This window comes from Anser brachyrhynchus (genome assembly GCF_964034855.1).
Source record: "Anser brachyrhynchus genome assembly, chromosome: 7".
Lineage (NCBI taxonomy): Eukaryota > Metazoa > Chordata > Aves > Anseriformes > Anatidae > Anser > Anser brachyrhynchus.
Window position 1 is genome coordinate 18,872,257 of NC_137701.1, and position 72,089 is coordinate 18,944,345.

The following is a 72,089-nucleotide window of genomic DNA, read 5'->3' on the forward strand; positions in this document are numbered from 1 at the left end:
GCAGACTAACCTCAGAGCACACCTGGATTCTTTCCAGATGAACTAACCTGGACAATACCTTCCTGCACACCACCTACAAACAGGTTTTCAGCCCATGGGACCGAACTAGAGCTAGCAGAAGTAGGAAGCTCCTGAAATATATAAGGGGCAGCTGACAGGTACTGGCACCACCTGTTTGTGATGCTTGCTGATGGAGGTGGCAGCTGCTGGTGGGTGGGCAGGCAGGAGGAGAAGCTTTTAGGGATTCTTCAGAGCTGTAGGGACTTTTCTCTCCAGATCTTTTATCAGAAACCTTTTCTCTGTTTATCGAAGTGATATATTTTCTTAGAGAAATGAAGGGATTATATTATGATATCGTCAGTACAGCATGCTGCTCCCTGGGTGAGCCTCCATCTCCTTAAAGAAGGAACTTTGATGTTCTGCTAGTCAAGTCATCCAACTCAAAGTAAGTGAGAGATGGCCTCAAAATCAACACAGCTAAACCAGTATTTAAATAATTCAGGGAAAAATAAATATTTTGTCAGCGGTACATGCTATTGCTTGTTGTGGGATTCCATCATGCATTTTTCATTACAGTTCATATTTTTCAGCCAAGTGCTAATGGTTGCCATCTTGCTGAAAAGTAAAGTCGTCTGTGACACTGGCAGGTGGCAGGCCAATGCAGGAGCATGAAAACATTTCTCAGTCATCGTTCATGTAGATTTAACAATCAGAAGAGAACGTTTTATTATTTAAACAGAGCTTTAATATAAACTTTGCCTAAATAATAAAGCTTTTTCTTCTGACTGTTAAACCAATGTTATAGCAGATTGGAAACTAGTTTACAGTTTCTTCCACCACGTTCTCACACTGCTAGCATACATTTATAACTGCTCCCCCACCCGTCCCTTTTGTGTGTTATAAACTTCTCTCATTTACTGTTTGGGTGATGCTGAGCACCCCAGCTGAGAGTTCATGAGATTGCCTGTACAGTAAATGAGAGAAATTTATGATACTCGGAAGAGATATGCAGAGAAACCATTATAACTGTGTTTTAAAACTCCAGTGCGTTTCTTGCTGGTGCTGTGTAGCTTGGTCACTCTTGCAAACACTGCATTCTCAAGATTTCCAGTCAGTGTAGAGACTGTGTTCCCAGTCCTGGGGCAAGCAGAAGAGAAGGGTTTCATCAGAGCTGGTTTTGAAGAGAGCGATATTGAAGAAAACAGGGAAAAGCCTCAACTGCTTGACATGATAAGGCTTTTAAAAAATAGGTGCAACTTTACTGGTGTGTGTGTGTGTGCGTGCAGGTGCTCTGGGATATTAAAAATGCATTGCCTCCCTATGAGATGTTGTTTGTAGCCTTAGATGTAGAGACCTCAGGTGTAGTTGAAAAATGTGGTAATAAAAAGTATTTTGTAGACTGAGATAGTACCCTCTCCTTGCTGAGGAGTGTCAAACACATATTTGGCTCCTGCGTTGCAGATTGTGCAAAACAATCTGGTTTGTAGTTGCTGCAAGAGCCTTCATTTACAGTTTTTTTTCTTTTGTGGAAAGATGTCTTAAGTAATATTTTATATGTCTAGTAGTATAGTTCTGAGAAAGATCAGAATAAATGCAAAATAATTTCTAAGTATTGACTGGTCTGTCTCAAATTTTATTGTTTTAAGTCTGTCATTCTCTTCTTGTTTAAAGCTTACACTGACCTTGTTTCAGTATCAAACTTCATATTGTCACAAAACAAGACTGTTTTATCTTGACATCTTTTGATAGGATACCTTCAGTTACTCTACTGTCATGTGTTTATGTTTTTCTGCCATTTCATTATTTTATCTCTATAAAATCTGGCTGTTAAATTAAGTCCAAATGATACCCTAGCATTCTGAGTAGAATTTGCATTTCCTAAAATTTGTATTAAAATGCAACCTGTCGTTAAAAGGGTGGCCAATTTACACATTTTCAGCAGCCCTTGTTACTCAAACTGGAATCTGAAGATGGAAACAGAGCAGCGCTGCACTCCAAGGGACTGTGTAACTTTGTTTGCCTCTGCCCCCTTGCCCCTGAGGGCAGACTGGACTTCTCATTAGATGATATTTATAAAGGCTAGATAAAACTCTTGCTGGCTGAATCAAGACCACTGCCACCACGCTTTGCCTTGACACGGTCTCAAAAAAATATAAAGGATACAGCCTAGTACTTTGAACTCCACTTGTTAGAATGATTTTACCTTAATATTGAATGAGTAACTTTCCAGATTTCTGTATCAAAACCCCCTTTTCCATTAGTAGCCCCTGAAGACATATTTCCGTACTGCCCCATTGAGCAGTATGGAAATAACAGATGCCAGAGATGCCCTGACACAAGTTTGTGACTGCCAAATCAAGAAGCAAAGAGCCAGCTGTGTTGCTGAAGGTCTGACTGGGCTGCCTGTGGGGTTCAGGGCACTTACGGCTTTTGGGGGACTGCTTCTTCTGTTGGTGGGACAGAACCACTCACTGGGGATTCACCATTCTTAGGACACATTGTGCACCTACAGCACAAAGAATAATCACGCAGAACGGAAAAATCAAAACAGCAGAGTCCTTAAAGAACAAGAAATGTTACTGTGAAATTCAGAACTCAGTTATCCTGTGAGCCTGGCTAGGAGAATCATAATTCCTTTTGCTATGCAGAATGTCAGCCCTTCCTCACATATGCCAATTAGTCTCCATGTCTATAACATGCTTCAGGAGATTTTTTTTCTTTTATTATACTTACTATTAAAATAATTGTATAAAAACATAATGTCTCCATTTCTTACCATTTCTCTTCTCTCAGCTGAAGTTATACAATACATTACTTAATACATTTTAATTACAGTATCACACTTCTGAAGCCCCCTAAATTTCCTGTGATTTCAGTGAAATAAGCAGGATTTTTTTTTTTTTGAACAGAATCTATTCTTTCTTTATGCAACTCTTCAGCTGAAGATATAAAACTAACTCTGGAAAATTATAAATTCTCAGAGTACTGTTGTGAAAGAGATAAGTTGCATTACCCTTATCTGAAAAATGGAAATCCAGAGACAGGCATTGAGTGAATAGCCAAGGACATGGATATTCAACAACCAAACCAGAAACCAAGCCCTAATCTTTTGAACCCCAAGGGGTCTGTACTTTTTCTTGGTAAATGTCCTAAACATTTTTTTTCCAAATAATCTTAACAGTAAAAAGTAGGGGATAAGTTGTGTATATTGGTCAGAAAATATACTTTTTTTTTTTGGTGCAAAATCACCTTGAAGATTTCATTTGTTGATCCTACTATTTTGATAATTCCTTTCAGCTCAAGGAAAAAAGAACTCTTAGTGTTTCCTAAAAAGCTGCGTTCATACATTGGTTGCAAATATGATAAAATTGGAAATAAAATTTATTTTCTAGCAAAATTAGCAAACATTTTTTTTCTTTCTTTTTTTCTTTTTATCTTTATTTTTTTTCCCAGTATACTTTACTGAAAGCAGCATTCACTGAGTTTTTATCCTTTAAAGGCTGGTATTTACAAGTAAATCTGCTGGCTGTCTAATTGCAACTTACGAAAACATCATACAATGTCATCTAATCTCCCTTGGTAGCTGTTATATTTAGTTTTCTGTGGGATAATTTACATTTACCTGAACTGAATTCTAACTCAGGCTGGACGGAAAAAAGAGAAGAAAAAGGCTGAAAAAAACCACTCATGATTTATATGCGACAATTCTCTAAAAGGAAAGGTAAAACACCACCCTGTTCTGTGCAGATACAGCTACATCTATCCCTACAACACATGCAGAAGTCCATCAAATCAGAACCTCGTGCTTTTGCCGTACCGTGACCTGGCTCCTCTATGGTGCTGGCTGCATCCATGGATGCACACCACATTGGTGCAAGAGCACATGGCTGCAGATGAAATTCTGCATTGAATTTTTAACTGGGGAACAGTGGAATATTTAGTAACACACCTGTCTGTCAGGGCAGCAGTGCTGATGTACCGGTGAGGGAGATGCGGCATGTTGGAGAAAGGGAGGGTGGTTTAAGAAGTGTAGGAAGAGTCAGCACAAAGCCCAAACTCCAGTTATCCAGTGTGGAGAACCAAAACTGGGAAAGAAAACTAACTGCTGGCAACAGCTGTATGCAAAGCAAGAAACAGTCCTTAGTGGGTAAATGGGGAACCAGTTCACCCCCCGCTTGGGCACCAAGGAATTACTGTTCTTGAGCAAGGTCCCATCTTCATCTCCATCAATGAAAAAAGTCTTCTGAATGTGGATTTTTTTTGTATGAATGGAAGATGACTATCCCTGACTGAAATGTTTCCTCCTCCTTATAGTTCCTGTCAATTACCCTGAAAGTCTGGGGAAAGGCACATGGTGGGAGAGGAGGGAAATGGAACGGAGGGACAAGGAGGATGGTGGCATGTAAAGGGAATACGAGCCCTATGGCATTTTCCTGGGGGACAAATATTCCACCCCAGTAGGACACGCCTGTGTGTGGGAAAGCTGCTGGAGAAGAGAATTTCAGCACCAAATTCCCCCGAGCAATTATAAGACATGAACAGAAATAGCAAGTGCAAACCAAGAATCTGACTTTCACCCAGTTTTGCAATAAAAGATTTTATAGTGGAATCAACTGAGATGTATGTATGTCAGAATTAAGAATCGAGCTTTGAATATGTTTTGCTCTTAAAGAATCAAATGCAGATCATTAGTATTAATAATATTTTAAAACTGATTTTACTGGCTATCTCTTTTACGGAAGACAAACTCTTGGTTTCATTTGCGGAGTCAACATTTGCCAGCCATACATTTGGAATGGGTGTTTGAAAAAGTATTTTACAAAACAGCAGTAACGTGTGATTGTCTTTGTTTTTTGAATGTATGTTATCAGTTTGCTTCCTGGCTGTGTGAGCAGTATTTTTAGATTTTCTAACTATCCATTAAAATCTAGACAACCCCTGGGTCCTTTTGTCTTTCAGCTGCTTATTGCTTCATTGTAATGTTCATCTGAGTGTTATTTACTCACTGTTATCCCTTTAACTGTAAATTCTGGTTTATGTGTGTCTACTTGCAAACTGAAATTAAGTGATGTACAGCTATGTGTGCTTTGGTACATAGCCACAATGGGATGGAAGATTAAATATGCCACATCAAGAATTATCTCAGCATCCCTATTTCCTGTAACTTCATCTTTGACCATTAGTGTGACTGTAATTCAAATTTTTAAAGATTCTGGCTTATCAACATTCTGTGCTGCCATAAGTCAGCATAGAAAAGTGAGCTTTCTATTATCTTCTCTAACACAGTTGTGATGCATTGATGACTTGTTACGACAGTTATGAAAATTAATATTCTGCGTGTCATCAGTGTTCTACTTCCCAGCACTTTAACATCTACCCATCTTCATTTTGCTGTCCTACTCTTTCCCAGTAAGATGTCTCCCAGTCTTTCAGCAGAAATTTCTGACCCTCTGGGTACTTTAACTTTCTTTTTCCCATAAACACCCAAACTCAACCCTCTTAGTACATTCTGTAGCGCCATGCATTGTTCAAGACTTTTTCTATGACAATACTCGAAACGGAAGCGGGAATGCAAAGAATGGAGACTCTTCCCAAAGTACTTCCCTGAGATAATAGTTCCCTTAGAGAACATTTTGTTTAATAACTGCATTTAGAAATGATTTGGTATACTTTTTCAGGAAATGCAGAAGGCCTAGTGCAGCTTTATTGCATAGGAGTTCAGTCTGTTGACCATAATAGGAGTTCCAATTTATGGGCAAAAATGCTCTTAATGACACATACGATTTCAAACTTACATATTTGCTTTTGATTAAATTCTGTAACACATTGGTACACCCATGTAGAACTGACATTTGTCTTTATGAATCTCATGTAAAATGACACTTTGAGTCATGCTTAAGGAATTTACAAGAAGAACATGACAAAACAATGTCCTTTTTGTGAATAGAGACCATATTGTAAGCTTTTATTGCTTTACCAGTAATATATAATTAAATATGTCTACAAGGTCTGGCTTTGATCCTGGGGCTTTCTTCCCCGGGTTTAAGCTAGATACAGTTCATGTATCCATGATACAACTGCATAGTAGGTAAAGTTTATGTCCAGCCTGTACTTTTAAAATCCAATCTCTTGTGAATTCACTGTACTCCTAACATAATCGCAGAGAACAGTTTAAAGCTGCTATAACGCTAAGATGTAAAGTCAAAAGGTCTAAGAAGAGATTAAGAGCGGAACACGACCGTGGATGGACAGCAGCAGATGGGATGCATCACTGAGAGCGTTCCCAGTTGCTGGAAGGCAGTACGTCCTGTGAAGCACGTTCCTCCTGCGGCCAGGCGGAGCTCCCCATTCAGGACCAGAAAAGCAGCTTTGCTCTGCAGGATCCTCCACTGACACTGGAGATGAAGCTCATCCCAAACCCCTGCACAGCGAGGTTATGGAGAAGCTGGAAAGGGGAAAGATAGTTTGGAATTCTGTAGGAATAGAAAGGAGGATTCATTTAAAAATTTACTTGCTCATGAAATCCTCTTCCTTTCCACATAATTACTTGGCCAAATCTTTCTTATACTGAAAAATTATTAACAGCTGACAGTTATTTTCTTTAGAGCCTTTCCTGGGCAGTCTCTTTGCTGAGAAATGCTATGGGGTGAATCAGAAAAAAATTGTGATTGAAGGCAACTAGCTCCATCTTTCCACAGTGAAAAGAGGTTTGGTTTTCAGAAGTATTCAGCATCTGGAGCTCCTTCATAAAACTTCTGAAGGTAATAAATATCCATTTATTTTCTTGACAAAATATAGTCTCCAGTGCCTCTATTATATCTTGCTTCATGATATTTACTTTCCAAGGCTGTTTTGTTATAACTCTTTGATTCAGACTTCTTGCGCAATTAAAGTCCCTTAGAAAATTTTCAGGTGTCTGCTTATGAAACATGACCCTCACACAGACAGACTGCAGGCATTTTGCAATGTTTACTTCTGATTCCCTGTTTTGCAAACATTCCTAGAAGGATAGTCAAGAGAGCAAACAGAAAGGAGGATGTGAATGCGGCCGAGGAGAATTTGCCTAAGCACTGTAGCATCTGCAGAACTCCCCTCCTGCCCCATATTTTCAAGGCTTCAGTGTGTTACTGCTGACTTGAGAGACAGCCAGGCTGCGTATGGCAAAGTGGGGATCAAGAAAGGTGGTGGTAGCATAACTGAGTAAGGAAGACATCTGTGCCATGTGTATGGACACTGAGACATTCCTGTATCATTGCAGAGCTTGTTTTTCAAGGTTGGACACTGGGTGGGAAGAACCAGAGCCCAGGGAATTCAATACTAGTGGCACTGAACACGCTGAGGGCTCACAGCCTGCTTTTTCTTCTGGGAAGAGTGTGAGTGCTCTTAAGCAGGACCTCAGCCTCATCAGAGCAGCAGCCTTCTTGCAAAGAGCCAGTACCCGTGCTGGCTCTTTGTACAGCAGGAAGTGCGGTGGTGTTTGGTGAAGTCAGTAAAACTTTCATTTGTTTTTACATTCAGGGTTCAGTGTTCAGTTATATTCCACTTTCAGGGCTGGTTTCTAATTTCTTCAGGAGAGACAACCTACAGCATCAGCACTATTGGTCTAAGGCATAAACTGGAGCCTAAATTGGAGCTGAAGGCTAAGCTTGCTGGGAACACAATGGCAGAAGAGGAAACACAAATGAACAGCTGAAAATTAATTCACAACTCCAGGAAAGCACCTGAATTTGTACAGTTACAACCATCAAGCCATCTGCACATGAGTTTCAATCTTCATTTTAAGTAGTGCAAATAGTACTCCTTACAGCTAAGGTTTCTAACACCTCCTAGAAGACCTGATTGTCCATTGTCTCTGATGTTCAGGCTTGCACTGTTCATACGCAATGCCTGTGTTTCTGCCTCTGACCAAGGCCTGAAAATTTCAGTACCAAGTGTTAAGCTATTACATTAATGAAAAATGGATTTTTTTTCCCAAGGTAAAAAAAAAAAACAAAAACAAGGCCTTCTAAGGCCTCCTTATTGTATGCTCACCTTCTTATTTGTGCTTTATTTTACTGGTTTCACTGTGCTTTTAGCTTTGTTAAATCCTCCAAACAGGGATCTCCTATTTATCATTCTTTTACTTATTGAACAAAGTCCTTTATATTGCTGAAATAATGGGCAAACAGGAACAATTTACAAGCTTTTGACGTTATAAGAGAAGCAGAACAAGCCATGTGACCATTCTATTTTTAATAAATCCCCTTTACATGGTTTCTTAATTCTATAGGAAGCCGCTCTTGGGGTTATTCCCTTTAATCCCCCGAGCAATCTGATTATTTGTGTGCTGCAATAATTTTTTTTTTTCAACGTGTAGCTTTCTTTTTCAATGTTTTGCTTCAGTTTTAGTTGTCCTGGATGCAGAATGATCTCTGCTTGTCTCCTTTAAACCTTCCAGTTCCTATTACATCAACAACATTTTCAATTTACATGACAACTCTGTCAGGTTTCAGATGTGGCACTTCTTTTGCTAGATGAATACTTTCCAGGGTCCAGGGGATGCTGAGCTCTACTTGCTCCTCTCCTTCACTTCATGCAGAGATCTGCCTGCCCAGAGCTCACATCTCTCCTCTGTGGTTTAGGCGCCATTGACAGAAGGATTTTTTTCTTTACGTTCTTTTGCACCAGAGCTATTGCAGCACTTTGCTCACTTCATAGACTTCAGAGTTCCTCATAACTCGTGGTTCTCAGGTTTTGTGGGAGGGAGGCTGGGTGCTGGAAACTATCAGTGAATTTAGGGCTGGCTTCTCATGTGTTTATATGTAGGTCATTTATTCCTATGACTTTTAATTAAAGATATGTTTCCTCTTCTTAATACTTTACCATATCATGTACATACAGCAGCCATGAAAAATAAAATGTGATAGACTAAAATTTGCCTGGGAACAGGAAAAGCAATAGACTATTCAGCTAAGAGAGATATTGTGTAGAGAAAAGTACAAGATTTAATACTAGCAGTATAAAAGAAGCTGCATATAAATTTGTCTCCTTCCTCATAGATATATGAGTCTACAAAGCACCCTGTGTGATATCTTAACAGAAGCACCTGAAGTACCTGTACAAAGCATGAAGGCTAAGTACGCTTCCAGAAAGACCATTGCTTTCTTATAGGACAGAGGACATTTTAATTGCATTAATAGCTGGCATTCAAAATTAAAGGGATTTTATGAAATATGAAGCAAAAACTGAACTATGTATTTCTGTGGGAATATTTATTTTGAAAACTTATCCTAGAAAACTCACATTGGAACTTATAGTTAAAGCTTGATCTGGTATTTTGTGTCAGAAAAAAAAAAAAAAAAAAGAACACTTCAGCTTAATTTGAGTTTGGGTATTTCAAAGCAGATATTTGCTAACTCAGAAAAAAAGACCTTTTCATTAATCCATCATTTTGGAAACAGTCGTACTAACCCACAACCACATACAAATACAAAAATCCTAATGGGACTATTTTCTTACTAAGCCTGTAATAGTTTACATTCACCTAATGGCCTGGGGTTATAAGCAAACTACTCAATTAGAGAATTTAGGCTGGTTGCCCACATATTTTAGAGCAAATTATCCCTTCACAAATGCAGAACCCCCTATATAAAACGCCTAAACAGTATTTCCTGTTTAAAAAAAAAAAAACAAAAAAAAAACTGTTCCCTAAATTCCCACCTTAAGCCTACTAAGTATTTCTCTTTATGCTAGTGTAGCCATTTTATGGAGAAATATTTGTTTTTTGCCTTGCATACCTCAATTTAGACCCTTTTGCTGGAATGTTTTTTAACCTTCCAAGCAGCTAAAAAATGCTAATGCAACTTTTTTTTTTCTTTCTTTTTGAGTAAGTTTTTTAAAAGTAGCTTCCCACTCTCCTTATTAGTGATACTGAAACCTGCAGGTCTTCTGAAGGTCTGGCGTTCTGAAGCTTGGAGGATAACCGATCTTGCTCTTCAAAGGGCACTCTGAATTCTGAGTCATCTTTTAGCACTTACTATTTCTTCTACTGTTTCTTTTATTTAAAAGAGAGGCTGATGATTTCAACCTATAAACACCTACTAAAAGTTCCTCACCCTATTATGCTGAGCTGCTGCTCTTAATTATGTGCAGCTGGATGGATCACTGAATTCTCATTTCTAAGACAAAGATTTAAAAAATACGACAAACCAGTTATCAGCTCCTCATAACATGCCCACCTCTGAAATCAAGACAAGTGTGACTTTGCATACAGAGAATGAGCATCTCCCTTACGGTATTTGATCACAACAGGAAAGTCCAGCTCAGGCCCCATGTGGGCGGTGGGTACTGAGGGCACTGGTGCGGTTTTGGTGCTGTGCATGGAGGGGTTCCCACCTCTGATCCTCCTGTTGGGCTGTCTGCTTTCGTGGTCGTTTGGAGTTAATGTTCTGGGAGCTGTGATAGGAGCTGAAGGAACTGCTGCTTGGTGGAGCTGCAAGTAGACAGGACACAGACTTTTTCACAAATGAAAATACTTGGAAATTGTGAGTGCTGTGACTGTCGTGAGCACCAGTGACGTGCCCTTTCTCCTGTCTGAGGTCTGGCATAAAGGATCAGGGTGCTGCTAGCTTTTGCCTTGCTGCTCTTTCTTGAAGAGCTTCTTATGGGCTTCTTATGGGCTTCCTATGAAGGGCTTCTTATGGAGCCTTTTTCCATGATGTCTGTCTAGACAGCAGCTTTGTCCTCTAGCACAGATCTAGCACAGAGCATGTAGATGTCCTTGCACAAAACGCTGCTGAAGTCAGATCTGTTTGTGTTCATCTGAAGACAGAATTTATCTCAAAATATAAAACTGTATGTAATATGTTTTAAATAAATAATTGAAAAGACTTTCAGTGTAGCAGTGGGATGGTGAGGAAACATTTGAACACCCAAGCATGTCTTTAGAGAAGATGAGCCTACCATATTTGACATGCTTTACATTTTCAGTTCTAACTGCCTCTCTTAAATCTTTATATAGTCTAATCTTACGTAAAAGTCAGAATGTGTAGGATTTCTCCAGTGTGGCACCCAACACAAGCTGTCACATTTGAAGGCATAGGTGTTAAAAAATTAGGTAAACAGAACAATCTCCTGGACCAATGCACAGCTCAGATAATACAGAAGAAACGATAAATAAATAAATAAATACCATATACTTTTTTTGCAACCTGCTTGTCTGCAAAAATTGTGAAGGGCAAGAGCAGAAAGAAGAGATTAAAATTGCCAAGTAATCCGTGAGATCTGTGTCACAGCAGCATGAGATGGAGTAGGCACAGAAATACGTGGTTTGTGCTGTTGTATTTCCCCTTGAGAGACGGCTGCCAGGAGCAGGAGCACCCTGCAGATGGACTCTGAGCACCCCGAGGGACCGGGCCCACTGCTGGGGCTGCGCTGCCCGGCGTGGGCAGCCGTGTCTCCAGCACCATACCTCACTAAACATGGGTGTGAAGGTGAGTGGGGCTACTGAAGGCAGCAGAAATGTAGTCACTGCGCAGCACTGGAGAAACCAAATGGAAAGGCAGAACAAGGCCTATCCATCACCTTTTAATTGGCAGGTTTAACTGGATGTTTCTGTCTTGATGGCACCCAGGATGTGCTTTACAACTGCTCTGGTAGGTAGAAGACATATTACTGATGAAGGAATTTTACAGCCTCAGGTCTCAGCCCTGCATTATGCCTGGATGCCCACAACTGTGCAGAACCCCAATAATGTTTTGGGAAAGCACACAGACATCCCATTTAGTCTCTGATGAAGGATTAGGGTCTAATTTCATGCAGCGATCAAAGAATAGAGAAGCTGTAAATTCAAAATTAAGGGAAGTACCTGTTGAAGAAAGAAAGATGATTGCAGTGTAATGCAAGTAGTTGAGCACAGCATGAAAAAGCAAAGAATTATTTTACATAGAAAATAGTGAATCAGTAGATGTCAATGCACATACTTTTGTAAGTAATGCTAAAGAAGTGTTTTCAGGAGAAATTTAAAATCAGCAGACTGTAGATGAACATTCCACGTGAAAGATGGTCATGGTCTTAGGGGAATGGGTGGTAGTTCCTTCAGTGGGGAAAGGATAACACTCATGACTCTCAACTTCACCACAAAAACAAAAAGCAAACATTCATTGGTGTCCTCATATGTGCCCATTAAGCAGGGCTTCTTCTAGTGATATGGAATTTCCATATTAAAAAAATACAGTAGATTACTTGAAAAGCTAAGAAAAATATCAAAGGAATATGCGAGCATTATAGGACTCACAATCAGACCAGAAATTCTGGAGCAAACTGGGTAAAAACAAAATGCCCAATCTCTCTGTGTGATAGAATTTGATTAAGGTTTATTGGCTTTTTACTACAATTTCCAATTTGACAGGCCCTACTAAAGCTAAAATTGAATTTCATATACAAAGCTTATGTGGTTATGTTTGTTATTAGCATTGTCTTCCCTAGAGATATTTGGATTTTGTTTAACTGAAAAATAAACAAGTTAAATGCCGAATTGCCTGGCTAAGACAGTTATATGATGTGGTCTTTTCCTTTCATTATAAAGATTGTGAGTTTTGGGATACATGTTTAGGAGTTTGTGGTTACTTTACTTTAAATCTAATACTATGGACTTATAATGTTTTTGTTCAATGTTCTGCTTTTTTCATATGAAGGTCTGTGTCCTGGCCAATTTATGGCCAGACTTATCCAATAAACAAGTTTGTAGGAATGCATTTATAGATTGTTAGAAATATGTGTGGTGCCTGCACTTTTCTCAGCAATAATGTAGTGATTTATTTTTACTGTTAATTTTTAGTTATATTACAACAAAAAAGGAAAGTAATTAGCATAGATCAGAAGTTACTTTCCTAAGCATATTGGAAAAAATCAGAAGATGCATAGATCAAGATTAAAAAAATGCCTAATGAGTATGGATGGACTCCTCCACTCTTGGATGCTAAGCTGAAGACACTTCAGAGAGACGTGATTTCCAAAGGTTAGACACTCAGTACTTTCTGAAAATGAGATCTCTTGCAGTATCCACCCAGAACCCACAAAACGTTTCTGATTTTTTTTTTTTTTTTAGTAAATCAAAGAGTAAGAAAGCCAAATAGGAAAGGTTATGATCTGTAAAAAACGTTTATCATATTGGTATAATTCAGCAAATTACTTTACAGGATAGCAGGCAGATAGTTGCACTGTGGAAGTTTCCAGGAATCAATTTAGTAGCCATGAGGCATTCAAGTGTAGAACAGAGACATCACCAAGCTGTTTACATCTTAAATATAGAAAACAAACAAAAGACAGTTGGGCTATCAATAACAATATTATTTTTTGCCAAGTATTTTTTCTTTTTTTTTTTTGCTGATATTGTTGGTGCACTGTGTTGTTAGATCTTCTGTGAAAATGAAGAGAGGTTGTGATGTTTTAAGGAATACATTCTTAAGAGAGAGGGCTAGTGAGAGGAGAATAAGTAAGTTTCCAATGTACGTTAAGATGTTTGAGATTAGCATCTGTCTATCTGAAAGTGAAGATAATTAAATGAATGTATAAAACACGCCTATCCATCATAGAGAACTGAAGTCACTGACAAGCATAAAAAGGATTATAGTGCTTTTTGTGCTTTTCTGGCATGAAATACTGGCATGAAATACTGGCATGATCTACTACTGATAAATGTATATTAATAAAATAACTCAGACCAAACAGAAATACATATTTTGCCCTAACACAAAACTAGACTTCACTAAATGCTATTTTCTATTTCCTTGTAACCTTCTTTATTCTCAGTAGGACTCAATTTGATGTGCTGTCTGTGCTGAAAAATGAGTCAAGAGTTCATTTTCTAATACATTTGATTCTGGTTTATTTTGCTTAAGGAACGTAAGCTTTATTTAACATTTTTCTCTTCCCCAACTTCCCATCTGCATTCTGCCTTTGAGTTTTTACAGCTGTATCATTGCCCTTACTTTTCACTTTCCTGTCCGTTGGTTGCTTATATGTTGGTTTATGATTGGAACATGAAGTGTACCCCAAAAATGTGCAGTGGAAACCAAACTCAGTGCTCCAAAATGCATGTTCCCAAACATGTTTTGAAAACTCAAGACACATTAATTTAAGCACTTCTGTGTCATCAAAGCAGGCTAGAAATGACCTTGAATCCTATCATTTGGAGTCACTGGACTGATTACAGTAGGATTTTTTTCCATCCTTTACATGTATTTAAAGAAATAGATTTATTTTAAGAAAGATAATGTTTCTGAGATCCTTTTAATATCATTCACTCAAGCTTTGTTTCAGACATTTACTAGACAAAATATACTAAGAGAAAATCATGTTGATCACTGTGAGTTTTGCATGTGAAGGCACTATAAATTCAGGTCTTAAGATATTTAAGACTTAGAGCTGTAATAATTTTGGTAAAGGATACTCAGTAGCTGAGATATGTTCTGAAATTCTGAATGCTTTCAAATTTCACATTCTTTGAAAAGTTATTTGAAAATTGTGTGTGTGAAAAGACCAACAGAGGTTATACCATTAAACGTGAACACAAAGCAACTGTTCTTTGTCCTTCAAATTGCAAGATATATATCTGCTTTCAAGGGGAGCTCTAATATTTGTCATCTTTAACTGAATGAAATCACAGATAGTTTTACATGTGGATTTTATTATACGAATTGGTTTATAAGCCTGCTATTTAACATGATTATACGAATTACGAACTGTGATTTTATTTCTTTTATAATCTTTGTAGAGCTTGCCATTACTTTTACATGTCTATGTCTGGCATTATGCACCTTTGAAACTGTGCCAAAAATATTTATTGTCCTATTTCTGGCATTCTGGGACTACGTGGTTCCGTTTGGTTTCCAACCAGAACAAAGCCTATTAGCAGATTCAGTTCTCAGTACTTTGCTGAAAACAATTTTATATGCAAATTTAATACTTCATTAAAGTAAGTTCTTGTAACAATCAGTAGTATGTATGAAATGCATTTAATGCAGGTAATGTTCTATCTACCATTTTGAACAGTTATCAAAAGCAAAATATATGTACTAATTAGAACTTTCCTTCTCATTGCCTGTCTCCTCCAGCTTGACTAATCAGCAAGCACTAAAACGCAGTCAGGTTGAATAGAAATGGCACACTGTTCCTGCACTTGTCTGTGCTCTGTACGTACACACAGTGCCCTGGGAGGGAGGATCACTGTCCGAAGAACAGCACATTCCCATTTGCCCCCTGAATTGTATTCATTTGGTTCCAAATTCCATTATTCTTAATCAAGTAAAAATCGTCTTAAGGTCAACAGGAGTTTCATTCAAATTACTTCATAATTTGGCCCTCATTTTGTTGGGTTTGTTTGCACTTTGCCCAGTAGGCATAGCCATATTAAAAAGGCTATTGGAGAGCATTCTTTATTTTATTTAGCTTCAAGGAAGTAGATGTTAATAAAATTTAAGGATGTACTTATGTGTTTATTATAGAGGAGGAATCCTGTTGAATCAGAACCCTAATTTGTTTAAAGAGTAAACTGCTTCAGGAAGCAAAAATAATATAGCTGACTTAGGTATTAGTACAGCTCAAATACCTTCAGTGAGAATAATCAGGCTTTCACTTAGAGACTAGGGAAAATTGATTTAGTATGTTTTTTTACAGAACATTGAGTTATTGTTTATACAGTCATTTTTCTATCTATAAACATATATTACTCATTATAACCATTAAAGAGTCAGATGCTTGAAGTCATGCCCATCAGGAAAGGGTATGAACTTATATGTGCATAATAACTGTTTCTAAAACTTCATACAAGATTTGAAGCACAACTTATCTAAAATGTAGGCAAAACCACCTTTCTGCTTCTCATGTGACAATTTCATACTAGGCTTCTTCTGTTTGTTGATGAGGTCTGAATGACAGAATTAACACATATATTTCAATGTTTTATGAATAATCATTTTCCTGAATAATTGTGCTGCAAAAATAATCCAATTTTTAAGCATGTTCCCAAACATACTGTCAGAGATTCACAGTAATCAAATGAAGATGACAGTTGATGACCTTTCAAGTACAGAAAAATTCGTACTTGAGAGTACCAACCAAGAAGTTAAAGACACAAACAGTTTTTTAAAATTTATTTCAAGCTTTTAAATTTTTCCTTTTTTCCACAGAAAAATAAACAGCAAAATAATAATAGTAATAATAGCAATAGTAATAATTGCAACAGTAATAGTAAGTAATAAGAGTAATAACAATTATAGTAATAGTAATAATAGTATTATTAATAATAACAATTATTACAAATCAAAAGAAAAGGTCACAATAAGAATAATTTATGGAATGGAATTGCTGATCTTAGCTTTTTAGATGACTGTATAGAATCACAGAATCATTTAGGTTGGAAAAGACCTTCAAGATCATCAATTCCAACCATACAACTGTTCAAAGATTTTTAAATGAGTTATTCACTTCAAATGATGTATTTTGACTTGGTGGATTGTGAATTTCTTTTTCATGTGATAATTATCAGGAAGAGTCAGATACAAAGGACTTCATGAAAGTGCTGGAGCACTGAAACACTCTGCATGATAAAATACTAAAAAACTCAGGGAATAAGAGGCAAACATAAGAATACTGACATCTGACACTGCAAATATTACAGCTGGATGAGAACGTCAAACTAAGCATACACTATTACTTAAAAAACCAAAAACAAACAAAAAAATCAAATCTATAATATATTCCTCAGTGCCAGTCCTTCAGAGCACATTTTTAAAGCACATCATGACAAAATATGGCCCTGAACTCACCCTACCTTGGGAGCACCACCTTTCCTGTATACTCTGAAATGAGTAAAATCTCACAAATTAAACACAAATTGTTTGGTTAATTCATTTTAAGCCTTTCTAGTGGCTTTCAATTTATATCTGTCTCATGGCCTCAAGCCTCAACACTTTTTAGCTTACCCATTCCTTTTAAGAGGGCTCTGCCAGTCCTTTGTAGTCTGAAAAAAATCTCTAGATCTCTTTCCAGTCCCAGTCCTAACTGAAACTTGCAATGAAACAAGAAAAGAAAATAGTCTGGAGTCCTCTCAATCAGTTCTGTCAGCTTAGAGTAAAGTATAGGTTTAACTACAAGAGTTATTTCTATATGTGTTTTCCCAAGTTTCTAAAAAATAAAATATTCCTATGTAATTATATCAAATACATTTTTAACTTGTTTGTTTACCAAAGCTGGATTACAAAAGACTTTCACAAATTCATGTTAATTACTATGTATTTGTCATTTATGAAATAGCAGGATGCACTCTTTCAGCTCAAGATGCAGAAGAAGCAGAGTCCAGGCCCCGAGAAACATGACCGACACTGGCATGATCGAGTTTTTTCTTCTGCCAACACAGCCGGCTGGGGCACGTTCAGCTGGGGATGGCATATGAGGAAGCTGCAGCAACCCAGTGCTGACAGCAAGTCCATTTGATCAACCTCGGTTGGGTAGCTTTGCAGGTGGAAAGCAGAGCCGCAGCGAGGAGTGCCTGGACAGTGTCCCTAACAGCTCAGGCTTGCTTTAATCTCTGAGGTGCCTACCGTGCATGAGGAAGTGGCCTGAAGCAATGCTGTGCTCTTGAGGAAGCCCCCGTGGTGTAGAGCAATGAGCACAGCACCAGCTATCTGAAACAGAGGAACTGCGGCACAGTACTCCTCCAGCTTTGCTCGAAGCAATGCAGCATGCAATGGCACGTAATTCTCAAACTGTTCTGTCATCAGCTAATAGTGTTGTGAAAATACTGGTGAGATGGCAGCACATGCAGACCATAGTCAATGGTGCAAAGGGGAGCAGAGTTGGTGATCTTAAAGCTAGCTGCATACACTCATTTGTTGCCGTAGCATCTCCAATTGCAATGTAGACAATGGTTCTGTTTCAACATTTAAATTTTCCCAGCATCTAAATGAGTTAAACTACATGGCCTCACTAGCCAGAAAAATCTGAACGGGTCTACTTTAAAGAATGCTGAACGTACTTTGGAATCCTAATTAAAAACCTCAAGTAAACACAAATAAGCAATGTTGAGCTTTTCTTATCCAAATAGTATTTTCTTAAGGATGTGTACAACCATATATATATTTAGAAAATATATCAGGCTAGACTGCGTATATTGCTAAAGTATAAGTGTTAAAAATGTTACCATGGGAAAACACTTCCCAAAGGCAAAAAAGAGTCTCTCAGGGTGCGAGAGCAAAACAGTTAAAAAGAAGTTTATTACTGATTGTTCAGTGTTCTGGATATGGAGAGACTATAGAATTACTAAGTACTATCTATGATGCTGGGTAAAATTCTGGAGATGGTCTCTGCTGTTAGAGTCATTATGTACAATCACATTAAATGCCAATCCTACTGATAATGAAGGATTTTGAAAGGAAAAGATTTAGAGTTTTAACTACTCTGTAGGGGGCAGTTTTGAACCAGATTAATGAAAATATTACTCTGACTGATCTGAAATTATGGTTCTATATTCAATTTTATTATCCTCACCAGCTACATGGGCATAATTTCTTCTTTTAAGTAGATCTAGGCTAGTTACGCTCTAGGGTAGCTGCATACTATCACATAACATCACATAGCTGAGAGACTTTTCAGTCTGAAAAGTTCAATAATGACAATATCTTTTTAAACCTACCAATTAAATAGATTAATAATTGTATAGCAGTGATAAGAGCTTCATGGAAGAGGACTTCAATTCTGGAAAAAAAAAGGAGAGAGGTTTCTCGGAGATGTTAGTATTGGTTGTAGCATTTCAAAACAAACAAAAAGAAACAAAAAAACACCCAATCCTTGAAATTTTAAACATGGTACTAGCATTATCTAAGTTTATTTTAACTTGATACTATGGTAGAATATGGAAAAGATGTTAGTACGCATAAAGGTGTTAGCTTAAAGATTTAAATTAGCTTCTGTCCAGGAGCACATCACATTGAAATATGAAAACCAGGAGTGGATTATAGCTGTATTTCATCTGAAAGCAAAATGAAAGACATCCTCACAACATGGGGACAGTCATTGCTACAAGGATTTCAGCAGATATGGCTCTGGAGAACAAGCTGAAGTGAAGGAAAGGCTCAGTCACCAAGTCTTTTTGCACTTGGAAAGGAAGGAGCTTACAGATCTAGAGCGTACAGTTGTGACCTCTGCAGCTGGTAGCAGAGCATCTCTAGTACAGTCAATGTCTCTGCACTGGCTGTCGTTATTTGACTTTGAATGCACTTACTTGGAGTCCATTCTAGACTGTCACTCACAGCTAAAGCTGCTAGTTAGTTGATATTATAACTAGCTAATAATGTAGGGTAGTAGGATTCACTGAGCACTGGCAGAAACTAAAGGGGTTAATTTCCCAATGTCAAAACTGAAAATGAATGCCTGACAGATTACAAGACTCAGCAGCTCCACTACTTAAAGCTTGAAGTTGACTGTGCTGCCTGAAATGTAGCTGGGATATCTTGTTTGTCTTCCCCAGGCATAAAAGCCTTCCTTAGTCTTTTTGGGTACAATTTTTTTTTTCTTTTCTTTTTTTCTTTTTCTTTTCTTTCTTTTTTTTTTTTTTTTTTCCCTGCAATGTTTAAAATTGTTATACTGGGTCTGGCAGGGATGGAATTAGCTTTTGTCATAACAGCCCTATGTTGCTGTGTTTTGGATTTTGTGACTAAAACAGCATTTTGTTTACTATTGATAGTAAACTATTGATGAGCAGCAGCTGCTCAGCATCAAGGCTTTCGCTTTTCCCACTCTGCCCCCTCAGTGAGTAGGCTGGGGCAGGTAAGAAGTTAGGAGGCAACACAGTCAGAGCAGCTGACCTGAACTGGCCAAAGCATTGCTCTATACTGCATAACATCATGCTTGGCAATAAAACTGGGGTAGCAGAAGAAAGTTGGGAGGCTTTGTCTTTCAGGGTAGACATTGCTCAGAGACTGGCTGGACATCGGCCTACTTGGGGGAGGTGGTGAGATTTCCTTGTATCCCTTTTATTTCATTCCTTCACTTACTAAACTTACAAAGTAACTGGACCCCTGAGCTTTCTTACTTTCACTCTTCCTATTCTCTCCCTCATCCCTCTGTGGGAAAGTGAGCAAGAGGCTGTGCATGTGCCTATCTGCCAGCCAAGGTCAACTCATCAAAATACGGAAAAAAAGTCATGGGCCATGTCGAGATATATTGTTTCATACAGTGAATTCAACAATTCAGGGAGCAGCTGAAGGTACGCAGCTTCTGTGTATGAATTTTCACTTCAGGGCACCCTGAAGGCCGTATTGCCTTCCTCTCACATCTCTGCACGCGCTCCCACTAGTCATAAAACTTGTGAGCAGGGGACATAGGAAGTTGTGAATGCAAAGAGAGCCGGTACTCTCTGCTCCTCAGTCTTTTGTACTTTGTACGCGTGATCGGGGTGTTGGCCAGGAGAGGAGACCATAGAATAAAACTGATGGAAGGGGAGCTAGGGACAAGCGGGTTCTTCAGTGTGAGGAAGAAAAGGGAAACGGCAGCCCGTTCCACACAACCTCCCGCACTGTCATTGCCGCAATGTGAACTGAAGAAACACAACGGGTGCTGTTTCTCCCCGAAACGCTGGGATCCCCAGACGCCTACCCTCTCCCCCCTCGGGCCGCAGCGGCCGCGGGACGCCCCCCCCGCCCCCTGCCCGCCGCCCACTGCCGGCCAGCAGCCGCCGCGCGCCCCTCCCCGGGCCCAGCGCGCCGCGCGGCGCTGGTTGGCTGCCGGGGCCGCGCGGGGCCTGATGGGAGCTCCGCCGGCCCGGCCCGTGCCCTCCTCCTTCGGCGGGCGGCGGCGGGGCGGGATGCGCGGCGCGGCCCGCGGCAGGTACGTGCGGGGAAGGGGGCGGCACGGAGGAGGAGGAGGAGGCGGCGGCGGCGGCGGCGGCTGGTCCCGCTGGGGGGCGGCCGGCGCTTCCCGGGGCTGGGCCCCCGCCCTCGCCCGTTGACAGCCGGCGGCCCCCGGGAGCGGGGCGGTGGCGCGGGCTGCGAAGGAGGCGGTGGGGTGCGGGGCTTCTCCCTCCCGCACCGTGCCGGGCCCAGCCGCCGCCCCGCCCGCCGACGGGGGGCGGCTCGCAGCCTGGGCTCTCAGCAGCGCCCGGCCCTTCCTCGGTGCCCCTTGGGGAGGCGAGTGTCCCCTGGGCGGGGGCTCGCCGAGGCCCTGCCGGGCAGGAGCAGGGGGAAGGCAGCGGGAAGGCCCCAGAGCCCCGCGTCGTGCCGTAACCGAGGGGTGCTGGGGCAGGGGAGCGGCGGGTGATGCTCTTGGTTTTGGCCTGCGTGTTCACCTGCCCGAGCTACTCGGAACTGGAGGAGCTTCTTATGGGGGCTGTGGGAGCTTCGGGGGGCAGTGGGTTGTGGGAGAGGGACAATTTGGGATGGAAACCTCGTGAACACGAGCGGAGACTCGGTTTGAAGGTAGCACTCCCATTCTTGGGTGCGATGGTGAACACCTGATGAAACTTCTGCATAAAATAAAGCTACTAGCCTTACAGGCTACATCACTTAAAGAACACGCCTCCCTCCCTTTAGGGGTAACACGTCTGTAGCAAAAGCTTCTAGCTCTTTTTCTTTCAATATGACTTCATTTGATGTTATTCAGTATTGAATTTCAACATTCTAGCTTTTAAAAACTATTTTGGAGATTTTAATTTTTGGAAAGCTTTCAATTTTGAAACTTTTTGAACCTAGACTGAAGAAATTTGAAGGTGGCAGAGATGTACTGCATGCTTGTAGGCCTTTTCTAAGGGGAGTCTTTAGGGTACGTGATGTTGTTTGGACCCTATGTTAACTTTAAAATTGGCTGAGGCTCATGCTGTTAGCAGAGGAAAGCAGTCTGCCTGACTGCGTGACTTGATAAAGGCTAATGAGATCAATCTATTTTTTCCATCTGGACAAATAGGTTGGTGGATGGCTTCTGTATTCATACATGATCCATCCCTCTTTTGAAAGAGAAACACTTTCTGTTTCACTACCCTTTCTATGGTACTTCTACTCTTGCTTTTTATTAATTAAGTCCCATGTTTTTGGGGTAGAGGAGATGCTATCGTGAAATCCATATTTTTTTTGAGACTCCGATAATGAAAATTGATTACACTGTTTTCTTAAGCTTCTACATTGTTTTTCTAACACTTGTTGATTTTAAGCCTAGGGCTCAGCTATCTTATTTGTGCACTTCATCAAAGATAACATGTGTGGAATTAAGTCCACTCACAGCTGTGCTCAGTGAGTGGGCAGAAAAAGAGCTCTGTGCTGAAGGGATGTGCCCTTCCAGAGGGAAAACTGCTGTGCAGTAACTTTTTGATGGCTAGAGCATGGGAAGAAAGTATGCTTGTGGAAGAAGGGCTCTTACCATGAAAAGCAGGATATCAGTGGTGGATGTGTGGAGTGACAGGTGAGGAGGAATGAGGGAAGTTTGAAGCAATTGAAGACAATTTGTGTTGTGGTCATGTCAAAAAAAAAAAAGTGGAGGAAGGGAAGGAAGAATGAAAACATCTGAACTACTCCATAGTTACCATAGAAAATTCTTTATCTCGTAATAAAGGATTCAGTGACTAAACCGTAAATGTGAATTTAGTGGCCCTAATCTGTTAATACCTCTTTGGGGAGGGGTTTTGGTAGTATTACTGACTTACAGGGCGGTTTGCATAAAGCCTGTCAGCGTTGTGGTTCATGTAAAATGATGTGTGTGGTGACACTTGTCAAGCCTGTTTCCCTTCCAGATATTTGCTGGATGTCTTGAAAAGCGTATGTACAGATACCACTGTGAATGTATTACTGGGAAGGGTCAGTGTTGCTAATGGTTTATGAATAATCTTTGCTCAAAGATCCTCAAACACTTTTACTGCAGAAGTTTTCCAACTGTAGCGTGGAGGATATAGGCACATGCCAAGGCCATGTGAGCATCTATCTCCTTGTCTCTTTCTGTGCATCTAAATAAATAACAGAGCTACCTGTGCTGCTAACAGCAGTGGCAATGTTACTGAAGCAGACTAGATTTGGGAACAGCGTGCTAGATTTGCAGACTTCTTAATTGGCTGGGTGACGTAGCTTTCATATTGTTTCGCAATAATGATGATATTTATCTCAGTGTAGAAATACTTGTGAAGAAAGCGTCAGCTCAGATCTACCGTGATGCTTTTGTAAAAATGTATGTATCTGCAAAGTGAGAATTATATAAAATTGTCAGTGTTAGAGAACAGCAGTACTGAATGTTGAAAAGTGAAAGCATTGCTGGTGTTTTACTGTGGTGAGTTGCTGTAGTAGTGATTGTTTTGAGAATTTATTCAAGACCAAGGGGTAATTGTGCTTTTTCTGTACCTCACCCCTCTGTGCTAGTAATTTAGCAACAGCAGAGCTAATGTGTCCATCTGTTCTAGCTTCATTTTGGCAGCATTTCAAATATGGATTTGCTTATCTTCAAGGATTGGTTTTCAAGACTGGAACCCAGAGCTATAGGCCCAATGAAGGCCTTGGCTTTCTTACAAGGTGAAGAGGTTACCGTAATACAGTAGTGTTAGCAAGCAATGTGTATCCTATATTATATTAATTTGTTCTGACAGCTTCAGACAGCTCGGGAGCACCTTTGGATTGAGTTAAGGTTTCTTTAACTTTCAATTCTTGGCCAAAGGTAACTTAACAAACACACTAATAATCACTTATTTCTGCCGAGCTGGGCAGTGCTTTTTGTTTTGTTTTGTTCTACTGTTTCATTCCAGAGTTAAAATGGCTCAAACACCAGTTGGGACTGAGCATTAGTTTCCTGTTAGGGATGCTATGAACCAGTAACTTTTTCATTCAGTGGATAAAATCTTAAATGACTGGAAAGAACTTGTGCCATCCTGAATTTCAAAGTCCATTTATTCCAACTACTTACTGACGGAAAGCTGCAACACTTATTTCAGGAACCTAGACCCAGCTTAGTAAATTAGGGCTGTCCATGGGTTCCAGATTTGTGTAGAGTGAACTACTTTTGCACCCTTGGAATTGCTTCTAGGGCCATTTGATATGCCAGTGACTGCACTGTACATTGTGTGCAGGGAATGCTTGCTGATGTTTTGCTTTCCAAGAGCATGTGAAATCTCAGTAGCCCACTTTGAAACTAACGATTTAAACTTAAAACTGATCATACAAAGGGAGAATAGTGATGCTATTCGGTAAGTTCTTGTTGATGAAAGCTTGAGAAGGAAGTAGATTTTTGGAAGAAGAGCTCTTTCTCACAAGTAGTAGGATGTTAATGAAGGGTGTCAGCAGTGTCAGCTGAAAAGGGATGTTGAGAGTTGTGTTTATGAGTAGCTGAGGAATTGGAAATCAAATTTTTAAATAATCCTGCTTAGTAATAAGTTTTAAAAACTGTTTTTGTCAGAGGATTTTGGCTTCTTTTTTGGTGGGTTATTTTGTTCCTCTGTTCTTGAGGACTCCCCTCTATTTAAATACTTCCATAAATAAGTTTGTCCACATCAAGGCTGATAGACTTACAAGACACCTACGAAACAAAGAGTGGATTTTATAATAACATGTGGACAGAGATAACTAGGCAATGATTTTATGCACTGTTTTGATTTCTTTAGATGTTGGAATAAATAATGACTTTTGTAGTGTGCTGCTAGATTGGTCTTATGTGCCTAATGCTTTACTTCTAGCTGTGAATTCTTGTAGAAGATTGATAGCTTTAACAACACTTGTCCACAATAGAAGATGGGTGGATTAATTTCAAGATGGAGGGTAAGTACAATCTTTTAACAATGTGTAGTAATCTTTAGTTTAGCTGTACTTCATCCATTAATGTATCACTTAAAAGTGCAATAGTGAATAGATGTGTGGAAATACAACAACAATCAAAATCCCCAAACTGTATACCTGCATGGCTGTGCTTTATTTCCTTTGAGCTCCCAGACCTGATGCTAGTTTAAGTTACAGAATTATGTTTTTAAATGTAAGTCTAAATGGTTTTGTGGTACTTCATCAGGGTAGGTACAGCAGTATTTGTGATTTTGAAGATTGGTGGCTATCCTCAGTCAAAATGGATAGATTCAGAATATCATTGTCTGTCTTAAGAAATATTTTGACAGCTACTCATACTTACACAGGTCTTTCCTTACTGTTTTTTTTATTGGCTTATATGTTACTGAATAGTATACTGAGTTTGAGAAAGTCATGAGGCTTTTGACTCTGCTGGCAGGTGTGAGTTGTTGAGCCTAGGTCCACTTTTTTTTTTTTAGAGCCTTCCATATGCAACTCCTTTAAAGGTGAGAGTGTAGGTAAAATGTCAGTTTTGCATAATAGGAAAAAAAGGTTTCCACTTCTACAGTGATGTAGCATCGGCTATAATCTTCAGATCTGTGGTCTGAAGGTTGGGTTAAGATAATTAGTAGTTTCATACTTCCCAGCAAGTTGGGGAAGATTTGAGTGTGTTCAAGGTTATTCCTAAGGGGAATTTTACTGGAGCTGAGTAATTATTTACAGTTGCTTATAATTTATTTACAGCACGTCTTTGTGTGGAATGAGTATTAGTAAACAGCTTAAAAGTTCTTAGATCAAGGCTTCCTGTCTATGTTATCTTCACTTTACCTCTTTCTTCCTCTCATCAATTCTCTCCTTGTTCTATTTTCCACCTGCACATCCACAATTACTGTACACACTTTGTAGGTTTTCAACTTTTGTGGTGTAGGATTGGATCCTTCAGCCAATAGTAATGACACCTGTAAGACAGTGATGCATTAGTGTCTTCTATTTGTCACTGTTAAAGTAGGAGAAACTTCTACTTTGTGTAAAATAGTTAATATATTAGTCTGTTATGAGTGTCTTTTTGTTAGGAAACTGTTAACCTACACTAATTCTCAAAATACTGCTTTAGTCAGATTAACATCTTTGTTCTTTCCCTTGTAAGCAGGCAAAGCCTTCTACTGTAGAAGTATTAGAAAAAATTGATAAGGTATGTATTTGCTTCTTGGTGATTTGATTTTTGTTTAGAAATATGCATACTTTTTGCTGGCAAGGCTTTTCTTTCACTTCAGATAAGATAGTGTCATGGAATTTAAATTATTTTGCTTATTCCAGTTGGATGTAATAGACTGAACTTCAGATGGAGTGCTACCTTTTTTTTTTTTACCCTTAGTATTAATCATTTAAAAAACAGTAAACACTGTATAGTAGATAGTGAGAATCTATAGTTTAAGTACTTAATTAGAGAGCCTGAAATGGGAGTGAATGTGTCATTATTATATGATTTATGTTATTACACAGTTTAATTATAACTAATGGTTAAACTCCCATGTTACAGAAAATGTCAGTAAAGGAAAGTTCCCTTCATCAGGTTCATTAGAAAAGCTTCAATGTATGGCTTAAAGTGTAGTGATTGTAACTGTGTCGTAGTAAGGTTGGGGACAGAATAACTGCATAGTCAGTTTGTTAATCAACTGTGATTTTTTAGTCAGAATTTGAGACAGATGTCTGTACTCCATGGGGAAATTAACTGTTTTGAAATATGTTGTTGATACATTCATTTTACTGTTAAGTGTAAGTACTCCTATTGTCACTTGAAATGCAATCAAAATGGTAACACAGTAGACTGTTCATTGATCATGTATTAATATGGCAAAAGCATCATTCAGATGTTCAGGATTTCACTGTAAATGTGAGAAAATACTGAAATGAATGCATACGTGAAGTGAGTGAAGTTTCAGCAGTTTCCCATGTAAGCAGGAAAGTATTAAATGCGTTGGGAATCACACAGGTGCCTGTTGAAAGTTTTAGGATGCAAAGTATGCCAGTTAAATACTTGCATGTCGTAAAGACAGTCATTCATAAGATATTAGCATTTTTCACTTGTCCCAAATATACTAAATCATTAAAATAAGAAAAAGTGATAATTTGTGATAGTTCTTCCTAGTAGTGATATGTTACTGCTAATACAATGCAAGTGGCCCATGTAACAACTGTAGTACCATGACATATTTATGTTGTGAAAGTTACCTCTGGGTAGGCATTGTGATTTATCAAAAAGCTGCTTGACTTTTCTAATCAAGTATCAAGTTGATATGGCTAATTTTAGCAAACGCTTAAAGGCAACCTAATAAAAACCACAGACTAATTTCATTAATAAGGTTGAATCCTATTTATTTACAGGAAATACAGACATTAGAAGAATTTCGAGAAAAAAATCAGAGGTTACAGAAACTGTGTGTTGGAAGGCTACTCTTCTACTCTTCGGTTCTTTATCTCATCACCTTTTTCATTGTATATTTTTGTTGTCTTCCTGATGAATGGACAGCAAGGTTTATTATGACACTTCCGTTTTTTGCATTTCCATTGATGTAAGTAAATATGCCTTTTTTCTAACTGCTGTCTCTTTGATAAAAGGAGATGGAAAATATGTCTCAGCAGGGGTTTGGGTTTGTTTTTGACAATCCTTGAGTTGTCATAACTTGCGGAATTTTTTCTTCTAAAATAAATCCAAGTAGTTAGGCAGACACTTTCTTTGAGGGAAACATCTCTCTTGGGTCTGGATTTAGTGTAGAACTAAGTCTTACCATCAAAAGATGTTAGCATTTGAAGTTACTTGGCTTATCAAAATTATACTAGGGCTAGAGAGAGAGAGCTGTACCTGAACAGCTGCAAGTTAGTGTTGTATAAACAGAAGAGCATTATCTTAGATTTTATTTCTACTGCTGTTTTGGAAAAGTAACACAAGGTATGTTGCCTGTGTGTGAAATGCAGCACATAAAATTGGGTAAAATGTACAAGAGTGAATGGAGAAATTTACTTTTAGATATTAGGTGAATGTTCACGTAGAAGCAACTTGAAAGGTCATCAGCCTAAGTATGCTGAGGATCAGTTTTAGGTAAGTAGCTGTTTTTCTGTAAGATCAAGGATCTGTTTTCTTTAAGCAGACAATATCCTAAAGTCTTTGGATTTGAATAGGGGAGAAAATTGTCTGCTTTTTCTTCCCTAGATCTGTTTGGCTGTTCATTCTCATGAGTGGCATGTTTTCTAAGTGAATTTCTTTTCTTAAGAATAACAATTTGAGTTCCCACCTCACCAAACATTTTCTTCCCTGCCTCCCACCTCAATTCAGCCATCAGTGAGGAGAAGCAGTCTGTCTACTGAGCAGCTTTCCAACCAACAACTTGAACAATGTATTTAGTGATTTGCTAGATGTATCAAATACTGACCGTATTTGTACAGTAACTTTGTATGAAAACCTGACTTGTCAGTGCCCTAGCTCTAGACTTGAAGGGTAGTCAAACGTATGTATTTAAGGCTTTGCAAATTTGATTAGATCAGTTTGTGGGTCACACAGCGTAACATGTTAAAAGATACCTGAAGATGCTTTCTGTATGTTCTGTTATGCATAATGTAGTAATACATTGCTGTTATAGAATCCTGTGGAGAAGATGCATGGGCAGTAATATCTTGTCTGGAAAGAACTAATCTGGAAATTAAAGCACAAATTAATCTTTGACAGTAATATGAATTGATTGTGTTCTTAAATACAATGATTTGGAAGTATTTGTTAGCCTGCAAGGCTTGCTCATGCTAACAGGGAACGTATGTAGAAGAGGAAGCTTCCCTTTTAAGTGTTTTAGGACTTGTGTCGAAATGAAAAGCTTATTAGTGAATGCTGTGGTGTGAACTTTAATGTTGGATTTTCTCTAGTTTTTCTTCCCAATTTTTGCTTCACTTTTTTAATGGTGGGTTTCTATAAAGCTCTGAATTAGATATTAGTTTACTAACGTCTAGAACTAGACTTGTTTTCTTGTGACTGTTTGTGATTTTTCTATTAAGCTATTCTTTTTCAGCTTTTTTTGGCAGACATGAATGGCAAGCAACTGCCAGCTTGTCTTTGCTCTTGGTCAAGAGGTGACTCCATGCTGAATGCCTGGTGCCACCCAGTAATTGCTCTAGAGATTTTTTCCAACCCTAATCAGACTGGAATATGTCTGCCTTTTCCAGCTTGCAGTCAGTCACCAACTTACTTCTGCCTTAGGTCATTCCCTCAGTGTCTCAGCATGTTACTAGTAGAGTTAAGTTTTAGGAATATATAACATCATGAATTTCAATGTACATTGAAATGTCTGTAAAGTTGAGGAAATACTGTAGCATTTCAGAAGGGTGTTCTTGAAATACAATCTAATTCAAATAAACTATTTAATCTTGTCCTAATTCTCAGGTAAATGTGTTTTATATTAAACTTCTAAAATTGGCCTGAAAGGGCCTGCTCTTCAATTTTCACTTCAAAGTTCTAAGAGAAGTCTTTTGTTTCATAAAATCCTGCCTTATGTATTTGCTTAGAATACAGCTTAAGTTAGAAGATTCTTTTCTGCATTAAGCATAGATGACACAAAGAAATCATGCCTGTATACCATAGTCTTATTACTTTATGGAAAGATGTATCTTGCATTGTTGAAGTGGGAAAAGCTATCCATCTGTATTCTTAAAATTGTTATTACAATACGCCTTTAAAAGTGGAATAGAGTTAAACTTTGTGTGTTTCTGTCACCTTGTATAGGTTACTTTTACATTCTAGTTGTGTTGTCCAATTTAGTTCAGGTTTCGTTGTTAATACTTAAAAGCATTTTAAACTGGGTAGCCATTATATAAATGCAAAAGATGTTCTTATTAATTAGTCAAAACTATTTAAAATTTTATATCACTTAGCTTAGTTTCTTTTACTAGGTGTTACTCAGAGAACCTTTCTAGCCTTTAGTATTTTTATACTCTTTTATATAGTGCTTGCCACAAAGAAGGTTTTGAATAAGATCCTTGGAAGGGCTTGAAGTATGAGATTTGCTTCTTAGATTAGGCTGGGTAACTTGCCAGGGAAGGCTTCTACTTCTTAATTATAAACATTTCTAATTTAAAAAAAAAAAAAAAAAGAAAGCCTAAGGATTGTAGGGAGACCTTTCAAATGTGGAATGGATGTAGATAAGTAACTTTTTCTAAAGCATGGATAAACTGCTACATAGTTAGAGCTAAATCAGCTGAAACTGTGTGGAAAGTGACTAAATTCAGAGCTTTGTAAAATCAGTGGGAGTCAGGTCAGTATAACTTTCCCAATAACTTTGGGAAAGCATATGTACAAAAGCTGTATCTCAAGACTTATAAAAGTTATCACTGTTGAATTGTTCCTACATGCCTGCTGTGCCTTAAATTTTAGGCTTTAGCTTATAAGCTTGTTTTTTGGATAACTTGCATTATAAATCTATCAAATAAGAAGCAGTGACTCAGTAATTTTCAGCTAACTTCACATACCTTGAGTTTTAAAAACTTCTCACTGAGCATTTTAGCAAGCAATAATGTTACTGCTGCTGCTTCCTTAGTATTTCTACTTAGTTATATTTGATCAAATTTTAAGACAGTTGGATTTTATTTGGGTCAATGTTCTTGTTTTGTTGACAAGCTACTAATTTCATTTGTAGTTTTCTGCTTAAATATTGTTTGAAGATTTATTCTTTGTATTTGCAGAGTTAAATCGCATGTGGTAACTCTGTGAACTGTCTTGCCTGCTAAATGAATTCAGAAATGATTAATATTTTAATTAATACTATTCTTCTTTTTCTTTTAAAGAATCTGGTTTATAAGAACACTGCTCATTTTTTTCTTTTCCAAAAGGACAGAAAGGAATAGTAAGTATATTTTCCTGTCTTTTTTTTTTTTTTGGTATGTGGAGCTAGTTGGGAATGATGCTTACTATAAAAAGGTAAATACTTTGGATAATTTGGCTTCCAGGAAAAGAAGATTAGCCTCTTAGCCTCTTGATGGATGCTGAAATGAGTAGCATTAGCTAAACTATTGTTTCTACCACACAACTCTTTTAATTAATATGAAGGAAACTGCTTAATCTCCCACTTCGCTTATGAAATTATGGAAACTTTCTTTCCTCTTTGGATTCTTCAAAGTGTAGTGGGACAAAATAGAGTGGAGTGAGGGAAAGGAAATATAAATGATAGGAGTGGTTTATTTAATACTTGCATTTTGCAAGTATTTTAGCAATTCTCTTCTACATAAAGACTACGTATTAGAATAGATAAAAAGCAGGTGTTTAACTTGTGAAGATGGGGTTTTCCTCCCCAAATTCTCCAAAGTATGCTCATTTTATTATAAGTGGAAAAGGTATAAGCATGTTTTTTGTACAGTTTTGAGAACTAAGGAAAATGTGACGTGTTTAAAAAATAAAAGTTAATGGAGTCGTTCAAGTGTGTGTAGTTGCTCTAGTACATGCTGATTCATTCTAATGTAAAATTTAAAAACTGCATCTGTGGCATTTGTTTGTGGTAGAGTTCACCTGAGATTTTCTTTGAAAGCAGTCCAGCCTGTAACAATATCTCATGGTGATGTGAGCAATAATACAGAAAAACCTCAGTGTTTTATGACATGTAGAGCAACAAGATCGATTTAATTTGTGACAGCTTAGGAGTTAAACATCACTTTTGGAATTTCTTTAAATTTAATGTTTACACTTGATATGCAAGCATAGGACATACATTTTTATGTACGAATAAAATTGTCCATATATTTTGTGGTGCTGCATGATTCATTTATAAGGATGAATATATATTTGTATTTCATGGCCACATAAGAAAACAAGTATGTTTTTTCTAGTTTGCTTAAAGGTCTTTATTGTTATTTTTAGCATACAAGCAAGTCTACTGCCTTTGTTGGGCATGTGTAGAAAGGGTTTTAGTACATGTTAGAACATGCCAAAGGGAATTATTTCTGCACTGTTCCAGAGATTGGGCATAACTGAAGTTTTTTACCTCAAAGTTACAAGTCCTGTATTTGGAAAAGAAATAAAATACTGCTGTAACTCTTGCACTGTGTAAAGCAAGAGAAAACACTTTGGAGAGCAAACTGGCAACTAAGTAGCTCGAATCTAATCTTTTATTCTGGAATAAGTTAATACAATGTGTCAAGTCATTAGAGATGGTAATTTAATACCGTAAAGGTCTACACTGAATAACTACAGCAGTTCTGGGAATCATGGTCTGAAGGAATAAAATTCGTAGTGAAACTCTGGGACAGGTGATGTACAAACTGAAGTTCCCTAGTCTCTCTAAGGCTGGTCAGGCAGGCAGCAGTAGAGGAAGGTTTAGGCTGATCTGTCCCAAAGTATGGGAAAAATAAATGAGGTGTCTTGCAGGTGTTGACTTCTCTAGTATGAATTTTTTTAGTAGATTTAAGATGAGATACATTGGTTTCTTGAGAGTACTTTGCAATAACTGCAATTTGGCCACCTTTGATAGGACAGGTGTTTCATGAGATGTTCATTGACAGCAGGATGTAAAGAAACAAATGCACACACTATAAACTTATTGTGTTGCTTTGTGGGAGGCTATACTTGAGGTGTTCTAGGCAGTTCTGTACCAAATACAACTTCTGTTTAACTAATTATTAATAACCAACCTTACAGTGCTATTTGTCTGGCTGCATGATACCATACTACATTGAAGTGCAAGGTGTGACTCTACACTGGGCTACCTGGGAGGCTGTGTTCTAATGTAAACATCAAGTTTGGTGGAAAAAGGTGCCTTAGTTTATTAATTTAAAGATGCATAGTTCCTGGAATTGTGTATCTTTTGTGGTCTAGCCCACTGCTAACTAGGTCTTGTTCCATGTCTTATTTGTTTTACTAATAAGGTGTTGTTTTAGTTACTCTTTTGTAGCATAAACTTTCAAATTTTATATGTGCCCCATTTTAGTATCTTCTATATTTCATAGAATGGCGTGTTGTATCAGGATAGGTTCCTACATTCTGGAAAAGTTCGACTCATCGTGTTCTTCTAAGTTATTTCCTGAAATAACTTTTAAAAAAATGTTTAATAAACCTAATAAATATACAGAAATACTTTTATGTGTATGCATATGTATGTATTTAACTTGGTGGATTTTGGTCTTGTTTCTTGTCTTACGCTTTTTTGGAAAACTGAAAAATGGGTAGCGTACTAGTGAACTACTAGGTCTAGTAGCACTGAGGAGGAGGAAAAGCTGTAGACAGGTTTGTGTGCGTGAAGGAGGCAGTAGAAGACTGATGTTATCAGAGTATCTTCTATATTACTCAGTGGTTTATTACAGTGGATTTTCCATGGGTGCCAAGCTGTAAGCATTGACTTAAAGGAGAATCCCACATGCATTTGATCTTTCCTTTCTCTCTCCCTTTTAAGGGAGGTGCTGTACCTACTACTTGTAGAAAAGTCTCTTACTTTTAGTAGTAAAATGACCTAGTAGCCTACAAAACTGTTTTTTTGCTGTAGTTTGAGAATTTTGAAAGGGCAAAATAGATCCAGATTTGAAGCTTAAAATTCATCTGGTATTTGAAAATAGCATGTGTAAGATGCTTACGTGAAATGTTGAAGCTGGTAAATCTGTACCTAGATAAATTAATACTTAGAGCTCAAGCTTTTTTTTTGTAGTTCGACTCCTGAGATCAAGTGTATTTGGTCCATTGTTGTAGCATTTTTAATGTAGGTCAAAGCAGGGCACTAGCTAGAATTGGTTCCTTAATGAGGAAATGGTACATAAAACTTTTTAATAGTTATAACTGTAAAATGATAAGTGGGCTAAAATTTATGAGCAGTTTCAGGGTTTAAGATCATTCATTTTCACATAAAACTTCATTTGTTTTTCCACAAAGTTTACTGATGTAGATTTGATTGTGGTGGGTAGGTAATTTTTCTTGATCTCACAGGGCAAAGTCAATGTTCAGTGTGCTGCAATTATCTCTTCTTTATATTTGAAAACTAATGTATACAATGTTCTTCTTTTAGATGATGCGCTGGAAGATTTAAAATCTCAAAAGAAAAAAATAGTAAGTAAAACTTCAAGGAAACCTAGTTAACGGTTCACTAAAATGTTCTTGCATCTCTGCTGGTTCAGCTTGATTGTAATATATCAATGTAGAGTGGAGGGAGGGAGAAAAGAGGGGAAAACTACTACCATTACTCTGTTTTCAGGTATTTTCTAGTATTGCAAAAGATTTTCCTGACCTTTTTGTGGTCAAAATCACAAAGGGCTGTTTGCATATGAGAATAAATTATATCCTTGTGATTTAACTTAAACTATTGTTTTACTGTTGCTACATCTGTTAAGTGATTCTGTTTAGTCAGAAAATGTGTTCTTTCAACTACTTCTTGTTGATTATCTTTTACTTTAGGATTATGAAGTGTAATATGTACTGATTCAAGAACAGAGTCTTAGTATTTTTAATAGTTACTCTATCATTTAATTATTGTAAATAGCAAAAAGGACTTCTGGATTCACTTCTTGATCAAGTAACAGATTGTTTATCCAATATGCTTCAGCATTTATTTTCCATCCTCCTCCATCTTATTTTTGTACTATATTTCTTCCATTACGTTCTTTCCTCTTGAAAATGTATCTTGTCTTGGATCAGTTCAATTGGTCGTCTTGAGGTCATCTATTTTGTGAGTTGTGTGGATGAGCTGACAGTATGAAACTGGTATGTGCCAGGTCTGCGTCAATTGGATTGACACATGATCTCAAGACAAATTTTGAATAGAAAAGATTTCAAGTCTTGGATAACTTGCACAGTTTATATAACACTAAAAGCTATTTCATCTCTAGCTGTTCACTCCATAAGGAAGTTCTTTATTTCCTTCCTGCTTCTCAGGCAGAATTTAAAAAAAAAAACAACAAGAAAACCCCATTGACAAAAAGTCCCTGCCCTCAAAGACATCCTCCTAAAGTTGCGTTATGTGACTTTGTTGTTAATGAATATCTCAGCGTTCACCTTATTCCTTCTGGATTGTTTGCTGTGGTAGTCAAATGAACTGAATTTACGGCAAAACTACCAAAAATCTTTTTGGTAAGAGTCAGGTATTATATGGCTTTCACAAAGCAAATAGACTTCACAGGTCTTCCACTCGGGTGTTTTTTCTTAGCACTTTGTAAATATAGATTTAAAAATGGTAACCTGTAACCTAATTATGTCATTGTCCTTTGGTAAAGAGGATTTGCTAATATTTATATCTACTAATCTTTATTTAAAGGAATCTATTAAATGGAAGTGTCCTTTGGCTGGAGAGGTGATAAAAAGGGATTGGAGAGGCTTAAATTTTCTAAGAATGAAATAAATGAATAACAACTATGTTTTTAATCTTATTTTATGAAAATAGGTTAACTGAAATTAGTTTCTTTCCCATTTGTGCAGTTATTGAGTTGCTTTGGAGGAAAACTTTCAGAACAGAAAAAGTACAACAGAATAAAACCGTTCTTGGAGTCCTAAGAGTAAATTCTTTATTTCAGTGAAATAAGTGTTTTTCTGTAATTGTGATAATTTTCATATTCTAGAACTAGTCATGCTGAATATTTGTGTGTTGGTTTTGTGTGTGCATTTTTTTAGAGAATAAGGAGGTAGATTAGTCAGAGAAGCTGGTCTATCAAGGATTTTTTTTTTACTCTAGAAATTGATGCTGTTGAAACGTGATGTAAATTTGTATTTCGGATATGCAAAAGTCAAAACAATATCAAAAAAGTAGTAAAGTCAAAGCAACAACAGGCAGCAGTTAAAAGTTAAATAGTTGCACAAATGCTTTGTGAACAATGTAGAAGTTGTAGTGTAACTATAGAGAGTTTAAACCTGAAAATATAAATTGCTATTGGTTTATATGCGTGTCAAGCTATAATCATTAAAGACAAACATCTTAGAATTAGTGAAACAGTTCTGAGAAGTCCAATAACCTTTAACTCAGCTATTTTTCAACCTGAAGGGAATAAAAAATCATGATTATCTCCTGAGCTTGTGGGTTTCTGGTTCTTAGCCAGGAACCAGAAGGAGATGACTTTCTGCAACCTCTTGTGGTTCTGGTATTTTTGACTCAGTTGATTTCTTGGGAGTTCCATCATAATTTAAAGGTATTTAAGCATTAAAATTAGATCATTATACGTGAACCCTGGTGTGCTGAAATGAGCTGAAAATGGATGCAGGTAATGAGACTGGATGTGATTTGTATATTAGATAAAAACACTTTTAAAATTGCATTATATAATATTTTTTTGATAATATTCAGATTTAGTTTTGTGTTAATTCCTATAGTCCCATCTGTAGCAATACCTACTTTTATTTAAAAATGAACAAAAAAAATCAAGCAGAATAATCGGAAGCGGGAAGGATTGGATTTTGTTTTCCTGTTGGATTCCAACTAGCTACTGAATTTGCAAATAGAAATAGTTACTGAGATATCTATAATTGTAATCCCCAAAGTATGTGGAATAGGTAAAATGTATTTCCTGATGATTTGTATTGCAGATTGTTGCCTAGGCACTGTCAGCCTGCCACCACAGCTATGGTTTTTCACTTCATAGACACTCAGCTACCTAATTGCTGTAGAAATTTTTAAAGGGAATTGGACTTTTGAAAAATGTTACAGTACTTGTGTTTTAAAGGCATGTGGCCCATCTTTTCCATAGTGACACTATTTAAATGCTGAAGGGTACCAACAACACAGTAAGCTCCTCGCCTGCTAGGTATAAAGCCCTTGTGGTTATGCAACATGAGCTACACATAACCTTCAGTTCTGCTCAAAAGAGTAAAAGTTCAGTCTTTGGTAGCATAATCATATTGATGTTAATGTGGGTGAAATATCTGACAAATACAAGTATTTCAACTTGAAATACTCAGTAATATTGGATGTTTTGTACTTTGACTCAGTCTATGTAATATTTCTCTTGCACAAGGCCGAGTTTCAACAATTCTGTTTTCTTAGTGGTCTAAAACTTGAGTGTTTCTTTGTGGAATGGGAGGGGGAAGGATTGAATGCGTTAGCTGTAATTAAGGCACTACTTCAAGATGCAACTTTTTCCCTCCTTGATCATAAGGGATGCTCTGGTTGTGTTTGTGATACTGTAGGTGTAACTTTGGCCTTACTTCTCCATCAGTTAATGAGGCTGTCAGCCCTTAAGTCTGAATGTGTACAGATGAGCAAGTTCAGAGGGTTAAGCAGATTAAAAGCAAGGGCACAGGACATGTGTTAAGCTGCTACAAGTGGGAATTAGCAGAGACTTTACCTGCAGTAGTAGTCTTAAAGATGGGATAATTCTTAGCTGAGGACAGAGTTGCTAAGATAGCATAGTAATTACTGACCATTGTGTAAGCCCAGTCTTGTCTGCCCAGTATATGTTAGAGTACTGCAATAGGAAGCTCAAACTATGATTAAAAATTGTGACTGAGATATCAGGTGAGATACTTCTTTTACACGTTAGTGTTCACAAAAAATAGTCACTATTTTTTAAAATTATTTTTATTTTAAGGAAGCTTTTGTGGGTGCTTGCATAACTTTTATGTGGAACTGAAATGAATTTTGTAGGGTTGTGTGAAGGTAAAGAAATAACATCTCCATAGTGAGGCTTGACATACTAAGTAATTAAATTTAAGAACTCGCATGTTGGTATGGTGGCTAAGTAGGTTGCGTGGTGCCAATACTTCGAATTTCCAGTTGCTAAATCACATTTGCAAGACGCTTAAAATATGTTACTCATATTACTTTTCAATATAGGAAACTGATGTAGTTTCTGCAGGAATTCTCTTTGGTTGCCAGTTGGAAAGGAGGTCATCCATGCAGTTAGTCATAGGAGAGAATGTGGTACACAACCACACTTCTTCATTAAGATGTGGTTAATTCTGTGAAATAGTTTGAAAATACATGATTAGGGTGGTGTTAACCTTCATAGAGACTTCACTCGTGATTCTGGTTACTCAACATTTAAACTTAATAATGGACCATGAATATTCTTTTGGCAGAAGGTAGAAAATGTTTTTGTGAGAAAAGTTTTGGATCTCGGAGAAGCGTAGTATGGGAAAAAGAGCAGGAGTAGAGCACTTCAGTGTGTTCCATTGCTCAGCACTAGGTGAACTTACTTTTCTGAGGTTGTTTCGGAATGGTGAATGATCCAGGAATCAGTACTTCGAGTTGCATTTATAAATAAACTTGCGGCAGTGTACAAGCAAGTTCATTCTATGCTTTGGGACTACAGACTTAGTATTTAAAGCTTATACACACAAGCCCTTATTTGTTTCCAGCAATTATACTAATTTGCTCAATCATTAAGGAAAGCTTGATCTGCTTGATTCCTTTTATGGTATTGTCGGCCAAATTTCAATGTGTTTTAGAAACATATATTCTAGAAGTAAAACCACAGGATCTCTATATGCGCTTATAGAAGTCCTGAGAATTTCTCTGAGTTTTCAAGAAACTTGTGAAGACTAGGTTGTGAACCTGAATTCTTGTTTAGATTCAGCTCTATTAGGTTTATAAGTCTATAACTTCCAATATATGAAGAATAACTTGTTGAATTATCTAATAATTCAGTGATGTGAGTGAGAATAACTTTGACATTGGAATCTAGTGATGAGAGCTAGATTTTAATTTGTCAAAGTGTATTACCGTTTTTGCAAAATTTATGTATCCACAAAAAAACTACCACCCTATCAAATACTAGTATGTCAAGAAGTCTGTTTGGTAAGGCAAGTGTCAGGTGATGGTGGAACATTCTATTTTTACTTTTTCCTACAAGTCTCTTTGTCCTGCTGAAGGTTTTCTCACTTTCCAATGCTGCTATAAAGGCACATGCATGCATTATATGTTCATTGATGTAAAGTGACTTAGGGCTCTTTATTTTGATTTGGGGGCCATATTGACACTGATTGTTAACACCCACTTTGCAGCTTCACCTCACTAACATCACCCCTTCATATGAAGGGCTGCCTTATGGTTTGCACTTTTATAAGCAATAAATACTTTATTTTTCCTGTTAAACCCTTAATTCTGTTCTTACTGCACACTGTGTGGCATTTATTTTACAAAGTTAGTGGGTTAAGTCCAAAGTCCTGCAGAAATATAAGTTTAGGAAATTGGTTTCTACTTCCCTAGTCGTTCCCTTTTGCTTTAACAGTCCTTAATTAACAGCCTGTGTAGTATTCCTTGTCTTAAACTTCTGTTTGTGTGTAGGAGTGGGCTGTTAAATGGATACTGTGTATCCATTAAATGGAGTGAATTTTATTTATCTTCTGAGGTCTATTTGTAATTCTGAGGTCTGCCTAAATATAAAACCAATACAAGGTCTGTATACACAGAATGGTTGAAATCTTAGTTTCTCACTAGCAAAATAATGGCCTAAAAGTCATGTTAATGTGCCCCATTTGTTATTTTAGCAGTGATAAATGAGTTTGAGGCAACTTAATTTTTTGACCACTGACCTTTTCAGTTTTGCAGTTTATGCCAACAGCAAACTTAACAAACAAACAAAACCACTTTTAGCTGAACGTGGCCATTAGTCAGCATATCTAGGAGAAAAGGTCTGCTTAAGATACTGTAAAATGCATTATAATTTCTCTATATATTAGCTATTTGTCATAACTTCAACTATTTCCATTTTAAAGTTAAGCTTCTGATGTTAGCTGTTAACCACTAAAATGATACTTCTCTAGTGATTACTTTTTTAATTAAGCCCATGTATTAGCTATAAAGCCACTTGAGTGCATTGTAAATAAAAAGCTGTAATAATGAAGTGCTTTAATTACACTCCCTGAAGTATGCATAGTTCTCAGTAAATTTTTTATTTAAATTCTTAACATGTTCCCCTTTTTTCGGAAAAGCAGTTTGAATTGCTGTAAAGATGAAGATCTAGCCTTTAAAGTTATTTGAGCAAATTCCATGGCTGTTCTCTACTTAGTGAATTTTCACAGCATTTGCAGCAAGCTAATTGCTTCTGCTAATAAATAATCTAAAATCAATGCTGACAGCAGTTAATTGGCACAGAGACTTTATTCTGTAAAGCACTTGGCTAACGACCTTCCTTAAATTAATAGCATTAAGTGCTATGAGGAAATAAATCTAAGGAATTGCCTGTCATTCGCTTGTCATGTCTAATAACTTCCAATAATGATGGCTGATAGATTTTTGCACATTCCATTATTGAAGTTGGTGCATGTAATTATTCTCCTCATTATATGTAAACAATTAGCAATATTTGGTGTTTCCTTGCAATAAAGCTGTTAAATACAAGTAGCCTTGTTCAGAGTTGCTGAACTTTTTGAAAGCAAAACTTCATCTCTGAGTACACCAAATCTGCAGGTATCTGCACACAGTACTGGTTCTCTGGGCAGAGAGCTTCACGTTTTGGTAACTTTTATATGTTGTTTGTAGATGGGTGGGGGTGGAGAAAGTACTTCGAAGAGTTCTGTCTTGACATGTGGAACCTTTTGTTTCCAGCTTGAGGAAGTGATGGAGAAGGAAACATACAAGACTGCTAAATTAATTCTTGAAAGGTTTGATCCAGAATCAAATGCAAAGGTAAGAATATTGATACCAATACTGATTTGATATAAAAGGTACCATGGAACTGAACATTCAAATAATGTTATTTTTAATTAATTGGCAGGAAGCTGAACTGCCATCTGCTGGAACATCTGCAACCCCAAGACCTGGACAAGGTAATAACCCTGTAGAATGGTTGCTCTTTAGCATAGATGCTCATCTTTCATAGCAATTTGCACTCTAGAAATAGTCTATAATAAGATTTGTAGATTGATTGACCTCTATTTAGGGTTAATAGACTGTTTATTAGACTATGCCTTTTACTGTTCTATATTTTTTCAAGCAATGGATCTGTTAATAAAGGCTGATGCTATTCAAGACAGTAGAATGTTTAATGCTGATGCTGAAGCAGAGATAAAATTAAGTTCTTGGGGCACACTTTTGGATTTTTTTGAATACTAAGTGGCTGTCAGATCTTATATGATGCTCATTGACTTAGCTTTTCAATTCTGCTACCATTTCTGTCTAGTCAGACCTTTCCTAATGCAACACTTATGCTATTTTTGTATGGCGGATGCATAGATACCACAAAGCTAGTGCAGAAATCAAGTATCATCTAGATACTAAAAACGAACAGTTCCTTACTAGTTTCTTCCATGTAAGGGTGCTATTATATAAAATAGTATAAGAAAAAATATTTGCATTTCAAGGTAGTCTTGTTTCTAGGTTGCATTGAGGTTTCTAGCCTGGAAAGTCCAAATAAGTGTTTGTGCTGAAAATGTGTATTGTAAGTTTTTAAAACAAACAAACAACAAAAACTTATGCAAACAAAATATACTTAGGTTTTTCTTAAAGTTGAGTATAGCATGCTGTAGTTGTAGTGTGTTAATGGTTGTTTTCAGTCTAAAGGCCACTTTCCATAATGATAATGAAGACAGATTACCTACAAAAATCTGTCTCAAGAAAGTGTAAGAACTAATTTGATGTCTTAAGCAGCTTAAACCTGTAGGGTTTCATGCTCAAATCAAACAATCTGATGTACATCACTTTCCATAAAAGAAACATTGCATATATTAAAACTGTAAACTTCCGTGTCTAGTTCTTGTCAGAAGGCTTTGAAGTAACTGAACTGAATTTTTCATTTTGTCTGTTCTTGAAATGCAGGTCTTGGTGGGTGCACAGCACCTATATTTATGAGCAATATTCTTTTGTAAGCTGCATGGTCAAATGCACTGTTTTGTTCTTCTTGTTTAGGTTTAAATTGTCATGAAAACACTTTGAACCTATCTTTCCTTTCTGACATTGGCAGTGAGTAGTTAAAATGTGGTATGTTAGCAGTAAAGCTTTTTTTCTCTTCTGGTGGCCTAGGCACAGTAATGTTTTCTCAGGTTTGCTCCTTGCCTGTCTTTCCCATGCTGACTAGGGTGTGAAACTGCCTGGAGCCATCTGTTTCTACTTAGAGATCTAGAGATAACTAGCTATAAATGAAATAGACAGTAAGAAGTCTTTAGTCACCCTGGTGGTATTGAGAGTTCGATAGCATTTTTTGAAACTCTTAAATTGTTCATTTCCCTGCTGCCCCAGGCTATGTACGCAGCAATGGTGACAAGCAATTTGTACATTGTATGATAGTTCACTATTTTTGTGTATACTTGTGTTTATCAAGCACAGTGCACATGCTTTTGATCCAGGGCTCAGAGTTACCAAACACAAGTGAGTTGGATCCAGCATGTGGTGTACAGTTGACTTTGACTTGATTTGTAATAGGTGTCTGAAAGAAGCCCAAGAGAGTTGGAAGTATTTCCAAATTTCCAAAAGCCTGGCATGGTAGTCTGTGGTCTACATTAAGGGTGGTATAACAGTAGATTTGTAGAGTGAAACAGTTGTTGCTAAGGAGGCTGTCTACACTGTATTTATGGGGGTTTACTTAGCACTAGCTGTAGACTAGTACATGGAAATGATACACATTAGCTTGGAAGGCACCTTTCAGTTTAGTTCCATTTGAGAGGAATGTAAATGCTGCTCCTGGACCGTATCATGGTATCAACAAGAGACTAAGTGAGGACAACTGAGAAAATTGAAACATAAACATGCAACTTCTCTGGGTGCATCCACATTAATGTAAACAATTTGCTTCATTCTGAACAAAAATAGTTTAACTTTGGCAAGGATATTGGAAAACAAACTTTGTAAGCTATCATAAGCATGATTTTGTTCATGTACAGTACAAATCCTTTTTTTTCCAGTCTGTTCTCTCAACACATTGAATCTAGAGTTCCTTCTCTGTTGTTCACGTAAAGTTGATTATTCAGAATTGTATTTCAGGGGGACACTGTATTTGCCTTTAGCTTGTGAAAATGGGGAGACTTATCTAAATAACCCATTGTTGGTATGTACAGTAATTCATTCAATTTCTAGGTATCAAAAAAGTACAAGCTTATTTTTTACACTAAATAATATATGCCCCAAACAAATACTAGGTTCTGTTCTGTGCAGTATACAACTTACCACAACAAGATGGCACCTTAATGTGGTTATGGTGTAATTTCATGTATGCAGTAGAATTAGTAATTGGAAATTAAAATAGAAGCTTACAAGTTAACATTAACCCTTCCTTGGTCATTTTGTCTCAGTTTGGAGACAAACTGGTCATGTAGCAGAACTAATTATCTTAAGCTCTGTAATGATGTCTTTTTTGAAAAGTGGGTAAATAACGACCAATATATAATCAGATTGGACTTGCTGTATATGAAGCAGTTGATAAGGAGTTGGTAAATTTTTGACTTACCAGTTGAAATGAAAATGTACGTTAAATTATTTAGTACAAAGATTTAATCAGTCAGCATTACAGAGTAGTTAATTTTCAGAAAAACAATCATAGCTTTGTGTGCTTTGATCTTTTTGCAGTTTTTGTGATTTTTGTCACTTCTAAAATTGCTATTAAATTTTTTAATTGTTTTAACAGATGATTCATATAAATCTTGAGATTTGGCATAAGAAAACACCTGGAAGTCCAGAAGGAACTATCTAGTAAGAAATATTTTGAGGGTTAGAGTTAATTAGCATTCAGTACTCTGGCCACGTGAAGAAAATAGGTTAAGAGTATATATTGGCAGTGGAATGAATATAGAACAACAATATCCTATTGTTGATACCTGCTCCCTTAACTGTACTGATACAACTGTTAGTGGGGATATATTGTGATTGAGATTGCTGCATGATCTGAATTAAAAATAATGCAATAACAGATGGCTGTAAGCTGTGGATTGGGTAAAGGCACCAAAAGGAAGAAAAAATTCTTAGTTGATCTTTACCACTAAAGCCAACAAGCTGTGTGAGTTACATATTGGCCTGCATTGTGCTCTAGCTCTTTACACAAATGATGTATAAAAATAAGGGAGTTTTGAAGTGAGGGAGAAATAGAATACTTTTGCTTGTAAACATGAAAGATAAAGTGGTCTCACCAGTAGCAATATCCTAATATTCCTTAAGAGATCATACCGAATCATCAATTGTAAGTAGCCCTATTAATGTCTCCTATGTATCAGTATTGTTCAGTGCCAGTAAGTACAAAATTTGGACTGCAGTACTCTTGAAGAATAAATAATAAGAATAAATAAATAAATAATAAGAATAAATAAGAATAAAATAAATAAAAGGTCTATTTTTAAGTTATGCATACAGTTGGTTAGCAGATGCATGAAAATAATTCATGGGGGGGGGGCAAAGCTTGAAAAACTGCAAAGCTTCGTTCATATTTCCTCAGCAGTAGCAATGTTGTGAGTAGAGAACCAATTAGACACTTTACTCAGTTAACCTGTGGGACTTTAATTATGGAAGCCTGAAAGTTTGCAGGAGGTTCATTATTAATACAGTGTATTTTTTGTAGATTAGCCATGATTGTTGGTCAGAATTGCACAGAGCTGTGAATGAGTAAATGGAGAGGGTGTTCTAGTTATTTTAGTGTAGGCAGATTTGAAATATTACTACTAATGTCTCTCACAAAAAGCTCTTAAATGTCAATAGTGAAGTTTATCATAAATGAATTCTCAGTTAAAATGCAGTCTTCAGAATTGAAACAAGTCACCAAGGAAACCTTTAAGGAATTTCTGCAACCAGCTCGCTAATTTATCCTGTTCTCTGGATTGTGAGCAGTATAATAACAAGGGGCCCAATTTTACATGCTAATATCAACTTAAAAACATACAGGATCTTCATACCCATTGGGTGATCTAAATTGGAAGATCAAGTTGCGTCAGTTAATGCAGCAATGTCCATGAGGGTGTGGAAGGGGAAAGCTAATAATTTGTTCTGTTCAATATGAAACTGAGCTAGATGGTTTTTTAGTAAGACTTGTGTGGTTGCAGTCTTCTCACTGAAACTGCTAGTCTCTTTTCTTTCTTCTGGTGTTTACTAATGCTATTCATATGTACAGATCAGTAGGCAAGAACATAGCCTACATCTGTTGCAATCTCTTGGCACTGGAAGTTGGCAATTTTCCAACGGAACTTTTATGTTTAGCCTAGTACTTCAGTGATAGCAGCTCTTCCTTAGGCAGTACAAGTTCTCATCACATGCTTACCGTACCCCCAGCACATATGAAAGCTTAGTGGGGTAGTGTTTTATTTTCCAGGGACAGAGATTGTTCCAAAAGACTTCAGCATACCTATCTCCCTGTGGTTACTTGTAAACTGCCTGCTAAGAACTGAAACTCTTCCAGCCTGTTGCAAAGTCAGCAGAAAAAATATCTCTAATCTTGAAACTCAGGGAGATGAATTCGAAGTCCAATTCCAATATGAAATTCCATTTCTTGTAGAGGTAACTAAGCAAGTTCATACAAAATATTGTGGGTACTAGAAACTTGTTCTGGAGGGTACTGTAGCCTTAGGTGTAGACATTCTTGGGATGTAGCTTTAGATAGCCTGAGCCATCGTGTTAACCACGTTAATGTCCAGAGTCCTGAAATGAGGGTAAATTTCAATGTGATGTTGCAATAGTGTATTTCAAAGACTCTCTAGAGGTGTTAAGGTACAAGAAGGATGAGAAATAGATGATAGGGATGGCTGTTCCTGGGCACTGTTTTGGTAAAAAAAAAAAAAAAAAAAACAACAAAAAAACTCATGTATAAATATAATGAAACTTCAACTTTATGTGACTTGATATTATAATATCCAAACTCTAATGTGTTACTGGGATGATATTCCTATTGATGTTAATGAGAACTCTGGCTTCAGGTAAGAAGAGCTGAAGAAACCTGTAAAGTTTTTCATGGTAGTGACATAGTAGTAACTCCATGATAGTGGATTGAGAAGAGGTAAAAGTAAGGGAACAATGCAGTAGAGCCTATTCTTGCTTTGTGACAATCCAAGTACACAGTTTGTTGGTAGTGTTCTTGAAGAGAGTGAACAAAACTATATAATCTGTTTATGATGATCTGCATATGTTTTTTGTTATCATTTTAGAATTGTTTTGTTTATCTGCAAACCTCCTAACAGCTCTGGGCACTTAGCCTGGATATTTTAGACATGGACTGAATAGTTGTACTGCCATACTAAATGCTTGGAAACACGTTTAAGCCGTAGTGTAAAAAAGTAGTCAGTTCCATCTATACTTTGTGGTTTGAATCTTCCTGATGGTATCTCCAATGTTCTGCTTTAGAGTACAAAATTATAAGGTAGGCATCTGCTAATTGTCTTCTGTAAGGCTTTTACCCCAAATATACAGTTACCAATCATTACTATTAAAACATTGCATTGTGTACTGGCTTTATTTCTATGGTGTGCTCAGCCAGGCACTTGGTGATCTTTAGTTATGGACACTTCTGGTTTTGTTTCACTTGGTTATTTCTGGCTGATTGGAGTGGCTGTATTAATATGCTTTTACTATTTCTTGCTTATAATGCTAAATGTTAAATTCAGTACACACATATTCTTGTCAGAAATTCGTCAGAGGACCACAGCTCAAAGAAATGCTTCTACACCCACACCTGCAACTCCTAAACAAGGCTCTCCAAAATCACTTGTTCCAGTAACAGCATCTCCTAATCTGCAGAGGGATGCATCCGCTCTGAGTGGGCCACTGGAAAGAACTGCTCTGCCGTCCTTGCAGTCAAACATTCCACCGAGGCACCCTGGATCCCCTGCTACTTCAGTGCCTGGAATGGGTAAACAGAACACTTAATGTTATTTACAGTTTATATTGTTTTCTCTGGTTACCAATAAAATAGGCCATTTTCAGACAGTATGGAAATGGCATTTCATTTGGAAATAGCAGAGCAGTTATCTGATTAAGCAGGAGTTCCATATTCAATTAGCCATAACTCTTTACAGCTGGCACCTTTTGATGCTGAAACCTATTGCCTGAGCTCATTTAACTGTTATGGCTTCTTTGTTTAAATGGCAATAAAACTTTGCAGTATTCTGTAGTCAACAATATAGCATACCTTTTTATGTTCTTAGTTTAGAAGAGCTCTACAGTTATATAAATCAGGTACAGAGGAGAACACTTTCCGAATACATTCATGTTTCTCACTAAACCCTGCACATATTTTTTAACATGCATCCTGACATTTATTTAAATTTTTACTCTAGGAGGTATACTCATGCAGTCTATACTCATAGATTAAAGTGTAAAATAGCAAATGTGCCAGAAAAGTTGTCTGTGGTGTAGCTGAATTTTTCTAAAGTGGTATGTTAGTTTGGTACAATAGTCAAGTGTTTACTGACAGGTCAAAATCTGGATGTTCCTTAAAACTTGATTTCATATCCTGAAAATGCTTTTTCCTTCATTTCTGGTTTGCTGTTCAGAAGGGATGGACTTTACCAAATAGCATTCCTCTTATGCAATTTAGTTCGTGTTCTAAAATTTGAGAGATTTTGAGGGAGGGGCAGTTGTTGTTCTCATTCTGCTCGTTGAAGGTGAAGCAGGACAGGGTAGTGCCAGGACTTCCATGTGTTGCAAGGTGTCTGTCAAGTTGGATTACAAAGCAATGAAGGAGATAAAAATGTCATCTTGAAAGTAAAAGGGATGCAACTTGCCAAGATTCTTTTCAGCACCACTGTAATTTGGAGTTGTTCTTTGCTTTTTATACAATGATCAAGAATATTTTATCTGCTGCATTTCCCTGATTTTTTTTTTTTTAACTTCAGGTAAAGTCTTACTGTAGTTCCTTGCTTACTAACCTCCATGGTACAATCTAAAAGTAGGACTGAACATTGGCACCCTGTCTCTTAATGGAAAATCTTGGGTAGCTGAATTTTAACATGCCTGTTCAAAATATTTGGTATAGTGGAATAAACTAGTCACAAAGAGCTGTGATCTCTTAGCTCCTCTCAAGATCCTTTAAGCGTTATTTTTGCTTAGTAATCGTTTACCTGTATTATGAAACTGCTATTTTTTTTTTGTTTTTATCCCTGGAATGAACTGCAAAGGCAAACTATTAATACTTTCTGATTATCTTGAAGTACCAGAAATTAGCTTCACACACAAAGAAATTGGTCATTTTGTTTCAAAAGGTGTTTACTGAAACCTGCTTATTGAAGATTCCTTACGGAGTTTAACATCACATGTTCCTTCTTGGTTAAGAGTCTGGCTATATGATAAAATAGTATCAGCTATATTCTTTCTTTTTCTTGGAAAAAGATTCAGGCACAATGAATAAGCTGGATGAATGTTAGCCTTCACTGCAGAAAATGTTTAGAGAAAAAAAAAACACTTTTAAAAGGACAGTTGCCAAACCTATTAATTAAAATATTTAATGCTTTATAGGCACATTTTTTCCACTGGAACGAACACATTTTTCTCTTGTATGCAGCATTGGAAGCAGCTGTAATTGTCAATGTGGAAGCCCTGTTTTTTGTTGAATTTTCCCAAACCTTCCCTTCGCATAAAACTTCAGTCATGTAACTGTAGTGAGAAGTATGTAAATTCAGTATCTGTAAGAGTAATATCATTGCATCCAAGTTTATGCATGGCTTGCAACAAATATGAATAGCCTTAATTATCTCTAAAGTGGAGAAGATTAATAATTCATTTTCATTATACTATATTTTGTAGAGGAGAATCAATTTAACGTGTATTACCACGGAGCTCCCATATGTTTGAAAATTAATAACCAGCAGGTAGTTGAGAGTTTGCCAAGCTTTGCAAAAATGACCAGTCTTTCTACGATGATTGTTTTTGATGTTTATATTAATTACTGGTGTCCATAACAGCATGAGAACTGAGATGGTTGGTTTGAGTTATTAGTAGGCAGGTAATTGAAGTTTTTCTTGGAGCACGTTCTAGGTACTTTTACTTAATATTTATCTTATTTTTTAACTACTAGAAGCTTTCATATGTTGTGATATACAGGTCATATGAAAACAATATCTTTTGAATACAATACTAAATACATGTATGAGTGTTAACCAGATATTGAGGAAAATTATTTTAGTGTTTTAATTTTATTGCAGATTTTTAGTCTTTCAGATCTTTGCCGTCACACCTGTGTCAAACATTGACCATTCACTTTTTTAATGGAAGCATTGGGCCTTTTATTGTGAAGCTTTAGCAAATGTATTTTGCTTGAAGACTTCTCTGGGCAGCTTTTTCAAAATCTTTGAAATACAGAGTTCTGCCTAGCTAATGTTGGACTGATTTTTTTTTTTCCTGTGACTGCTTTGAGGATTTTCTTAGTCTTGAGTACTACTTGTTCCCAGAATACAAGAATAATTTGGGAATGTATTCCCTGATTTATATCTCTTGACTTCAGTTCCCTTGTTTGTGAAAGCAAGAGTTATTTTAAAAAGTATATTAAGCATGTAAATTGCAGTATTTTCTATTCAAATTTATTGTACTTGTAAAGATCAGGACAGTCTGTTCAGGTCAGTTTTCCAGAACTGACAGAAGCCTTGCAATGGTAAGGATGAGATTAATCTCGTTCTGCATGTAGGACTTGGAGAGGACATTGCTCAAAATATTTGGGTCCTACTTCTTGAAACAGTGTTTCTGACATTTGTCCTAGGGTATCTAGATAATCATACATAGCTATTGAACTTCAGCTTTACAACTGAATATAGCACATTCTGGTATAAGTAACTTTTTCCGTTGTTGCTCCCATCTGTGAGAGATAAAAGATATCAGGTTTGAGATGGTAATTGCTGTCTGTTACATCTAATGCTGTGTTTAAACTGAAAGCTAAACTGAAAGCCTATCTTGGATCAGTATACTAAATGGCAAGACTTGCTGTGTTGTCTTTGCCTCTATACTCATGGCATACATGCTATTTCTGTGCATGTATGTATGAAAACAAGAGCTGTATTGCTGGGAGCTATGATTTTAGCTGGGAGCAGCACCAGGGCATGCATAAAGTGCTACCGGAAAGATAAATCTATCATCTGAGAAGCTTGAAAGCCACTGTTTTTTTTCCCTTGGTATCTTTCAGTTAAATGCCCTTTTGAATTAGTTCAATTTATTAACAAAAACTACTCTTTTGGTAGTCCATTGTTTGTATTTTTAAGTCACTTGTAGGAGATTCTGTGAAACATATCTTCCCCCCAAAAATACTAGACAGATAGTAAATTGAAAAAAGAATCAAAAGCTGAATGTCATCAATAAAAGTCCACCTAAGCTGTTGACTTGTATAAAATGCCTTTTGGCCAGGAATGTGTCCTTGGGAAGTGATTTTAGGTATTTAGTTATTTGAATGGTGATGTTTCTTACCAAATTTTGTTGCTCATTATGCCTAGCTTCTGTGTCAAGGCTAGAAGGGAAGGTAGAAGTAAGGACTGAAAGCTACCTAAATGGCCATTGGCAGTTTGTAATGATCTTGTAGTAGAGCAGAAGTTTTAAAACTTTGACACACATTTGTCTTTCCACACACATTCATCTGCTTTAATTGCCCTATGTAAATAGAGATGAAGGTGGTAGCAGCTATTGTTGTTACTTGTTTTTAAAGGAGTTTTATTTTGATAGTAGTTAAACACATAGAATTTAAAAATATCTATATCAATAGTGGTGGTCTGGCTTTTTAGACTAAGCATAACTGAAAACATCCAACTTTCCAATAAATGTGGAGATGCAAACATACCAAGTGGCTAGATGGTTTAATATGTAGACTGAATACACTGGGCATGTTTCCAGTTAGGCTCCTGCCATCTAGTAACCGCACAGAAACCAGTGGGGGCTTCTTTGGTAACATTTTTAGTTCTTTTAGTGTTGTAATTGATTTCTACCAGATATATTGGTGTAAATTTGAAAAATTGAATATGCAGAATTCAGACTATATAAAGAAAACTCAATTCTTAGTTGCTTGTTTAAAAAACGTATAATTGTGAGTAATCATTAAATGCTATTAATGCATTAAGTACATCATTAAATTAATAATTTCTAAAGAACTTAAAGCGTGAAAGTAAAATGATTTAATATAAGATGAAGGAGCAGTAGAACTTTCAACTATTGTGGGTTGAAAAAACTTGCAGCTTTCCTAGTAGATTAAGAAATATGGTAATTCATATTAAGCAGGCAGAATTTCTATTGCACTAGCATGCACAGCGAAAGATTATATACAGTAGTATAGTAGAAAATCAATTTGACATGGTTCATGTTTTCCTAGGTCTTCATCCTCCAGGCCCTCCTTTAGCAAGACCTATTCTTCCTCGAGAAAGAGGAATTGTGGACAGAGTTATTGAATATTTGGTTGGTGATGGTCCTCAGAACAGGTAAAATACTGCTAAAGGGAATACATAAATATACATATACATAAATATGGAGCTGCTTAACTTTTTTTAAAGCAGAAGGTCCAAGGTTAAAAGTATTGCAAACTGTCATAAACTTTCTTATGATATGGCTGTTTCTTAGTGCTTCATAGGAAATCTGTAGGGAAAATGGTAACCATTTTGACAAGATTAGCCTCTACTTTGAACAGTATTAGCCATCTGATACAAAAAGAAAAATCTTTGATACTCAAGTAGGTGAATACATTATATTTAACAAAAAAAAAAACACAGCTTATTTGATTATCACTTTAGCTTTATTACCTTTATAATTGCTTTCAGATTGCATTCAGAACTCTCCAGATGTATCTGAATTTCCATGTTAAACATGATCACTTTTCATACTGACTGTATTCTAATGAAGTACAAACTTGTAAATAGTTTGGATATTATTTTCTGACACTGCTGATATTAAAAATCTGTTCAACTGTGAGAATCTTTCACTGTTTCTAAACCAACTTTAAAAATTATTTTTAAATATATGGTTATTGTGTAGGGCCAACTAAATCCATTTGACTGTGGAAATTACCTCTTAAGAATAAATACCTAAGCTGTTAGTATCTATGGTAAAATGCATCTCCTGCTTCAATGTGTTACTGCTTAAAGGTACGTAATTATATAGTGTTCATGTTTTCTAGGTACGCCCTTATATGTCAGCAGTGTTTTTCTCACAATGGTATGGCTTTGAAGGAGGAGTTTGAATACATAGGTAAGAACTAATGTGTAACAGGCTTGAATACATAGGTGAGAACTAATCTGTAGCAGACTGTAGTAGTTGGTTTGTGTTTCATGACTGACATGCATCATGCTTCATTTTGGTTACTTAACTGACACTGTGAAATGTCGCTTCATATGGGAACAGTTTTATGGTAACTTACTGCTCTGTATCTTAAGATTTGCTTTAAGATTTAAAGAAGTACTTTATTGCAACCGTCAGGCCAAGGATTTTATGTGCAGAAAGCTCTTCAGTAGAAATAGGCTTCCTCCAGTACATCCCTTTAAAATTGCTACTGGCTTAAAATGGTTCTCAGAAGGGTTTTATACTGAGAAACTATCTGACATTAAAGTATTCCTCTTTTACCAGAACTTAAACAAAATTTTTCTTTGGCAAGAAGATCTTGGGGAGGTATCAGAAAAGGAGTGGGAACAAGCCCAGGGGGGCTATATGTGAATTTATGGCTAACGATAACTTAAGACAGACACAGCTCTTTATTGAACACAGATGTTTTATTTTGCCTCCTTTCTGCCACAAGTGTAAGCCTGATGTTTAAAAAATGAGGGGATATTAGATGAGTCTTCTATTTCATTTTGTTTCTCTTAATTTTGCGAGGAAAATACACAACACTGTAAAAGTATAGGCTGAAGGTTTCCTATGCATCTGAATATATTTAGTCTATGTATCATCTTAGCTCAGGTGTGTTCACAGTTCAAATGTGCAGGAAATAATCATCCCCCCCTGTCTTAGTGAAACTATTCACTTAACTATTATGTGGGATACTGTACTTCAGAACAAATTTTTTTTCTTAATTAAGCATCACTGGAGCAGAATGCTCCTCAAGGAGCAAATAGTGAGGGAAATATGAAGCGTCCATAGCATCCACTTAATTAAAGGGTGAGCATAGTGACATCTTAACAAAAAAAGTTATCTTCTATCTTAGGTCTTTTGTAGGAAAGAATAGAAGAATGTTGTGTGGCAACATGTTGTGGTACTGAATTGCAGTGTTTTGTGGTCAAATATTTCACGATGATGGACAAAAGTACAAGTGCAGCAGAGGTGATAGCAAACAGGTATTTAAGAAGCAAATGTATGCTGAAGTTGAAAAGGGATCTATATGGAACGATTTCTGTAAACTTGATGGACATACTCTCCGGCATTATTATTAATTTATTTAATTCTTTTTAGTATTTTGGACAGTCAGGGTATTGTGGAGGAATAAGGTGAAATATTAAATTGTTTAGTGAGACTACTTACTGGGTGTGCTTTTGTGTAGCATTTAGGTGTGCCTACTGCTTTTTCCTGAATCCTGCAAGAAAAACGAGACCTCAGGCTCCAAGACTACCAGATTTCAGTTTTGAAAAAAAGCAACCTACAGAACTGCAATCGGCAACTGAGCATGCAGAGTCAAGAGAGAGAGAACCGCAGGAGAATCAGCAGACAGAAGGTATGTGCTAATCTCATGATGTCTGCTCTTATTTAAAGTCCAATGAAATCTCCCTGTCCCATGCACACTGGTTTTGAATGTGGCAGCTTTCATTGATATGTTTAAATGTTACATACATGATGTATATTGAGTGAGTTTTTTTATAAGAACAACTTCATAGTAGGTACAGTTTATATTTTTTCAAATCTTGTCCCTGCTTCTAGCTTAGTTTGATGCTGTTGTCTTCTCTTGAACCCTAAAATTTCATTATATTAAGCAGAATGTCTCATGCAAATGATGGCGTAACAAAATTCTTCACTCTAGTGGTACTGATAAACAGATGGAAAACAGCGCTGTAAATTAGTTAAGAAGAGAATATGTCCTGAAGTGGTTAACTTCCACTGTGTTCAGCAGGTCATTTGATTAAGGTGTGTTGGAATTTCTGCCTTTGTTCCTTTTGCTGTTTTCCTCAGGGCAGGAAAATCTAGTAAAACTGCCTTGTTTAAAATCAGGGAGTTCAAAGACAAATTGTCAATTTTAATTTAGCATAGTTCCTTTTGAGACATTTTATAGTCTGCAGATACAGTAGGCATCTGGTATACAGCCAACAGGAAGATGCAGTGTTTTAAAAGACTTCAGAAATTATAATTTCAAACCAAAGAATCTCCAGTTGGCTGTGCTGTTGAATACTTAATGGAATCTTGCATTGGTTTAAAACGAAGGAGCATGTGGGGAAAAAGTTACTGAAGAGGGTACAGCCCTGATATTCAGTCTGTAAAGGCGTTGTCTATAGGAAACTGTTGGAATGTAGCAGAATACTTCTGTTTGATCTTTAATACTGAGTACAAAATGGCATCCGCTTTAATTTCTGGCATGGGAAGGCTGAGTGAGACTGATAGGCGAGACTTATCTAACTGTACCCATCTCTGGGTGCGGTCTGATGAAGGGTGCGTTGTATGGAAAACTTGTTTGGTTTCTTTTCTTGTGTCATAGTGTTCTCTTAACTGCTTTTCAGTGAAGAAGTGTCCTCAGTCACTTTCAATGTAGTTCCCTAACTCGTTGCTGGGTCACCTAAAGGGGGATAGTGTCTTGTTTTGTAGGATGGAACAAAATACAGGAGGGAAGAAATTAATTTTGACATATCACTCAGTGTAATTGAAAAGCTTCATATTCAAGTATTGTGGATTAAGAAGACATTTTCTCTTTCCTTGCATTTGTCCCTGTGCCACAGGTCACAGTCTGTCTTAAATATGTCAGTATACCTGATTCTAACAATTGTATTAGCACAGCTGAGGAGAGGGAGAGTTACGGTAGAATGGCAACAGAGATAGCAGTGAATGTAACTACTTAAGTGTTCTTTCACGATAAAAGTAGTGAAGCAAGACCTAAATCAGATCCATGAAGCTAGCTAAGACAATGCAAATTTCACCTTTGCTCTCAAGTGGTCTTATTCTCTTTTCAGTGAGTAGAGTATGGATTGGTAGCTTCTTGGCTACTTTTTTTTTAAAAAACAGGTTGTTGTAGAAAAGACATGGTTTATTATTGGGGTCTTCAAAACTCAGGTTATTTTCTTCTGTGTGAATCAAATGGAAAAGCCCTTAAAGACTTCAGCTCTTGGAGGTGTGTGCCTTGAGGGTTTCTAAGTGTTATTCAACTGCAGGTTCTTAAAGGTTTTGAGAGAGAGGGGTGCTAATTAAGCTGGTATTATCATTGAAGGAAATGTTTATCAGACTATGCTTTTAATGGGTCTGAGCTGCTGAGCCAGTTTATAGATGTTTAAAAAACAAAGTAAAGCCTTTTAGAATTAATGCAAGATTTTCCTTAAGTACTTGAGATGTGAGAGTGAAAATTCTACAAAATACTTTTTGCTTTTTATGAAAGCAGAATTTTCAGGATAAAACATAGAATATTTTTATTGCAGTATATGTGAAATCTTCAGCTTACCTTTAACACTGAAAATTACTTTTTTTTGGTGTGGTCTTGTATTCTGGTGTGCTCCATTAATTAAAATAATAAATGAAAAACAACAAAAGAAAGCACTGTGGGGATTATTCACCAGTTCTTTTTCCTGCTAATAAGTTATATTGAAACTCTTGAGAAGAGGCATAAGAAATGAGTAATTGGTATGCTGACTTCTCCTTTTAGGTAGCTTAAATATCCTGATCTTTTCTGAATACTTTATCTACAAGATATGAACCATTCTGTTTTGGTAATTAGTAAGCAGCCAGAAATAGCGTGTTAATATTTAACATAACTAATATCTGAGATGTCTTGTTGATGCAACATAGGCCAGTGCTACCCGGTCCATTTGTCATCGTGCATTATCTGTCTGTGTCTTGCCACAAAGTAATCTCTTATGAATGAGAATATAATTTTCAGTAAATCACTTTTTCCATCAGAACCCTAATTTGAAACATAACTTGGCTTTCTTGATTGTAATTTTAAGCTATGAAGGGATAGCTCTGGGGAAGGCTTTTGTTCACTGTAGTAATATAAATGCTGTCATAGCAAGAATAGAATATCTTTGCTTAGATGTAAACAAACACTAACATCAAGAAACCATACTCACCACAGCGTTGACAACAGGGATATCCAAACCTTCTATGTAACTCATTTAAACCATAGCTATATAGCTTGAAAAAAAAATGCTAGCTAATGTGATGCAGAAGTGCTATAAATATTTTTTCACTAGTCAGCTACTTTACTAATGAGTAGAGCATGAAGCTGAATCTTTTTTCAGTTGTGTGCTCATGCAGTGAGAAGCATGCTACGTGCTACTCCTATAGATATGAGAACTGAAGAATGGTTATGTGGAGTGCTGTTGGCACTGAACCTTGGATTTTGTAATCCTTTGGAAATATGGAGTCATCAGCTGTCAATCTGATGCAGATTACTGGCACAGACGTCATGCTTCACTATTCAGCAGTGTAACCTGGGAAATTTTAATACTAGAATGAAGTAATATACTTCACTTCGTTTTTTAAGTGGCTTGTTTTTTTCTATCAAAGGCTGGTCTCTGAGCATTTAGAAGTAATATTTTTCTGTATAAGACCCAAACATTAAAACACCAGGAACTACTTTTAACTCTGTGATTGATTTTGCCTTCCTTATGTTTGGTACTGTTGCACTATCCTTGATATAGGCTTGTCATTTAACAATGTTTTGAAAACAAGAAAATTTGTCAGCTTGAGTATTTTGTATTGAATATCTAGTGCTGATGTTCAAAGGTCTTCATTAGATTACTTTGAACTTCTGATCACTGTGATGAAATCTGGACTTTATGAAGACAACTTCCCTTGCTGTCTCCAGATTGTATGGAGTTCTTTGACCATCTGATGAAATATTTTGATTTAATGCTTTTAGCACATCTTAAGATTTGACATACAGCAACTGTTAGTATGTTTGAAAGGATTTCCATTTAAAAGGCAGATGCAAAAATCTGGTTTGCACTTCAACAGAAGTGTGCACAGTAATGCTGTCCTTCAAAAATAACACTCTTCCAAGTTGTTCCAAGTTTGTGCTTATTCATGAGTTCTACCAAAAGTGGCATGGCTTTGGGCAAACATTACAGGTGGAACAGAAACTTTAGGAATAAAACTGGTCAAGGACAAAGTATTAAGGAATAAGCTTCTGGTCAAAATGGTCTCAGTTTACTGTTTAAAAAACCAACCAACCAAACAAAAACAACAAAAAAACCAAACCAAACAAACAAGAAACCTGGTCTGGAATAATTGTTTCAGAGATTTGGCTGCTTCTTTACCAAATCTGCACTATTTTTGCAGGACACCATGAGTGTGCTATATCTTTAAGCCATTATTTCTTCTAAAAGATCCAAGTATCTGCTGTGCTTTTTCCTTCAGCTAGTATGGCTAGAATTCTGATTTCTCAGTAGATCCTTGTCAGCTTAACTCAAGTTCAATGACTTGTTAACTTTTTTTAAAGAATTGGTTACATTTTTTTTCTGGCTTTGTGAATACCTGCATACCAGACATGTTTCTTCTACTTGACCTAGTAGCGATACAGTATTGCGATACCACTGGTTATGCAATGAAATACCCTGCAACAAAAAGAGGGGTAGCTGACCTCTCACAGTGTGAAGTACATACGCTTTTGTAAATACTAAGCTTTAAGCAGAAGTGCTAGGAACAGAACTTCTGTAGCCAGAAGCAGGGCTTTGAAGATTGCGTTGATACAGTTCTTAAACTTACCTTAGGCTGTTTGCTGTTGAGATTATATATGTGTAGCTGCATTCAGTTAAATCATGTATTAATAACTGATCATCAAGTGTGCTACCTTTCTTTTGTCATCTTTAAGCTTACTTTCAGAGCTTTATCTTTCAGCTACTGCACTTAAAGCAGTAATTTAAAAAACTTAGTATTAAGATTAAATGGACTCTTCACTAGTCAGTGTATTTAAAATGAAATCACTGTATATATTTAATACAGGTTGATCATGTTTGCAGTTGTAGCAAACAAGTAGCATTGCTTGCTGTGACTGCCACAGCTTCCTATTTTAAAGTATCTACTGTTTAGTTTCTTAATTTTGTCAGACCTTTAATTATTAGATTAATTTTCCATGTAAGTTGTTTTTTAACTGTATATTCTGCAGAGTTTCAGCAGTTTTACTAAGTTCATTAAATAAAGTGAAGGGAAAGGTCATGTAAAATAAATACCTGACTTTTTTTCTTTAGGGAAACAGTGTCTCCATGCTTTTCAGTAGAATATAACAGTGAGAGCAGCATCCCTTTCCTGTTCCTTTGAATATAGGTGGTTGGAACATGCATCCTATCAGGCTTTCTGCTTTTAAATGGAAGTTTCTGCTAGTGGCTAATTGTCCTTGGGGCTGTCCTCAAGCCCATTGTAGATGCTCAGCATCTTCCTAATCACACTAAATGTATGGTTCCCTCAATCCCTACATTGACCAGGCTAAGAACAAGTCACTTTTACAGGTTGATGGATCATAATTCTGAGGAATAAAGGACTGAACCTGAGTAGATGAATAATGTTTGCACTATACTACACATGAGTTGAAGGCATGGAGTTCTCTTCTTCCCATCCTATACTTTCTTTGTGACTAAAGCTTCAACAGCAGCAGTAAAGAAGGAATGTAACTTAGTTGTGGAGGGGCTAGAGCAGGAGAAAGCACAAACTCATTCATAGAATTGGAGGCTGAAGAAAATACGCAGAGTTCAGATGAGGAGAAAGAAAACTGACAGTAGGAAGATTAAGAATACTCAGTAATTTTTGTTGGCAGTTTTGGGATGTTGGGAACTGGATTTTTCTGTATTTTTTTCTAATTACCTGGCTCTTTACGTGTAGTTTCCACCAAGTAGAGTGTTTAGGCTCTGTGTGGTGGTTGAACTTATACAGAAAAAGCTGTACAGTTGCTATCACTTCCATTACCAAGCAAAAGCTGAATTAAGATAATGTCTTACTTCTGGCATTCTATCTCATTAAACAAACAAGCCTAGAAAGATTCTGAGTGTGAACGGATACAAATAGTGTGCAGTATTTTCAGTGGGGTCTGGTGAACTTTTTCCATAGTATTTTCTTTTTTCTTCAATTTTATAGTTTTTACCTGTGACCTCCTTTTTAGAAAAATAATTGTTGGCAGTTCAGAACTTTGTGGTGACTAGTTGAAATCTGTGTGTGATTACAAAATATTTTCACAGGCCCTCTAGAAATATTAGCTATATCTTCATTTCTGAAAATGGTTATTTGATCATTTTTCTTTTCACAGAATCTGAAGAACCATCCCAGAGCATTGAGACAAATGAGACAGATGATAAAGCACTAAGTGCTGAGCAGCTGAATGATGGGCCAGCTGAAGAAGTTGAAAAAGAAGTAGCAGAAAATGTTTCAACAACTGAAGACTCTATTTCAGATTCTGCTATTTCAACCGAACAAAGTGAAGAATCTTTAGTGAAAGCTGAATAAAGTACTTCAAGTGCCTTCAGTAGCTAGTTTTTAGCTTTGTTCATGCCTGTTGTTACTATTCAGGTGAGCTTTTTTAAATGGTACAACTTAAAAATCTCGCTTGAGCTTAAACTGCCTCAACTGCCACAGTATGTCAAAGCTATGTGTGAAAGTGAGTATTGTAAATTAAGCATGTGTCTTTAAGTTAACTCACAGAATGTATAGTTGGTTGAAGTCTAACAGTCATAGCCATTGCTCAATTTGCATATTTAAAAACTTAAAAGTAAGCTTTATTAAAGGTGACCTAAAATTTGACCTCTCTAGCTGTCAAATGATGAGCGACGAACTGGCCACAACACAACTGACCTAGTAAGTTTGGTCTAGCGAACTTAAAGATACTCAATTTAACAGGGAAGAATTAAAAAGTACATCTTAAATACAGAGGTTTACAAGCTGAGGTGTCATCCCACATTTGACTTAAGCATATGGAAAGTGTCATTACAGTGGTGTTAATGTTATTCATTGTCTAACTTTTTGACAGAATTAAGTTAGATGACACTCACAAAAATTGCATCTCCTTTGGTATTTGCATTGCAGATGAACCAGAGGCGCGTACATACGGAACTGTTTTGTGTTTACATAAAATATAGAAAGTCTCTGCACTTGATTGTACTTGAATACAAAGCACTATTTATACCTGTACAATAATGACAAGATATAAGTGAATTTTGTGCCTTTGTGTATTTTGTTAAAGGAAAATAAAGACATCTAGCAGCAAGATTTGCTTTGTGATTCCTAGAACTTAATAGAACTTCTGCTGTATGCCGCAATTCCACAGTTACTTTGTAGAAGTTCAGGAGGAATATAACATGTTACAAGGAGCATGTATATATGTTGCTAAGGTGGCTTCCTTACAACAGAAATAGATCCCTCATCGGTAGTGGGAGCTTACATGTGATTACCAAAAGAGTTTGCAATTATGCTTAAAGTCTGTTGATCGTATTTATGGTTAAAATTGCAATGAACATTTGCTGCTGGATTACTGAAGCTGTATGTGTTTATATAGCTTTTGAAGCTAAGGACTTGTGTGCATTTCCTGTTATTTTTAACAACTGGGAACTTGGACTAGCATGTGTCTGGTGCCTAGAAATGAGACATCTAAATCAAACAGATTTTATTTTTTTAAACACATGCTGAGCCTGTGTAGTTTGATTCTTTAGTTTTATAATGTGTGTGATGTCTTCCCTGTACTTTACAATATGGAAGGAAGGGGAAACTTCAAACTTTTTTTTAAATCATCTTGGTCCCAAAGTAAAATGGTTTTACATTGTAAAGGCAGCCAAAGGCTCAATTTTAGTAAATCAAAAGCTCTCTACAAGTAAAACATATTTCTAAATGTGACCATCTCTTAATAAGAGACATAATTCTTACCTGAACAGCAATGACTTATTTTCCAAATAATTGTTTTAATTCTCTAGGGTTAGTTTAAAAGCTCAACCGTTTCATCAAGAGAGAAGTTTAGGAGAAAGTCTCTATTTAGATAAATGAGGAAATCTTTTTTTCTGGTTCACTAACTAAATTGCAGTTCATATTTTAATTAGTAGAATTCTAAACAGAACGTAGGCAAGTGATTAAAGGAGTGTTTGTAGATATTTGGCTATATTTATATAAACAACAGTTAGTAAAAACAAGTAACTGTCTTGTGTGTAACTATCTTAGTTGTAAATAAAAAAGAAAACAGGCTCTTTTTCCTTCAGATATTCTAGTAGGATATGAGAAAGGTACAGGGTACAAAGGGGAATACCTTCTTTAAGAGAAGGTATTTTACATTCCAAAATGTCTTTAGAAATGGGAATAATTTTGCCTGAAAGTTGAAATATTTGTTTTATTCTGTAAGACTTTCAGATGTTATCTCCTTTGTATTTTGTACATCACTAGTTTATCTGTTCAGAGGCTGGTTGTTCTGTTGGAAAGAAAACCATAAGGTACTTCAGTAGTTCAGACCAGTTAGTTGTTGGATGTACTGACAAGCACTAGAAACAAGTAAAATTTGACACGCAATCCTGTGTGTGATACATTTAATGCGTGAATTGCTTACTGTCCCTTCAGAATCTGAGATTACTCTAGGTGTGTATTATTTCCTTTGAAAAATCTTATCTTGAGTGTCTGTTTTTTATAGAGTAATTTTATTTCCTTCCCTTAACAAGCAATCACTGAACTGTAATACATAATATCTATTGAATTGACTGAGAAAACAATCTGTTGATATTAGAGCTATTTATTTTTTTCATTAGCCTGGAAGATGTCTGTCAGCTATTCTGCTTTTGTCAAGGAAACTGATGCTTTCAGCTGGGTAAGGTTGTTGGGAATCTGAATTTTTTTGGAAAGAGGAGAATCAGGTGTGGAGGGGAAGCATTATTGCTCCAAATGTTCTTAAATGTGATATTAGCAGCTTGCAAAAGGAATGCTTGATGCTATCGGTTTACTAAAAGGATCAAGTAAAGACAGTTAACCTCACGTGAAAATAAATACTTGTTAAAGAGCAAAAACCCTAGACTTGAGACCAGGAGCTACCTAGAATTTTGGGGGAGAGAACAAGTGAGTTTTAAGCACAGTTTCCCTGAAAGGCTTTTTTGATTTTAGGGGAGAAAGGAAAGGAAAAAAAAAAGGCAATAAGAACAGTGTATCCAAGCAAATTGTTCCCATTTTTTATTTCCTCCTGATTGCTTCAGAAGGTTTGCAAAAGATGTTGAAGATATCCAGGTATTTTGCTAAAGAGATCTATTTTTAACTTCCTAATTTTTCAATGTTTTAAAGGTATGATAAATGAGGGTAGAAGGTGAATTAATCTGCAAGTAAATTCGGACTCAGGAGGTATATATGATAGACTTTAGGCTTTCCTCAATTTACAGTAAGCATTCACAAAACTCCTGCCAAGTATGTGTGCCCCAGTCCTGACACACGAGAGAAGAGGATTCTGTTTCTGCAGCAGGTGCTTCTTGGCTTCTGTCTACTGCAAGAGTCAATAGTAAGAAAGATACTCTGTCCTAGAGGAACTAGATCAAAATCTAAAAATACATGCCAAGAAAACAAAGCTTAGATTTTGAATAGCCACACTTAGTCATGTCTGTGACACTGAAAAACTTGAAATAGGATTATGCAGAGCAAACTTGCTAATTGCTGGTGGTATTTAATCCAATTGCAGGCTGCCTCATGAATGATTGGGGGTGGGGGGGGATGGAAGAAAGCGCAGGAAAAATACTATGGTTCCATGTTTTGGCTGTATTCTGACTTCCTAGTATGTACTTGAATCACATTTTATTTCAAAAATACTAGAAAGCTGGGTCCAGAGAAAATCACGCTTGCGAGAAATTTTATACAAGCTCCCTTTCTTCCTGTGGCCTGGATGGAGAACAAAATCTTGAAGTGGAGGAAGTGGAGTAGTGAAGTAGTACTTGGGAAATTTGTTGGTGCTAGGTTTTTATTGCTTCTGAAATATTGTGAGTAATTGCAGAGGTTTCCTTTTATCCAAATAGTTGTATTATAGAGGAATTATCTTGGTTATGTACAATCTGCCATTAAAGACAAACGAGTACTCTAGTTCAAAATAAATTGAAGTGAGTCAGTTGGTCAAATTTAAGTGTTACTAAGAACACTTCAGAACAGGGAACTAAGGGAATGCTACTTTTTACAGTAATACCTACTCTGAAGGAGAACGTGATTGATTGCCCTTAGACATTTTGACAGAAATAGATCATTTAGTGGAATTCTATTATGAAAGTGGCTTGTCTCAAGAGCTGTTTAGTCTACAAGGAGGAAAAGTAGAAGCTTGCAAGGAAAAGCAAACAAAAGTGATGTGGAAGCTGCCTTCATTTATGGACTGGTCTAGAAGTTATCAAAAGCATGTAACCAGGGCTGTATTTGCTTGCCTTGAGGTCAAGATGAAGAAGGCTGTGGTACAGGAGTACTGCAGCAGTACTGAGTACTCCAGCCGATGGAAGGATTTAAAGAACAGTGGGGTAAACCCAATTGGGGCAGCAGGTGGGAGGGGATTGGGAAGTTGTTTTGTCTGACAGGACAAGGCCTTAAAGCACTTAAAGAACGTAAGACCTTGAAAACTTCTAGAAAATGTAGCAGGGTTTGGCTATTATTGCGTGACATTACATACCCCAGATTAGTAAATTCCTATGTCAGAAACAGTATGTCTTTGCAATTAACAACAAAAAACAAAAAGCTTGTTTGCTTTTTAGAATTAATCCCAAAATAAGTGACTGACTGATAACTTGGTAGAGTACAACTGCCTAGCTACTACTTGAGGACAACAGCAGAAAGTTACTCCTCCTTTCAATTAAACAAAAACTTAAACTTTTTTCAACTTCTAGGGTTAGTGAAACTAATAGTAATTACTATTTATAACACATTAACCTTTAGAGGCTTGGGGGAAAAAAAGAATACATCTCCCTCTTGTATGTGGTTCCATACTGTATTTTCTTAGCAATACTTGTGCACTTGTGAATCCGTGGTAATGGGTGAGTAGGTTAGAGCAAGCTGTTAATTATTCAATAATTGTTGAAAATTCATCTTCAAGTCTTCAGTACAAGAGTAGTGGAAGATTTTTTTTAACTTTATAAATAAAACCTCACTCCAGAAGAAGCTTGTCAGGTCTTCCATAATGAGGTAGACAATCCACAGGGGTATGGCCTTTCTGTGAATGTTTCACTAGAAAATAACCCTGATGGATATGATTTAGCAACATTGTTGGCAAATGTCATTTGATCAGTACGTTGAAGCAAAATCTTTACTCTCACTTCCTTCCATGTATTGCTGATTGTTTTTTAATAGTATCTCTGTTTTTTCCTGTTCAGTCACATGTCCAGTCCTGTGGTTAAAAGTTAGTGTCGCAGCATCTCGTGTTTAGATTACTTTCTGAAAGTAGTAAGTGCAAACCTGTCTAGATTCTTGTCACAGTGAGCTGCTGAAGTTTCACATAATTAATCTGTACACTGCAAACATTTTTTAAAAAACTACAAGCATAATATATTAAAACTCAGAAGAAAGTGAGTTGACTGTGAAAAGACTCTGGAAGACACTGGAAATTTGGAAGTTCCTAGTAATTTGGCCAACCAGCCTTGCGGAGGGCAAGGGGTTTAAAATGGAATTCGAGAATGAGAGGTCAATAGGAGATTATTTGGTTACCAGTGGATTCTTTTTCATGTTGTTTGCCTCTCCTGTCTTTTTTGACTTAATGTATTAAATGATGGGACCTGGGTGATGCTTCATAGAAGAGTTTTTGCCAGAAAGTTTTGATGCAATTAAAATGTTTGTGACAACTGTTAATTAGAAAACTGGTAATTAGCAATCTGTGGCAGTGGTCTCCTCTGTCAACTCCACCAAAGATCATGAACTGGAAGTTTTTGAGTTTGTGGAGGATGATGAGAAGAGTTGGTTTTAATTCCTCACCTTCTTGATTATGTCCATACTGGGCTGATAGGCACAGGGCTTTGGATTTGAGGTCTTGGTGTGTTCACACACCATGCTTCACAACTGTCAGAGGAAAACCCAAACTTCCATCAGAAGAGTTCAGTGCTTGAGATTGTCTGGTAGTCTGAAGTTGAGTACTTCATGCTCTGAAATCCGTGTCTTCAGAGGAAAAGACGGCATCCTGAGTAGGCTGGAATTGCTTTGCACTTGATCTCTATTGGTAGTTTGTGTATGCAACAAGGTTGTTGTAGCTTTTAACAATAAGAACTGCTGCCCTCCAGCATAAAAAAAAAAAAAAGAAAAAAAAAGCTGTCCCTTCTGATCATGAGTCTCAAGGAATTTGACTTCTCTTCACCATTGCTTTTGATTTGTGAACCTCTCTGGGGTCCTGTCAGGTCACATTCAATCTTTCCTCTGCAAGAATAAGACCTACAGAGGTGTATGATGGGCAGGATAGAGAGAAGGGTTTTAAAATGAAACATATTGATTATACAATAATTTGCTCCCAAACCTTGGGGTTTTGAGATTAAAGCAAACACTCCTAAGATTCTTGATAGATTATCTAACTTGGCAACAGTGCAAAATCTGAAGCACTGAATCATAATATAGCCCTTCCAAGGTTGCATAAAATCAATTTGATCAGGACTTAATTTTTACACAGAAGGGAGGGTCCTGACCAGTTCTTATAATACTGGTTATTTCTCACCATTGTCACTGTGGGAATAAATATACTTCCAGGCTTCTGTACACACCTGGCGCTGCACTGCTAGGCATTTTCAGTGAGCAATTACTAATTTTTTTAAGTGTTTTGTAAGCCTTTTCCACTGTTAAATCATGTATTCTCCTTCTGTTGTATGACAAGAATAATATGCAAAAGGAACATTGCAACTGCCTGAGAGAAGTACATGCAGCAAAATTCTGAAATCGGATATACAGGAGAGAACAAGGGGGGGGCAAATACTGGAGATCCAGCAATTTGGGGTATTCAATTTGTAAATTCAAATTCAGCTCTAAATTTGTAACTTATATTGAAATAATTCTCTCTCTCTCTCCATTTAGCTGCCTAAATGAAAATAGAGATGCTACATTTGTAGAACGCTCAAGCAACAACAGATCTTTCAGCTATCCTGAAATGGTCTGCCCTCTAATTCCTTGCATTGCTTCAAGGAATTCTACTCAGTTGTGGAAACTTAATTCTGAATTTCTTAGCATACAACATTTCACACACACAAATTATTTTATTATTTATTATTATTTATTATTATTTTTATTATTATTTTATTATTATTTTTATGTTTTAGAAGTAATATGAAAGTTGGTATTTCTTAAGGAATGTTTGTACTTATATCCTGTATATTTTGTACATCGTTTTTATTTAAACAGGAGATCCTGTATATTTATAGTTTGTTTCTATTGTAATAGCCTTGTTGTTGCATTAGTAAATATTGTGTGTTTATGTAGTATGCGGTATAAATAGTATCTTTATTCAGAAGTATCATTTGAATCCCAGTAATGGCCTTGATAAGAAGTTATATCAGCTGAGGATGAACCTCCACTAAAACCAATGACAAAGACATTGATTAGTGTGAATTCTTAAGGTCTGATAGACTTCATGAAAATGTTGTTCTTAGCTTTTCTGCTTGTAATTGAGGAAATATTTAAACTTTTGCCGCCTTTTGAAATCTAGTATTTTACCAAATTAAGCAAATACTTAAAAGTATGAAATCATATAGCCAGTTGTTGAAAAATGTTGCCTTTGCTGTTTGTGTAATTTCTTATGGAAAAGCATGATTCTGAAAAAGCTATTGAATATTCACCTGATTCAGATTAGTGGTGAGAATAAGAAGCAGGTTGCTCTTTGTCTCTTTGCATACTAGCGATGCATGGTTTTTAAGGCGATGGTTCTCTCTAGTAGTTCATTCTGTGCTAGCTGTACTCAATCAACTTGCCTTTCATATTTATTTAAGGCCCTCGTATACTACCAAACAAGGATGGGGGAGGTCTCCCTGCTTCCTTAGTGCAACTCCATCCCCACAGCTGGAGTGGCATAGGTAGAAAAAGAAAGTTGTTCAGGGTTGAGTAAGTTCTGATAAGCCCCATTTATCTGCACTGCTAACAGTTGGGAGAATTCCTGGCTGATGGCATCAGCAGCCAGCCACCCTCACAGGTCAGCCTGGCACACGGCTGCAAATGTGCAGTGAAATAGAGGCATTGGATGCCTACTTTGACTTGGTATAAAAAAAGTGTGGCAACTTCATGGGAGGACTGTGGAGTTGTGAAGATGCTGACTTTTGCCAGTGATTCCATCGGCAAACACATTTCAGGGGGGTTAGTATAGGTTTTATTGTATCTAAATGGTGATTTATGTCCTTATTCTTGCATTATTGTCCACAAGGTACTGCCCTGTGTCATGGGCCTGTATTACCTAATTTTTTCAGCCAGTTTCATTTTCATTAGTACAGCTGCTTTAGCTTGTGATCAGTGTACTGCACCTCATTGATAATCTAAAGGAGTATTAGACACACAGAACTGACACCTAACCCTGTCAGTCTGGCTGATTGACCCCTCAGCTTCCGAAACATGGATTCATTTTTTTTAAAACCCAAGTTAGCCCTACATCCATTTTCACACACATTCTGGGCAGTTTAAAGGTTGGTCAGAATCGAATATTGCTCTTTCAAATTTGATAATGTATGAGTACAGAACTGTGACCTTTGATACATAGTAATACATCAACATGACATGAGCAGTAAGTGCAGCAATTACCTTTACTACACTTGAGATTGTGTTTTAGTTCTCATCTTGTAAGCAATTATTTCGGGGAAAAAAAAAGGATGCTTCTAAGTTAAATATTTTGCAAATAGGGTAAATGCGGAAATTAATCTTTGGAGACTTTGATTTACAGGTGGATTCAAATGAATCTTGGCTTTTGAATTAACACTGGTTCAGCGTGCCATTGGCTATTTTACAATGCCTTTTTTTTCCCTGCAAGTCCCTTTAACCCTTTTTTGTTGTGTTCCAAAGTAATTTTCATATTCTGATTTATGGCTAAAGAGCCCCATCCTGCAAGCAGTTAAAAATGTGTTCACATCACTCATAATAATATAATAATATTCATGATAGTCACATGCATGATGGTAATATGAGTCTACATGCTTTTAACTGTCTTTCAGAACATATGAGAGTATGTCAGTCACTGTGTTTGATTTTTTTTTACAAGGCTGATTTAGTTGCTCCAGTAATGTTTCATCTTTTCAATGTTTCATCTTTTTCTTGAGCAGAAACTTGGTTTAGTTTCTGGGTTTTCTATCTCACCTGTTATAAAATATTTGCATAATGGTGGTGCCTAACTGGCAGGCACTACAAAAACCCAAATCAAACTTAAACATTCTTTAAAAAAGCCCAAAGCCTGTAGAAATCTGAGGAAGTGAGAGCTGATACCAGTTGTCTTCTGTTCTGTGGACTAAAAATCAGAATAAAATTAAGCAGAATAAAATTATTCTAAGCAAGCAACTGAATAACCATTGCGTGGTGACTTTGCATTAGTGCTGTCCATCTTGAACAAAACTCAAAGGAATAACTTGAAGTAGAACTCCTTGTTCTCCTAAAATGTCTGCTTCTTCAGCAGCCAGGCATTGACCATTGTTGGCTTGCTTGAGTTGCATACTGAACTTTCTCCTCTGTGAAGATGATTTGTAATTCGAGAGCTGGGAAGAGTGCTGTTCTAGATTGAGGTGAAATCAACATCTTTTATAATGGCTTCTTTAAGCTCTCAAAACTCCATACCTAATCCACAGTAAGGTTTGGCCTTTTTGGGACAGTTGCTCAGGAGGCAGATGGCTGAAGAGGCTGGTGTGGAATGGGGACTGAGTGAAGCCTTACTATACCTTGCATGTGCTCACTGGATTTGCACCTGGTCATAAACATAAGCTTTTCTAGTGGAAGTTCCTTCAAGATGGAGGGGTTGTGCTGGCAGACTTTCTACCAATGGCTAGAAAACTCATGACTCGATAGTGTTGTTCCTCCTCTGGGAGGAAAAGCAAAACAAATGCATTAGATTGTTACATAAGTTAGTCCTAATCAAGCTCTTGATGATACAACTTCTGCAAAGCCATGAGTAAGGTGCTGCCTGGGGAAGTTCTGTAAACATGCTTCTGTGCTGTTGTTACTTGCAACCAGTCCAACATTAACTTCTTTGCATGCTTTCCTTAATTTGATTGTTACTAGTACTAGCTTATTTTGTGGGGGGGAAAAAAGTGCAGTATTTTCCATTAAAAAAAAAAAAAACACTTGTAAATAACATGTATATGGAAATCTTGAGGAGAAAAAGGCTGGAAAGCAGAGCAGTTTGTAGACCAAGCTACTGTCTGTGGTGCTGACTCACCTGGTGCACGTGGGTCCAGCAGCAGGGTGTGGAAGCTCATCAGTGGGGGCTCCATTTCCCTTGGGAGTTTCCATCAGCCAAAGGACGCCACTGTGCAGGCAGGTGACTCTGGCTGCAAGTAACAATAGCACCCCTGCATTGTTACCTGTCAGTATCTGTTGGTTCTTATTTGCTCATGCTGAATTTATTACTTCTAGTAACAACTTAGGCATCGTTTATTCATCTCTGTAAACAATACTGTATGACATAATAGTAATCTTCTTTATTTTAAAGAACTGACAGCACTGGTATTCCTCAGCAGTAGAATCCCTTTTTTAATATCTGGAAAATATTTCCTTTCATATTTTAGAGAAGGGAGCGAATGTAATATTTTTTCACTGTTCCTTCTCTAACAATATGAGTGGAACTGTTTATTTTTCCCAAAAAAATGCTAGAATTTTTGTTTGTTTCAGCTATTTGGCTTTGTGTTGCTGGTTTTTTTTTAAAGAGACAATGAATGACAGTCTGGTTGCAGAATATATTTTTCTTTTTAAGGGTTATCTTAAAACAAGTTTGCAGTGGTGAAATCCTTCTGGAAGGAGACTGTTAGATTATTGACCAAACGGTGAGCAGATGAAATATAGGGGCACTTGATGGAAACTACTTAACTAAGGCTATGTACAAGTTACTGAGAATACTCCCAGTATATTATAATAAGGCATTATGTTCATCTTGTCATGGAAGTCTGATCAATTTGATTTTAAAATCTCAGCTGCTTTAAGAACTTTCACAAGATGCATTATGAGTAAGTGCCGTGATTCTGGGGGCTGGAATATTGTTAGTCATTGTGAGCAGTACCGAATGGGTCTCAGGATGTATAATGTGATAGATGCAATTTTTGTTAGATTTTTTTTTTCCAAGGCCAATTTAATTTTGATTTATTTGCCTCATTAACCCAAGGATTCAGAAAATTGAATGCCACCTGAGTGAGGTATTATTAACACTAGTGAAATATTTTCAAAATCGGTCTATGCTTATAAATCGGTCTTTTGAAAGCATTTTAAAGACATAATGATCTGTTGTGAAAATGTACAGCATCATTTAAAAATTGCAAAATGCTTATTTGATTTCTGAAATAAGACTTGGTCACCTGACATAAATGTATACTGATCTATTATTTATGCTTTGAAAATAGAGTTGATAAAAAACATAAGTGTTCGTGATATTATATTTTGTCATATCTAGCTAAAAAGATTGAAATCCAGAGAAACAATTTTCTAAAGAAATGAAATAGTATGCCCTCCTGAACCCCTGGGGAAAATAGCCTCTCTGTTTGCTCAGAATATGAAGCAGTAAAGCAGTATAAGTAAAACAGACAGCCCATGTCACATTCCTATTTGTACAGTTTGGAATGATGTTTTAAAAACATTTTCTAGTTATTTTTGATAAATAAATGGTGCAAATAACATCTGCAAACCAACCTTGCTGATGTAAGATTTTTCAAATCAGATTTGTTTGTCAGTGTAAGTCAGAAAATTGCTTTGCAAAACTAAAGTTTTATAACTCCCCAAAATATGCATAACAAATGTACAAGAATGTCTTGCTCTCCTTTTACCTTACCTCAAACACTAATGCTGATTCTCTATCATCTTTGCTCATGGACTTTGATAACTTTATCAAGCTACCTTCTAATATCCAAAAGCTCATTTGCTAAACACGGACATGTTTAAATTAAATATCTGAATGCTCAAAGTGGTGCTGGGGTGTCCAGCAGCCCTTTTGGAGCTGTGAGTCCTAGGTCAAGCCTTGAGATTTCCACCTGAGATGGTAGTGCCGCAGTGAAAAATGAGCTTGAGCTGTCTGAGCCTTCCACAGGTGATGTGCTGATGGTCAGGGAGGAACAAAGGAAACAAGGGTGTGTGTTGCCTGGATCTTGCTCCCTGCAGATTCTGCCCAAGGCTGTCATACTGAGGATGAATGGGAATTCTTCAAAGCCTAGTGGCTTCCAGAAGCGCACTCATCAGAGTATGAACACTGGATCCACTTTAATTTCCTCCATCGAGGTGAAAGCTGAGATGGGGAAAAATTCCCTGGCAGCAAGGTTGGAGTGTGACACCCCAGCTCTACAGATGCCCCATTGCCCAGGACTGACCAAGTAAGCCTGCGACTGGACACCGCCTGAAACACGGCTCATCAAGGGAGTTGGCTTTCAGCTGCTGTCGAGAAAATGTATGTCCTGAAGGCAAAATGTGTTTGGGCAGAATTTCTTTCCTCACTCGTTATGCTTGAGACTTCTGCTGTCCACAGAACTGGTTAAAAACAGCTTAAATAATATTTTCATAAGGATTCTCAGCCAAAGGACTCCATGTCAGGCTAAATTTTATGAGATATCTGCAGGGTACAAGAGGCATGTATTTTGTAAATAAGCATGTGTTTAATAGAGAAAAAAGCATTTGTTTTTGTTTGTCAACCTTAACCTTTAAAAAAATGTTTTAATAAAAACCTATCCTTGGATCTTATACAAAACTGGAATGGAATATTTCTTGGTATTTTATTTTGATATCCAAACAAAACCTGAGCACATAAGGGGTTTATTTCATGTAATAGCATTTCGTTGAGTGAGTCTCTTTTCATTGAGTAAAAAAAGGTCTTGATCAGGGAGTCATTGCCAGGGTCAGGGGCTGGATTCTAGAAAAGTTATTTTTGAGTTATAGTTATATACATTCACTGTATACAACAGTGGTGGTGATAACTAAGAATGTGATGCCTGGAATAGTCTGCATGGATATTTCTGTAGAGCAAATACAAGAAGGACTGAACACGGTAATATTAGGTCCTAAAAAATTCTGGCATTATTAATCCACCCAAGATTGATTTCAGGTTTCTCTCTGGCAAAAGGCTTAAGTGCTTCAATACAACATGATATGTCTACCCATAATTTTTCATTTCTTAATGACAAGGACATTATGTATAGCCATGAAAGGATATCACCATGATTTTAATTGAATCTGACTTTACTGCATCATTTACTTCCTCAAATTTTGTTTTAATGTAGTATTTGTCCAAGTAATTATGAATTTAGTTTGTCAGCACTTTTGATAAAAGCAATTGTTTCTATGTGCTTAATTG

At 36.9% G+C, this 72,089-nt stretch overlaps 1 protein-coding gene across 3 annotated transcripts; it reads left to right on the forward strand.

Annotated features, from left to right (window-relative positions):
- The first annotated feature begins 20,725 nt into the window (after positions 1 to 20,725).
- LNPK (lunapark, ER junction formation factor) lies at positions 20,726 to 59,896 on the forward strand. Of its 3 annotated transcripts, none has more exons than XM_080599221.1 (13): positions 20,726 to 20,865; positions 24,677 to 24,758; positions 25,924 to 25,968; positions 27,162 to 27,349; positions 30,603 to 30,661; positions 33,800 to 33,840; positions 40,262 to 40,342; positions 40,431 to 40,482; positions 46,245 to 46,469; positions 50,901 to 51,006; positions 51,699 to 51,769; positions 53,052 to 53,222; positions 58,941 to 59,896. In XM_080599221.1, the coding sequence occupies exons 2-13, from the start codon at positions 24,732 to 24,734 to the stop codon at positions 59,135 to 59,137; spliced, it is 1,263 nt and encodes a 420-aa protein (XP_080455347.1). In that variant the 5' UTR covers positions 20,726 to 20,865; positions 24,677 to 24,731; the 3' UTR covers positions 59,138 to 59,896. The 3 variants fall into 3 exon arrangements, with proteins under 3 accessions (XP_080455347.1, XP_080455348.1, XP_080455349.1); XM_080599222.1 differs by having other exon boundaries at positions 25,927 to 25,968; XM_080599223.1 differs by lacking the exon at positions 46,245 to 46,469.
- The last annotated feature ends 12,193 nt before the right edge of the window (positions 59,897 to 72,089 follow it).

Bases quoted from the DNA above. Each gene is read 5' to 3' on its own strand.
- LNPK (XM_080599221.1), top strand. From the start codon at position 24,732: ATGGGTGGATTAATTTCAAGATGGAGG. The intron at 24,759-25,923 runs GTAAGTACAATC...TTCCCTTGTAAG, and splicing joins GATTAATTTCAAGATGGAGG to CAGGCAAAGCCTTCTACTGT. The intron at 40,483-46,244 runs GTAATAACCCTG...TATTCTTGTCAG, and splicing joins AACCCCAAGACCTGGACAAG to AAATTCGTCAGAGGACCACA.